Source organism: Gymnogyps californianus, chromosome 12 (genome assembly GCF_018139145.2).
Source record: "Gymnogyps californianus isolate 813 chromosome 12, ASM1813914v2, whole genome shotgun sequence".
NCBI lineage: Eukaryota > Metazoa > Chordata > Aves > Accipitriformes > Cathartidae > Gymnogyps > Gymnogyps californianus.
Genome location: NC_059482.1, coordinates 10,658,712 through 10,721,179, shown reverse-complemented (window position 1 = coordinate 10,721,179; position 62,468 = coordinate 10,658,712). Strand labels below are relative to the sequence as shown.

The window sequence follows — 62,468 nt, the reverse complement described above, 5'->3', positions numbered from 1 at the left end:
GAAATGCAGGGTAGGGAATGTTCCTGTTCAGATTCTTCAGGTGCCGTATTATTGTTCAAGTGCACTGTTGTGGAATCCTGCAAAAGCCAAGCAAGTATCATACAATGGTTTTGCTTCAAGGTAGCTTAGTCTTAGAGAAGGATTTATTCTGTCGTATGAAACAAAGTACAGCACTAGCTACCATGTTGAGAGTTATGTTTACCATCTCTCTTGCTGTTTTTTCTCTTAAGCACTGAACTACTGCAGCTGAATCAGGTTTTTCACAGCCAGTGTAGTTGCAATTCTCTGCAATCAGTGTGACAAAAGACTGACAATTTTCTTATATTAACTATGCTACTTACTCTTCCGTGGGCAGTACTTTCTTCAGCAACTGAGTCACAGTGAACAGTCATCAGCTACACTGTGCTGGGAATGCTAAGTGATTTCGCAGAACTCCAGTTCCTTCCATCACAGCTGAAGACCGGAGTCATGTTTCATGTAAAAGATGTGACATAAGTAAGTTATAACCGCATGCACAATACTGAGTATTTGCAACTTTGAACAAAGCAGTATCATAAACGGGTGTGCAAATGGATTTTTTTCACAGGAAGCATCAACGTGTGGAAAGCTACAATATTAAAAGATCAGTAATAATATTGAATACCATTAAAGTACTAAAATGTGGAACAGTATACATTTTAAAATTACTTACTTCAGCTTGTTTTTCAGGACAGTCAGTTATCAGAGTTCTGGCTACAACTCCACTCTCTGAGATAGCCCTGTGGAACAAACCCTTTGCCAGAGGAAGGATGACCCGAGAAGCAGGAATGGCACATAACAAATATACTTGGTCACCAACTTAGAAAGGCAATTATAGAAATTATGTATAATTAGTACACTTTTTGAAAAGATTAAGTGTTCTATTGACAGAATGTGAAAAACAGAACAAGAGCAGCAGTTCTTGCTGAATATTATCAACTAAATATACTGCTAAGAATTTCTTCAAATATAGGTGCACAGTGCATACATTTGTGTTTAATGTATATGTACTGTTACCTTGAGTCGAACTGGGTATCTATACCAAGTGACCATTAATATTAAAGATATAAAATAAAATGTGGTTTGGAGCATAATGTAGGAATCTGCTACTTAAAGGTAACCTATACGTTGTGGCCCTAGTATTATTCCTTTCTCAACTGTTTGAAAGCATACCATTCTTTATATTTGGGGTTTGAAAGCAGACAGATGGACAGAACGCTACTTCTCACACAGGCGGAAACTACTTTGTTATCATATGTGCCTAATAAAATAACAGGTCTCACTTTTCCACAGAAGTTATACCTATGATTTTGCATTCACAAACACATGGGTTTTTTTCAGTCTTGTTTAAGACAATGATTTTTGTGAACCTACAAGGACAGAAACACTGATTCAACAAACAAACCAATAACGGACTTAAAGGCTACTTCAGATCAAAACAGGGGCAGGAATAAAATGCCCAGTGTGCCCCATATGCTGCATTAAGAAATGTGTGACAGAACTAACAGTATGGTTGAACACTGTTGCTACAATTAGCGGTTACTTAATGATGGCTTTTTGCAAGTAACGGTAACAACTAATGTTTATTGCAAGTTATGGAAAAAATGCACAAAAGGGGACAGCCGGGCAGAGGCTCAGTATAGATCACACTGCTCGAGGTCCACCAATGTGTAAAAGCAAGGCCAAGTGAACCCAGAGGTGAGGAGGAAGAAGACGACATCCTCAAGAAATCAACACCTGCAGGCAGGAACTTGGGCTGCCAATGTGTCACTGTGACAGCCCCTCCTGGTAAGAGCAGCCATAGACCGTGGGACACTGCGGGAGATGGGAGGGTGAGCTCGACACCAGTTAAGGGAGTAGTTAGAGCTAATTTATTGCTGTTTTTTTATTGTTATGAGTAGAGTTCTTATAGATTCTTGGATGCTTACATTGTGTGTTCCTTTGTGCCTGGCAAGCGTATCTTGCTTGTCATGTAACTTAGAAAAAAAGCCACTCCACTGCTTGTGTGCCCTGATGCATTCCAGATATGCCAAAAATGTGGTCGCAGCTGCTAGTGCCCTTGAAAGGAGGAAGACTGGGGGTGCATGCTTTGCACAGCAGCAGGTCTTCCCCTTGTGGGCCCACGGACAATGTTGAGCTGTCAACATGCAGTGAACAACATCATACTTTGCTCCCCTCCTCTGTCTTGGTGGGTTTCTGTCCTGCCAGCAAGGCTTCCTCCCTCCAGCCAGTGAATTGTGAATTCTTTGCCAGGAAGGGCTGAAGAACAGAAAATCACACCACAGAATAGTCTGTGAAAACCCTAGAGCCTTGAGACTCAGGTTCTGCAAAGAAAGCTGAAAAATTCATATCTGAAACCCTTTTGGCTGAAGAAACTCGGCACATTTCTGGCTTCTTGGGTGTGATTTAACCTCTTGGAATTAGCCCATATCAGTTAAGTGAAAGAAAAGGAAGTTCCAAAAAATCAAAAGCAACATTTATTTATAACAGTTTACAAAACAAGAAAACAAGTAGAGATTTTCTGTCCTCATTTGTGAGATGTCAAGCCCATCTCACAGATGTTTTTTGATGGATGCTCTGCTCCCTACAAGCTATTTCCAATTAAAGACAGTGGAAAGAGGCTGTAAGAATGACAACTGACCATTCTCTTCTGAAAGAAGAGGGGAAGAAGCATATAACATAGCCTGACACTTATGATATATTCTGTATAGATAATTTCTTACAGATTTCAATATATTTGCCAATTTCCCCCTCATTCCCCCTTCTCCCAGGAGCATTATTCAGTTTTGATATCCACTGAGTAGATACCATGGTCTTTTTGAGCCTGAAAGATTGGGGTTTTTTTCTGCTTGCTTCATTAAATAGTGATTTTTAGTCCCACAAACATTCAAAATTCCCCTTGATTCTTTCCTTTCACTGTGATCGTGACAACAGATTACATAATAATGAGATAGAAGGTGATTATTAAACTCTGCATCCTGACAAACTAATTTTTTTTAATGTCAGGTTTTAAAAGTAAACTATACCCTCCACAACTCTTACAAATCTGTATGTTCTCTCCTTTCATTCATCATTTGTTTTGTAAGCTGTGTCCAAAACTCCATTTTGCGTTCTTTCAATTTCTTTGCTGCCTTTTGCACTAGGTCTATTTCCAGGTATCTTTCATCCAGATCATACTGAGGCCAATGGACCAAGCCTTCACCGTTGGGATTTCTGGAAATAATATAATGAAAAGTTAGCTTTCCATTTGCCTATCAATTGTGCTCTGACTGCTCAGATTAAGAGCATTTCAGAAAACTAACACGAGCTCAGATTATGTGATTCTAGTACCTGAATAGTTGGATGTTTTCTATCAAAATGCTCATCAGTGGAATAGCAAAAGTTTAATAATTGCCGTTACTTTTGGATCTAAAACTCCATTGCAGATGGAGTAATAGCTCTTGGATTTTTTTTTTTCCTTTTTTGGTCTGCAGGTTCATTTAAAAGGTTTTTCTTGCAATCATTAAGAATAGAAATAATTTGCTTCAATATTTATCTTAAATTCTGCCAAATTTGTAGGAACCACCATGTAAGTATTGCTTCAGGCATATAAGTATGTTTCAGGCAGCACAGACAAAACTTGAGCTGTAATTAGCATTATGATTCTCACCCATTTCTAGCAAAGTTAGTCCAGTATCTCATAACAGTTCTGCTAAGTTTATTTTCTTCTTCTGTGGCATTCCCTGCAAAGTGAGAGATGAAATGGCAACATTAAAAACTAAATAATCAGAAAAGTAGCAGCTATATCAGTTCCAATAGACTGTAATCAGTTCTACTTGTTACTCGGAGCTATGGGAGTTTTACCTGAGCAGAGCTCTAGGAGAGAACTGCAGATGAATGATTTAATGAAAAGTAACCACTACTAAAGACAGAAAATATTTATGTTGATTCCAATGTTTCTAAGAGAGAAAGTCTATTCTAAAGCCCTCCAGTAAGTAAAATGAATAATAATAATGTTTAAAAGGAATACTTTAGTAAGCATGGATACATCACCGGCTAAGAATGGCTTTCCAAAGACAAAGGCAATCTCATCTGTATGATCTGCTTTTACAAACTCTGGTACAACACCTGCCGCTGAACTTGGTCGATGTTGAAATTCATAAAAGTAGACTGGGTTGCCAGCATCTAGTAGAAAATATGCAGAAGAGCGTTAGTCTGAGAGCTGAAAATACCTGCCACCAAAGATGATAAACTTTCATTACAAGCTATTTTGATAAAACGAAAACACTGTCAGTTCTTTGGATAATGAAGTGTGATGCATACTGTCCACAAACACACCCCAGGATGGAATTCTACATTTCTTCTAATAGATGCTGAATTAGAGACTTACCTCTATGGTATCTAGCCACTTCAGTGGCTGAAAGAACAAACAAAAGGTCTCCTATTGCATCAAGAAGGCCATCTCGCACCTGCGCACGGTTTTCTGCATTCCCTATGTATTCATTGTATACTCGATCAACAACTTCAGAAGTGACACCCTGAAATGAACAATAAAAATACTTCTTATAATGGTGATGAATATTATAAAGAGCAACAGCACTGAGTGTGCCATCTGCACATCCCTGGCTAAACCCCAAACATTACCTTCTTTCAGGGAAAATCCTCAGCTGTGTAAGAGTGTGGCTCAGAGCTCAGAATTGGGAGTTACACAGCTACCGGATATAGATGTTCTCAGGGAAAAAAGGTTTGCAAGATCTAAAGATCAAACATCTTTAGGTAAACATCAGTCAGTGATGCTGATAAATAGATACGGTAGTCTGTTCTCCCTTCAGTGGAAATAACCCTCATAAGAGAAAAGAAATCCTGTTGGATTTCATAAAATTCATTTATTGGTGTAGATGGCCATAATTTACTCCCTTTCAGAACAAGCCTGGCCTCTGCCTTTCCAAGTTCATGATGAATGTCTGTGACACTGAATGATCCATTGCAAGTACTGGCCATGTTTATAAAGTCCTTAATTCTTACCTATTAATCTGCATTTTTCTATATTTAGTCGTTTCAGGAGAGCACAAAGGAATCAGAAAGCTAAGAGGTTTGTAAATTACAGGGAAGCAAAACCTCAAAAAACCTGAACGTCGGTCTCTCAGTGCCATTTTAAACATCTCAGGTTATCCTTTCTAGTCTCCAACTACTGCTTCAGAAGGGTGTGTTCTATAGGTCTTGTGTCATACCTGCCGGTACCATGCATGTCTTGGATAACCTAGGGTATCTAAAATGTCACAAGAGACCTATGTTTAGGTACCTGAATCACTCCTGGATTTCCACAGAACTCTTTTTTAAAAAGCGGGGCATTTAGGATAGAAATTTAGAGTGTATTTTCAATCGCTAGTGGCAACAGGAATACACCGCATCTGCTGCCTATTACTGCCCCATGATAGGAAGCTGTCAAACAGAACAAAGTTTGCCTCTAAAATATACCCCTATATGTACAAACGTAGAACCAGACCAGTGAAGAAGCAGCACTGGGTTATTCTGAAAATGGTATCTTACCTTAAGTGATAATGCTAAGAAGCTCTGTAAAACTTGACGTGCAACGTCTTCATCCAGACCATCTGTGTAAGCAGGAAATTTCATCATCTACATGATAAAGAGAATCATATTTATTAGAACATCTTACATTAACAAAATTATATATAAATAACAACATTATAAGTCTCTTACCATAGGAACTACCCATCCAAATTCACAGTTATTTACTCCTATTATATATGGGACTGCATTGATCAGTTTTTCAGATAATAATTGCCTGGGACTCTTCGGTAAAAATACACCATCTGCAGATGCATTGATGAACAGGGAAGGCTGGAGGAAAAAAAAAAAGAAAGCTTCATTAATACATGAATTTTGCTTCTAGAAAAAATTTTCAGATTTTTACTGTAGTTCTAAAGCAAAACAAATTAAGTGCAAGTGAAAATATAAGAAGTAATAATATTCAAGCCATCTCTAAATTTTCTCTGTCCGATTTTCTGCACTAGGCAGAAGATTCTGTGAAGATTAGCATTATATTTTCAATGTTTGTGAAACATGGTGATGATGTCCAATTTACATCTCTTCTTAGTTAGTTCAATCCTGTTATGGATGTGTGGAGCAGTGGGGGAAAAACAAACTTCTGTGTTGAAACTGCAAAGGAACATGGAATCCAGCATTGTGATAAGAAATTTTAAGTAGGACATAATATATTATATTAATTAATTTTCAGGTTCTCTAGGAGAAACTGTGACATTTCCTATACTCTTTTCCTTCTCCTGGTAGAGCATGACAGCAGAACACAAGTAGCTCAAAGTCCATGCAGAATGAAAGGGAAGTAACCTGTTCACATTTTTCAGGTGAGGTAGAGCATGGCTGCGATGTTGTAAAATCCTGAAAAGGTCAAGAAAGTCAGATGTTACATTCACTTCAAGTTCTCCTGATATTACAACACACAAATAGCATACTCTGTTATGATAAAATTTGAAATGTCATTTAAATGCAAGAAGTATAATTTCACCTACCATTTTTAGTGTTATCTGTACTATCTCTTCTTCTGTTTTTTCTCTTAAGCATTCAACTATTGCAGCTGAACTGGATTTTTCACAGCCAGCGGCAGTAGCAATTCTCTGCAATCAATAAAAACAAACACTCACTTTTTCATATACTTCCCATAGAAGGCTCTATGTGCCACCGAGCTTGAGAGCCCAGCAGGGGGGAGTCTAAACTTCTGCAGAAGGATCATTGAAGCCAGACATGTTCCAGCTGCAGATGTAGAGAATAGGAAGCCCTCATAACCCTTCACACTGTGGGCTGAGCAGAAGGACAAACCATACGCCTCCAAAATATTTTGACACAGAAATAGACCAAGATAGTCATTCTGGTAAGTAACGTGCTGGGCTGAGAAGGCAGGATGACATAAAGGAGTTAGAGTGATGCACAGTCAGAATACAACTATGTAGATGGTAACAAAGAGCACATCATACCATTCTTGGTGATGTTTTTTTGGGTGGAGTAACAGCTGTCATTAGAGAGACAGAGCTCATTATAATGTTGCCTCTTTTATATCCCAATTATCGAATCTAGGTTCCTCGAAGTTGTTTCTTGTAGTTGAAAAAAAAATTCGGTTGAAGTCAGCTCTTCTTTTCAAATATAAACAAATTGAATAAAATCTTGTTTATTTGCACACAACAGGCATCAAACAGGAGGGGAAGAGAAGAGTACTCAGAATCTGGTGCCATTTTCCAGCCAAAAATTATAGCTCAACTTTTCCTGAAGACAGCATATGTTATAGTATGCCTTTACCTTTCACAATTCTTCCCTGCCTTCTCTCTTCGCTTTGTTAGTCTTTTGCTTTCCCTCGGACATATGTGGATATTTGGGTATTTGAAAAGCAAACCATCATTAAACATGTATTATTTGCACAGAGAAATACCGTCTTTAATGACTGTGGTTGTAGTTTCACAAGAAAAAAATTCTGGTTTTACGTTTTGGAATAAACAGTTTAAGATATGCAAAACTATCTGGAAAAATAATAAGAAATACCACAAAATACCCACTTGTGCTTCCTCCTCAGGGTGGTCAGTGAACAAAACCCTGACTGCAGTACCACTCTCTGAAATGGCCTTATGGAACAAGCCCTTCGCCAGGGGAGATAAGACCTGTAAAAAGGCAGGAACAAGGATTACGAGCATGACAAGCATTATGTTCTGACCACTGACTTAGAATTTCAATATCAGGAATTGCCATTTAAAACATTTTGAAAACAAATGTCATAAGACTGTTATTCTGTAGCCTCTGATCGTAGTTCAGCTATGCAAAGGGCTTTGGCAGCACTATCAGGGATAAGGAGTTCATGCCTGACTTTTCCCCTCCCATAGCACCTTGCTTCCAAGACTTCATGGAACTACACTGCAAGCCAGATATGGATCGAATATAACTGTCCAAGATAGTCTGGCTGTGCTGCAGAAGGGGAATAAAGAACTATTGGCCAGAGGGCAGGAGCTTAGGAAACAGCAATTTTTATCACATGTATCGCTGAACCCTGGTTTCACTGTGTCATCTGTACCAAACTGTGAGAGACTGGAGAAGAACCACCTCTTAGTCAATGTGCTCAGTGTTGATGTAAAAATTTTACATAATCACTGGGTCACAAAATGCACGTCTAGTTCAGCTATCATGACTATTCGCCTCAGTTACTTTGCACAAGTGACTGTTAAAGCAAACAGGAAATGGGCAATACATCCTCTTAAAGCACTTTTCTCACACGGATAAATCTTTGGGCTTTTGGCACTCCAAAAAAAACCCCAGAATTTAATTTAGCAGATGAGGAATAACATTTTGTGTCTGAACTACAGGATTTGGTTATGAAAAGAATATTTTCATCAATCAGAAGCTGTATTGTTGTATTGCGTTGTTGTTGTATTACAGACCAAGGTGATGTGTCATGTATTATAAAACCATCCCTTTTCTCTCACTGACTTTTCATGCAGGTACTAAAAATGAATGTGGACGGTGTTTTTTTTCTGTAAGTAATTAAAATTCAATATTACTGTGAACTTACAAGAGCAGAAACGCTGATTCCTCCTGCAGATTCTCCAGCGATAGTAACGGATCCTGGATCTCCTCCAAAATGTATGATATTTTCCTGAATCCACTGAAGAGCTGCTACTTGATCTAAATACCCCCAGTTACCTCGGGCATGCTTATCACCAGTGCTGCAGAGGAAGAATAGATTTGTTTAAATGCTCAATGCAAGAAAAAAGGCAGAGAAAAATACAATCTGTGGTGTAAGAAATCAGCTGCCATTCTCTACACAACTGAAAAAGAAATAGCTCAGAAAGCGTTGAGATTAGAGTAGCAATCGAACAAGAACAGAGGTGGAAGCTGACTTGGGACTTGTAAATTGTTCCCAACTGTCGCATATGTAATTAAGAAATGTATAGTTTCTTTGCATAAGCAAGAATTCTGCACATCTCTTCACAAAGGCTTTGCACACATAATTTTGGAAATCACTTAGCAAAAACTGAGATAAAATATCTTACCTAAAATATCCAACAATACCTAATCTGTACTGAATTGTTACAACCACCACATTGTCAAAGGCCGCTAATGCTGAACCATCATATGATGAAGCTGCTCCAAAAACTAATGCACCTCCATGGATCCATACAAAGACCTGGAAAGACAAAACCAGAAACAACCGCACACAGATAAGAGCTCCCAGTGATAAAAACTAAATATAAACCAAAATATAATATTTTGTGCTGTTTCATTCCTGACTCTTTCAGATTACATTTCACAAGTGGTAGACGTCTTTTGAATATGAGGCCTGCAGTCTTACAAAATGGCATTGATTTTGTCAAATACTTACACTATACTAGTGCCCCGTGACTTTTCACAGATTATTTAGAGGAAATCAAACATTGCCTAGCTAAAATGTCAATAAAATTTTATTTGTAAAATACGTTTTTGTGTCTCTCTTAAACCTCAACAAATACGTACTGGGGCAAAGCATGTAACTTGATCATCATTACAAAACCACACCTGTAAGTCTACATATAGCACAAGCTGTAGGTTTGCTGTAAAATAATTTTGCTAGAGGTTTTATAATGATTTTGCTTACAGGCAGCTTCTGTTTTTCTGTAGAAACGGGTGTATACACATTTAGGTATAAGCAATCTTCAGACACCTGGAGAAGAACTTTTTCTTTTCTATTTGTAATCATGTCTGAAAAAAGCTGTCCTTGTACTTTTTCCTGTAGACACCTGAATAAATGAAAAAATAACAAGCAACAGAAATAACTAAAACCTCAAAGCTACAAAGTGTAGCTTTTTTGAACTTCCAAAACAAAGTGCAAACCAGAAACCAATCTCTAGTACATTTCTAGATTGTTGGCAACAGAAAACAAAATATTTTTTTCACTTTTAATATATTTTCTTCCTTTGAACTGGCATGAAGGAGATCTATAAAAAGGAGCCACAGTCTACAGCAGTACACAGTGACATGCAGATATAATTTTGCATTTTTCAAAATATTACAGAAATATACCTGCAAATACATATGGCTATAAATTACTTCAATGAAAATGCAAATTAATTATTTTACATCTTCAATAGCTTTTTACATTGTAATGGTAGGTATTAGGCTTGAGACACTAAACAAGGGCAGTAGTACAAATGGAATAAGACATTTACAATGTAGACTAGAATTGGTCTGCATTTCGTATGTGTCCTATTAAGTATGTGACTCACTCAGCATTTTTTTCTTCTAATATTTAATTCCAGCATTTCCTCAGCTTCTTTCTGTTTCTGCTCCAAAGCTACACAGTTTATAAACATTGCTAAGTAATGGCCAAATGCTCCAAAACCAGAACATTATTGGCAAAGTGCTGGTCCACATTAGTTCATCACTGATGCCCGTTAGATAGCAGCTCTTAACAAAAAGAGCAGCTTATAAAGATGTCCTTAGAAATGCATTCATTGTAACAGTTGCAGGTGGTAACGAGATGGCACCAAGGAATTTATCTTTGAGGCTTTTGATTGGCCTGTACATCAGTGTCCTGGAACTGTATATAATATAAAATTATTAAAAAGATCAATGGTTTTGTCACTGTCTTACATTGGTGGGTAGGAAGTGGCATCTCTGACACCTTTCCATGGCTCAGGTGGCTGGGGTTCAGAAAACCTCAGTGGTCCAACTGGAGGCTTAGCAAAAGGAAGTCCCAAAAAGACATTTACACTCCTCTCAGCTGCGTCTACTTTGAATTGGTACCCTTGGACTCTCCCATATTTGGTCACCACTTCTGGTTGCTCTGCTTTTTGTCCTGGGGGATGTGAGCACAAAATCACGTAACTGGTCTATTCGTAAGTAACTGCCAGATTTCTAAGAGCTTTAGCTACTTAAATATACACCTTTTGTTTGCTTAAACAATTCATTTTCATACCTAAGTCTTCAACAAACTCTAATCAGTATAGCTGACATTATTTCAGCCTTCATTTTGATTGGTTCGTATGTGTAAACTCCCTCAGGTATATCATATGTATTGTCTTACTATACACACACATTAGTAATTGCACATATATCTTAATCCTTTTTGATCCAGGTTGTTAGTTAAAAGTCCAATAGATTGCTCTCATTAAGAAAAGGCATTTCCTTTTTAAGAAAAGATCTGTGAACACACAAAATATATTCCGGACCCTTGATAGTATGTACAGCCAAAAGAAAAAGCTTCTAACATACCTGAAAATAGTCTGGCATATACTGTTAACATTTAGGTAAGATTCATTTCAAGATCGGTGTGAAAGTTCTCACTACCAAATCACAAATGTGGTACGGTGGTCTGCTCTGCCTCAGCAGACAAGATTTTGGGACAGGAATTTGATTTTGCTATTTGCAAAAAAGTCAAATAAGATAAATGGCTGAAAACGGATCACAAAAAGAAATGAAGAACTACTTGCTATTCAGACTTAATTTCTATGCAGCAAGGTTGGGTGCCCAGCTCCTCCAATAAAGCTAGGGTTCCCCTAGGTGAGAAAGCTGCACATTTGCCCTGTTTCCTTACAGAAGGCAATAGAGAAAAACCCTTCTGAAGCTTACCAGTAGCTACAAGTGCTGTGACCCCGACGCTGAGAATCAAGGACAGCAGCGATGTGTCCTTTCCAGTCGCCATTTGCAAGCTAGTCACATATTTACTTCCTCAGTGTGTTGCCTTATATACTCTGTTAAGTATAACTGTTACGCAAGGCAAACACTGATTAGGAAAAGCAATACTCAAAGTGTGAGCCAACCTAGCTGCGGGCAGCCAGAGCAACTGCCCTGCCTGTAAGGCACTCCTCTGAGGGGAGTGCACGGCAGCTCAGCTGTATGTGGGAACAGGGAGACCTCCTGCCTTGTAGAGTGGCCCCACCAGTTTCATATTGGCTCCCTAGTGCTCCTTATAAATCTTATTCACAAAACCTCAGGCATCAACTACGTGCTTCAAAATGCTTCGAAAACAGTCTTCCATTGCACCAGGAGATTCACCCTGCTGCTGTAACACTACCATCTTTCACAATGAAGATAGGATTTACTCACACTACACAGTGAAGAGACCAGGAAGGAAACTACACTTTTACTGTATTACATCTGTTTACTTCATTTTGGCATTAATATCTCAATGTAAGGAACACACAATATAGCCACAAAGAGCAAAATCCAGAACAATACTCTTGAAAAATGTGCTTTTGCTGAAGTAAAAGTTGAGGGATTTTTATTCTCACAAAAGGATATTTTTTGACAAAAACAATACTAGAAAAATCTTAGCTTTTCCTGCAGGGTGGACACTGCACCTGTCACTCAGTCATGCATGTTCAGGCATGTTTGTTTGGTATCTAACACAATATATGAGTTTTGCAACACTAAAGAGATGCTTTCTCAGCTTTTGTAGTGTGGGAACAACATTAAAGGATTTGGGTGGTAAGTATACATTTAATGCCTCTGAAAAATCAAGAGGGTTTATGGACTTCTGCATGAACTCACATCTATTGTTGGAGCATGATATGAAAAAGAGGGAAGAGATAGCTGAATAGAAAGAAAAGAGATTTTCTGCCCATGTTAACTAAGAGATTGTGTTAGTTTTATGTAAGCTTTGGGCTCTGCCTTTTGGGGGGGGGGGGGGGGGGGGGGGGGGGGGGGGGCGGGCAAGGCTCAGTAGCTCTTGCCCCAGAAAGGCTGTTTTGCAATTTTATATCATGAGAATTCTCAGTTGTCGGAGTCAGCATTTCTATAGATGAATTTACTGCTTGCACCTTTGTTTTCAGCTAAGTAGGCCTTAAAGACCCACAGTCATTAAATTAGTTCAGCACATATATTACACACCTACTAGTCCTGTGTACTATGGCTATGCTTGTGTACTTTACTCCAAATCTTCCTAAGTATATCTGCACAGGTGTGATTTACAGCCCTTGTAGCTATATCTCAGCCAACTTTAAACTGGACTGCTTAGAGAGCAAACTGTTGGCAGGTAGCTTCAGATGTACACATTCAGTGCATGCTGAATATCTTAAGCATTTGCTCTGTTAATCAGGAGACTCCTGCCCGCTGTACTGAGCTCTGTGCTGCAGCAGCTACACTGTTAACAATGCCAATGCTATGCTAGCATGCGTATCAGCTGTTTCTGAGTGTATGGTTAGTGCACAGTATACATTGGCAAATGGGATAACATCGTAAATTTGAGCTTCTAAGAAGATAATGTGGACAGCAACTTCGTTGCAGAATTTTTATAGCTGTATAGATGTTCTCTGGGAGGCTTTTTTCTTGTTTCTCAAGAGCGAAATTCACAACACTAAAGGTCAATAAAACTAGTCTGGGATTAGTCTGCACTGTTATGAATGTACAGTCTATACTGTATTGATAGATGTATGCACTGTCAAACGCAATGAATGGAAACAGGTGCGTGGGGTACAAGTGATGGAGTTTAGCATAAGTTAGCTTCTACCTTTATATGTGTGATAAAGGTTTCCTAGAAGCCAAGGGCAGAAGTACTGTGTAGTAGTAAACTGCACTCCTGTTTGCCTGCTTGAATACTGTTGCAAGTTCTCTCACTGTTTCCACTTACCTTGGACTGCTTTGGTTCCTGGCATGGGAAAACTGTTTCCATGCAAGGTGGAACTACAAGAATCCCTGCTTGTGACTTGGCTTCCATCCTGATGGGCATGCATGCCTCAACTCACTTGTGACCTACAAACTACAGGAGGACTCCCTTGCTGCAAAGCCAAATGTTGTGTGCTCTGCTTGCTGCTCTCTCCTTTTGCTGTAACAAACTTTATCTCCATAAAAAATTTATTTTCTATCTCCTGATCTTTACTGATTTCACTAAACTCTGTCCTTTCCCATTTGCTCTCCCTTTATTTTTCCCCTTCATTTACTATTCTATTTTCCAAGCCTTACTCTTCAATCTTTGTTCTACTCACTACTTCTCTCTCAAGTACCTATTCTGCAAAATGTCTCAGCCTGTATCCCATCCACAGTCCCAGAGAAGCAGCCATTCTGAAAATACTACCAGTGCAAACCCGTTTCTGCAAACTCTGCCAGTCTTACTTACAATAAGATAATAAACAAATGGGATTTTAGATCCCTACAGCCTTGCCTGTAGATACTTTTATGGATCTACAAGCATGACCTATATGCTCTGCAAATGTGGAAACTCTTACTCTAGGGACATAGACTAAACTTGTGGAATGTGGAGACAGTGCTACATACCTGGCAAGTGGAATTCTTGAATCCTGTTTGGCATTTAATTTTGAGAGAACATTTTGCAGCCTACCTTCAATCAGTGAATATTGCGTAAGTCAGAGATCAATCAAAAAAAATCCTGCCATATGATGACATTTGCCTCTTTATACTTCAATGCACTGCTACCTTTCTTGATTTCAATAGCTGAAAAATAGAGACAAATATCACATTTATAGGGCCATAATTGCATAAGAGCTCACAATTACATTTTGCCTCAAGTATGTATGGTAGAAATGTTTAGAAGTCTGCATTTAAAACAGGGTCAGTTTGGTTTTTTACTCAGCCCCTGGTGAGTATTCAATGAAGCTAGAGTGTATAAAACTTAGACCTAGAGTCTAAGAAGCTAGTACTTGGACAGCTTTAACACTCTCTCTTTAGCATGTGGTAATCTCATATGAGGATGTCTCTGGGATGAGACACAGTATCAGAGCACTCACCCCTAAGTAGACAGGAGTAAAATCTTTTGACATTTTCCACTGTGATTTATTTTTAGCACTGTGCCCGTGCATATGAAGTCAGTTCCACTGCACTTCTCTGCATACACTTACAACATAGGCATGTATTCTGTGCATATACATACAATACTGCCTGTTTATCTCCTTTTAAAGGGAGTAGTACAGGACCTCAGGGGAATTGTATGTGCAATGGAATCTATCACTCAAGACTATTTTGAGATTATATTCCCCTCAAAACATGTTAGCTAAAACAAAGGAGGAGGGACAGATGCTTAGCAGGAATTCCAGTTTACCAAAACAGCAGCTGTGCTAACAGTCTAACCCTACCTCCCAAGTTCTGACTGGCAACAGAATTTGGGCAGAAAGACGTACGAAATCCCACCCTATTTCTTCCAACAAAGTCATTCAGAAAGAAGGGATGACCAGTTAGTTGCTGTAGGACATTATTAGCTATGAACAATCTTAAATTCTTCCAGAGATATAGAGGGGAAGTGAAAGAAGGGGGGAACAGATGCCTCGTGCCCCATAGGATCTGTGGAGCTGCATAACGGTGCTGTGAGGTAGCAGTATGGTCAGGAGTATGGTTGGGGTAGCTGGAGCAGCCTAGGAGCCAGATATAGGAAACAAACAAGACATAGCAGAGAAAGAAGTTCTTGACAACTGTCATGGTTTAACCCCAGTCAGCAACTAAGCACCATGCAGCTGTTTCCCCCTCTCCCCTCCCAGTGGGGTGGGGAAGGGGGTGGGGTGGGGGGGGAAGTAAAACTCGTGGGTTGAGATAAGAACAGTTTAATAACTAAAGTAAAATAAAATACACTACTACTACTACTAATAATAATTTAATGAAAAGGAATATAACAAAAAAAGAAATAACACCCAAGAAAAGACAAGTGATGCACAATGCAATTGCTCACCACCCGCTGACTGATGCCTGAGCAGCGATCCGCTCCTCCCGGCTGACTCCCCCCTGTTTATATACTGGGCATGACGTTCCATGGTATGGAATACCCCTTTGGCTAGTTCAGGTCAGCTGTCCTGGCTGTGCTCCCTCCCAGCTTCTTGCACACCTGCTTGCTGGCACAGCATGGGAAACTGAAAAGTCCTTGGCTTAAGATAAGCGCTACTTAGCAACAACTAAAACATCAGCGTGTTATCAACAGTATTCTCACACTAGATCCAATACACAGCACTGTACCAGCTACTAAGAAGAGAATTAACTCTATCCCAGCCGAAACCAGGACAACAACACTGAAATGAAGTGTTCAAGACTTGTTCTTGGCAGTCTTAAGTGTATATAAGCCGGTAAGGGCACTGGAATAATTCTGGTACAAACGAAACTCTCTCCAGTGCTAGTAATGAAGGCCTGTGACCCAGTGCAAACAGAGAATCTGGAACTGACTGATTGCACAGAGAACAGCCTGGAGCACAATGTAAAGCACCATGGAAAAGACAGAAAATGTGAAAATAATGTTACCAATGTTGATCCTTCTAGGGGAGTTATTGCTAAATTTAAAAGGAAAAAAGTGTGGGTGGTGGAGATGGTTTCTCCCTTTTCTAACATTTGAGAGAAGTCTTAATTCCAGCAGTACCGTTACAGATTATGTATCACAACAGTCAGAAATATACTATCTCTGTTGTAAAACCGACTTACAAAGCAGAACATTCTTCAGTTTCTTCCCTCCCCCCCCCGACAGAGGACATTTCTGTATCTAAATCAGACCAAAACTTCTGTACCATTGCTGATACACTCACCATCAAAAGACAGTTTTACTTGCAAATCTGGTCTTTATTGATTTCACTTTATTAAAACAATGTTGCTGCTACATTCTGTCTTCAGTCATGGTGAAACGACAGAAAAACCTGAGCAGTGGGGAAATCTGGTATCTATATTTAATAAGTGAGGCTTCTGTTGTAGACACGAATCCAGGAAAAAGTAAAGGATCACAAAGGGGAAATAGATCAATTGGAATTATTACAGTGAATAATTGCAAATATGAAAACTGTGAACAAAAGGTGAAAAGAAGGGAAACATAATTTTATCCTCAAAATTACTTTAAGTAATTTCTTTTACTATCCTAATAGTTTGCTTACGTGCATGTTTAGACTGTAAATTATAACTCTGAATTAACCTTCTTGTTTACCGTTCTTTTGTTATTTGTCTTTTCAAACATCACCTTTCTCCAGAAATCTACCTTCTTTTCTTTCAACCTTCTGGCTTTCTTTTGTTTTAGATTTATCTGTAAGTATTCTTCATTTAGATTGTAAGATGGCCATTCAACCAAACCTGCTCCATTAGGATTTCTGTAAACAACAAGAAAGCAAGAGTGAATGCCCTTTTCAGTTGCAGGGGAATTCAATCACAGAAGTTAAGACTGAATCAACGGAACAGCTAACTCACTATGGAGTCAGTACAAACCAGTAATATGTGTCATGAATCTCATGACATTCTTACCCATGTCGAGCAAAGTTAGCCCAGTACTTCATTAGAGTTCTACTAAGGTTCTTTTCTTCCTCTGTAACTTCACCTGAGAGACAAAATACAAAATAATTATCATGTGTGGCAGAAATCAAAACATTGCTACTACAGAAGCAGCATTTCAGTCTGTGAATATGTTGTAACAACTTACTGAATACAAGAGGCACCGTACCTGCAGTATGTTAGTAATACAGCAATCATCAAGAGAAGATTTCAGCACTCTTTATGAATGAGATTAGCGTAATTATCCTTGTTCTACAAATTGGGGAATTGCAGTACAAGGAAATAAGGTGATTTGCCTGTAGCTTTTCAGGAAACCAGAAGCAGAACCAAAAAAAGAACCCACGTCTCCCGAGTCCCATTACAACTCAAGGAATGGGCCACATGGTTTAGTTTCATAGATCTCATTCTAGCTTTGTGGGACTGAAATTCTCCCTATTATTCAGAGCACGACTAGGCAAAGATTTCTTCATTCTGATACAAGATGATGTAATTCCATGTCTCAACACTTCAAGAATATTCCTTTAAATATAGTTACACATATGCCCACTGTATCAGCTATGTGAAAATACTTTCAGTTACACTGTGTTATTAATTATAAATATATCTCAATACATCAAGAAAAATATTTGCTATTTTAATGCTCTCAGTAAATTCAGGCAAATAGAAAAAGAACTGTATAGTGCTTTCTAGTGTAGGTTAACATAAGTAAAAAAATAAATATAAAATATAAGCAAAATCAAAAGGCTGTAGTAACAGATTAACAAATGCTTTTACAACATAGCTGGATTGCTCCAAAGTCCAATGGAGTAAAAGGAAATACTTTCATTTATGTAGGCTTTGAAACAGACTATGAACTACTGTGCAAATGACAAAAATAAAAGCAGAAAAAATGGTGAATTCACTTAAAATAAGTAGAATTTCTGTGTTTATTTGTCAAAATAAGAACTGCTCCTAATTTGTTTCATGGGAAAGAAAATACTCCATCCTGAGTATTATTGCTTTAGGCATATGCAATTAAAGCAAACTGCTGGATTCATAATATTCCTGAGGACGTGGCATCTTGTATTTAACTGTTCAATGACTGGCACATTCATTTGGACTGTAGCAACATGGGATTCTGCCTGAAGGAACCAGAACTTCCAGAATTCCATGAGAATGCCCAAACTGACAAGGCAAAGGCAATTTTGGGAGTACACCCTTAATCCTTCCTCAGTGGACCAGTTCCATTTTGAATGAAATGCTTAAATATTGAGTCATGGGAGAAAATAGTCTTTAACCTAACCATTAGATCTTCACGCAGAAAATGAAACACTAGAGTTCCAAGCCTTGCTCTAATCAACACAACTGGAACGCTATCTGCAAAAGAGACTGAGTCCTCCATTCTCTGGAGCCTGAGAGCCCATGGGATTTCCTGGAAAGGAGGAGACATTAGCTTAAATTCCTCAGGAAAAGCAAAGAGCCTAGATTTCCTGCTTCCCAAGCACTCCAGTAATCCGCTGCAAGTTTAATTGACCTTTCCTTCAATTTATTTTTCAGCCAAAGCTATTTGGCAAATTCATGAACAGTGCTGGTATGACAGTGATGTTTTCTAGCAAACGTCCTATTTGCTAAATTGTTGACAACATGTAACTTACTGCGCTTCAGAAACAGCAAACTGTACATGATAAAGAATGGAGAAGACAGCAAATTAGTGTTAAACAAATTCTAACAGGAGAAAGGGTTATACTTTGGTCTCACTGTTAATATATGCACTTTAGTCTGATTAAAATGGAAGCAGTGCTACTGAACAGAATAATGCCAGTGTTATGAGAGTAATTTATAAGTGAACATTGAATGTTCTCGTCCTTACTACGTAGCTGAATATCACCGGCCAGATATGGTCCTCCAAAGACAAAGCCAACTTCATCTCCATGATCAGCTTTCACATACTCTGGTTTACTATCCCAGTACGAAGTGGGCCGATGCTGATATTCAAAGAAGTAGGCAGGAGCTCCAGATTCTAGAAGACATAACATTTAGAGAGTAAAAGAAGAGATGCATAAATTACAGCTGACATCAGCTGTTTAAAATATTATTTTAAATATGCCCAAAGCTTTATACTGGGCACATTTTTAACGTAATGTTACATTCAAATATGTATTTTTATTTTTAATTCAAAATTAAGAACTCACAGCACTTACACAAAAAAATTAAAGATTCACCCCAGGAAAACTTACAGAAAACAAAATAACATCAAATTATTTTCCAGTTCTGGGTATTTTGGCATGGCTTGTCTACACTTAAATACCAGAAAATCTCCAGACTAGAGAGCTGCTGAGTTCCCAAGTAGCAGTGGGCCAAAGGACAAATTCCAGGTTGCTTTAATATGTTTTAATTTTTAAGCCTGTATACTTCAGTTAGCAAACACTTACCTGTGTTATCATGCTCTGCTCTCAATATATTGTGACTATGAGCACAAGTGCAAAACACTAGTATAAAGATAAAGGAGTACATACACTTGCTTCACAAAATCCTGCAGACCTATATCACTCTTCACCCTCAAGTTCCCAGTGGGAATCTCAAGAAGGGCTGCCTACACACGACAGGATTTGTGTCTACATCATTTGATCCAGCATGTAGTAAGAGGTCCTACTGGTGTTCATTAGCTCACCCCTGTGATAATTCAATACTTTAATGGATGGTATGACAATTCCTACATCCCCTAGCAAGTCCAAAAATCGGTCCCGTAGCTCAGCAGGATCATCTGTGTTTCCTAGATATTCATCCACTATCACAGGCAGAAACTCTGATGGTACGTCCTAAGACAAAAAGGAGAAACAAGAAACAAACAGAAAAATTATCACTCTCTGAATTAGCAACAAAAAATGTCATCTTTTAAACTTCAGAGATTCTGCGAAGGCACAAAGGTCCAGGGTAGCACCCATGTTGCTGGGAAACCATGATGGCAAATAAAACCTATTCAGCCTTTTTGTGGGGGAAAAAAACCTCAACTCCAAAAAACATACCAAACAACCAACCTCAGGTCAAATTTGCAACAGATTTATATGGGTTAAAACTCTACAGGAATCAATGAAGATCCAGTAACTTCTCCTGATAATACCTTTGGCTTCTGTTTTCTTCAGGAGAAAAGAGATGGGAATAACAAAAGTAAATTCTCCAAGTCCTTGAAAGATTTATGGACTATTAGACTACAGGGCAAGACCAATGGGATCTCCAAACACAGCTTATGTTTTTCATGTTAGAATTTGCTGCTTGAAAGATACATTTCAAAACTAGGAGTGCAAAGTAACTACTTTAAAAGTTACATTTAATTTAACGCAAACCCATCAACCAGGAGATTAGCCATCAGATACCATAAGATTAGGGACACTATTACAGTAATCTTACGTACAAATACATAAGATAAAAATGTTGGTTCAGAGGTCTAGAAGGAAAAAGGTATTTCCCCCAAATCCCAGGCCTGACTCAATCCTATTTCTGTGTAACTCCATACACCATAGTCCTGTCAGCTTTGCTGGGACTCTCCCCAAAGCATAACATGGCCTCAAGTCTTAGTAACACTATGACTCAAGCAGGAAATGAGAACACCAAACTTCACAGATCTGTTACATGCATTAAAAAGAAATTTCACTTCTCAAATTAGATTAGTGCAACAGTACTTACCATCATTGGCAGTAAAAACTCTAAAGTTGAAGTGATCGATTTTTTATCTCCTATTTCCTTCAAACCTGGTATTTTTGATGTCTGGACAGAAAAAAAAGAATGTTATTAGCACCATTCAACTTCTCCAATATTTTTAACATTGGAACTACATTATTCCACTTTATTCTTACTATTGGGGTTTATTTTTGAAGCATCCTATCATATGCAAAAATGCAGTATGATGCAGCAGCTGTCTTGAAAAGCTTATATTTACTGCAGTAAATGTTTCCTTGGTGAAGGTTTCTACATAAACCACTCATACTAAGTAGTTTACTCTTAAATCAACACACATTGTTAAGAAACTTACAAGACTAGCAAGCTTTAGGGCAGAATTGAAGCAAAAAGCTGCTTCTGTCTCAAAGGCTTATTTTCCCTCGGGTAGGGGAGATCTTAAAAGTCCCTGGCAGCCTTTCTGTCTCTAGTCCAATTGTTTGAACCCTTTGAAGTAAAGATAAGGCAATGCTCCTCCTCTTTTAGAGCATTACATAAAATGACTCTTCTGTCTGCAAAATGAATTAGAACAGATTTCACTTTACATTTTTCTTCTTGAACTCAGTACCAGCACACTCCTAGAGACACACAGTTACTATGCAGATTCAGAACAAATGCTTTGTACTACATAGATGAACATGAATACTTAGGAAATGAAGAAAAGAGGACAAGGAAGAGAGAGGACACAAATCCACCTCCTGCAGTTTTGTGCGCTGTATGGCAATTGCTCATGTTTTGGAGTTACCCATGGAATTCATATGAGAGAGAATTTATGCACTGAGAGTGTGTTGGACACCTGCATTATCCCCATACTCTGTCCCCAGATGAGATTTTCAAACGATAGATCTTTCTGCATGGTAACAAGGAACACAGGGGCAACGATATAACCAGTAGTCAGAGTTCATAATGACATGCAGGGTAAGCTGTTTAAGGTGATCAATGTCACATTTTTAAACATTCTATGTATCAATCCTGAATACTGCATGTTGTGAGGGAAAGGATTCGTTTTATTTTTCTTTCAGTAATAAGCCCTTGACTGTTGCATTCTTTTTCCTCTCTCTGCCTGGATGAGGGATTAAAATTTCAGGATAAGAAAATACTGTACAAAATTGATGTTCCAAGGATGTCCATGTAGTTTAACTTGCAGGATGAAGCCTCTCTCACTGTTTTGTGACCAGCTGGTTCTGGGTCACTACAAAAATCATACTGCAAGCAAAGTTTACCTTGTATATATTTCCAACAATGCAAAACCTTTTGGCCATACTTAAAAGGTGTCCTACCAGCAAATACCTTCTCAGAGTTGCCTGCATCAGTTAACACAAACATTCAAAAAAATGAAGAATAGCCATTAAATTACAGATCTCATATTCCAGCCAAATTCATTGTTGGTGACTCCTATCATAAATGGGACCGCATTAAATTCTTTTCCAGCCAATATCTCCTCAGGTGACTTATGAAGAAATACTCCATCCAAAACTAAGGGTAGAAATGGTATTTCCTGAAGGAGGAGGAAAAAAAGATCAAATTACTTGTTAATAGTATTTTCCATTTTTCCTTCAAATCACATAATAAAATGTCCACATTTAATGTTCCAAGTGCAAAAAAGGGCTTTAAGAAATCTGAGTATCCACAGCAACTGTAACATAAATTTACAGTTTGGCACAAGAGTATAAAATGCAAGCCTGGTTGGGTCATGGTATGGAGTTATGTAATGGTTTCCCGATCCTGTGCTGCTTCTAACTGACATTAAAACATATGTACGCTCGAGTCTTGCTCACAACTTTACCAGTGCTGTGACACTTCGCTGAAAATTCTAAAGAGAAATTATGTGAAATTATGTCAATATTTAGGGGGTATTTCGACAAAAGTTAAGAAAAATCAACTTTGGAACAGGCCAACAGTGAACTCCGGTCAGAGGCTGAGCTAAAGTTTTGCAAGCGTGCCATTAAAAAGATCTGTTACTAAGTAAAGTTTCACCTACCGTACTGTTAAAGACTATATCCTTTGCTTCCTGGTTCCTTAAGCAGTTTATTAGTGAGAGTGAACTGCTCATCTCACACTTAAATATACTTGCAATTTTCTGAAAATTATTAACAAAGACAAGAACTGTTAGCTATGAGGTGGTCTTCAAGGAATTTATAAACAGAAAATTACTATACACCGTACTGTTAATAGTTTTATTTAAGGGCAGATTTAAGTGAGCTTGATAGGTCTTAGAGTATTTTATTTTATTAGAAATGCTATAGTTGATCACGAAGTGAAATCATTCTGGTATACTTCTCTTTCTTGCTATATTTCCATTCACTGTTCTACAACAAACTTTGCTGTAGAGATGATACGAGGTTGTAACATAAATCAAATAAGGAAAGAAAATTCAGAAAATCAACTTATGAGAGATTTACATTATTACTACCTGCCATTTCAGGAGGAGAAATGAAAAGGTACTTATAGAGAGGAATCTAATTTTAAAAGGTTGGTTGGTTTTTTTTTTTAAATTAATTTACTTCAAATAAAGGCCCTCCTTAAAAGACCATAGCTGAATAAAAACCGAATGCCTCTTCTGGATTCTAATTAAACTTTCCATAATAAATTTCATAGTTACTGTATAAGTTACAGTGTGCATGAAAATGGACATATGCCTAGCTTGGTATGTGTGTAACTGAAAATACCTAAGTCGACCCACAGGTATGATAATCACATAACTGTACAATCTATTTCCAACACCAAACGAGATTGAAAATAAATAGAGTATTTGAATGAAAATTTACTTAGTGCTAATCTATATATTTATAGGTATGCTGTGAGAAGACATTTGATCAACTTTGTTGCATAATATGCAATCAGATTTTCCCCTTTTCTCTTTTAACCAAATTATCAGATACAAGAAATATCCCATTTTAGGTTATAAAGGCTTTAAAATGCAAAAAAATGAGCCTACCTTAAGATCTGTTGAAAGAAGTAAATCTTTATCAGGGGGGATTATAATTCCACTCTCTGATATTGCTTTATGAAAGAGACCCTTAGACAAAGGAGATAAAACCTAGCAAGAAGGGAAGAACAGAAAGTATTTATTCTACATTAAGGTCCTTATCCCATAACTTTATGCTTGACTAGACTGCTGGATTCAGTGGGGAATTACACATTTTTATGTGCTTACAGGGGAAGTGTCCAGACTTAGCACAATGTGCCATTAATCTTACTTTCAAAAATCAGATTAAGCATGAAATGTTACACTAATTGAGTTTTTGAAGATTTTTTTTTCAGACTTTACTTTTTAGTGTATCTATCTACTGCATGCCTACATGTGCAAAAACAGAGCAAGATCCTGCAGATACACCAAAGAGTGTGACAGATCCTGGATCTCCACCAAAGTGTTCAATATTTTCTTGGATCCACCGAAGAGCTGCTACTTGATCCAAAAATGCCCAGTTCCCACGAGCGTGTTCATCACCAGTACTGAAAGAAAAGCATTATGAGCCAACTTCTCAGGAAGAGTAATAGTTCTTCTAATACCAGAATAAAATACATCTCACCAACTTACATTTTGTGCAAAGTATCGTATTTGACCAAGGAAAGATCTGTATAGCCTAAAGTCCTTCATAGTCAGATCTAAGCCCCACTGACTGACTTGCCTCTACTGTTTGTTCACCCATACACAGATGGATTCCTGGCCTTTACACACCAACGGATGGAAGTAAAGGCAAGAACAAACATCCTATCCAGAACCAAATAAGCCCAACTATGATGTGATAGCAGGCTACAATCAAACGACAATGCAAATGGAATTTATGGACATTTCTTAATGTTTTTAAGTCCTGATGTCAGTGAACTATGTCCATTTAAACCACTGTAACAGTGGGAGGCAGGTATAGAAGTTCAGCTGATTGAGAAAACAAAACTACCCATGCTTTAAACACGATAGGAAGTATTTTGTAAAAGGTGAAATAGGTCATCTTACTTGAAGAATCCAAGGAGTCCAAGTCTGTACTGAATTATTACTACCACAATATTCTCGTAGGCTGATAGTGCAGAACCATCATACCTAGAAGCACCACCAAATATAAAATTGCCTCCATGGATCCACACCATTACCTTAGAGAAAAAAGGGTGAGACATACTTTTATACATTGCTTGGTAGATTTCATTTGAAAAGGGAAGACAACATCAGAGAATTAGGAACTCCAAATCACCGAAGCTTAATGGGAGCTGAATTTTAGGTTGGTGGACTTTGAATTTTACATAATAATATTATTTTTGCTAATGCAGCATCACATTTTGAAAAGGAATTAAGTGACTGTCATGGTTTAACCCCAGCCAGCAGCTAAGCACCACGCAGCCGCTCGCTCACTGCCCCCCCCACCCCTGGGATGGGGGAGAGAATCAGGGGAAAAAACCAAAACCTCGTGAGCTGAGATAAAGACAGTTTAATAGGACAGAAAGGAATGAAAAACAATGATAATAATAATATGACAATAGCAATACTAAAAGAATTAAACTATACAAAGCAAGTGGTGCACAATGCAATTGCTCACCACTCGTTGACCGATGCCCAGTTAGTTCCCGAGCCGCGATCCCCCCTCCCAGTTAACTCTCCCTAGTTTATATACTGGGCATGATGTCATATGGTATGGAATAGCTCTTTGGCCAGTTTGGGTCAGCTGTCCTGATGGTGTCCCCTCCCAGCTTCTTGTGCCCCTCCAGCCTTCTTGCTGGCTGGGCACCAGAAGCTGAGAAATCCTTGACTTAGTATAAACACTACTTAGCAACAACTGAAAACATCAGCGTGTTATCAACATTCTTTTCCTGCTAAATCCAAAACACAGCACTATACCAGCTACTAGGAAAAAAATTAACTCTGTCCTAGCCGAAACCAGGACAGTGACTTAGGAGCTATCATTAGGTGCAACTTTGTACAACACAAGTTTGTACAACGGGTTTACGTACAGGTAACTTGTCCTTCTTGTTTGAACCAGCAGGGCTGTAAACATTTAGATACAAACAGTCCTCAGAAGTTTGGAATGGGATGTGTTTTTCTTTAAAGTTTTTTTCAGCTATTTTCAACATGGACAGATCTTGAGGACATCTTCAGAAAAGAAAGGAAGCATGACTATTAGTAATAAAACTGCAATAGCAACAACGTAGCAATGATAGAGAAAACACGCTTTCTTTTGCCCCACAGACTGAATTCCCACAGGGTGCTCAAACTTTGTGTTACTTATATAAAGTTAGAGGTGCAACCTGTAAAAGCACAACTCTGTACTTGTACTTAAAAAGCTGAACTATTTCAGCACAGTATAATGAGAAAACGTAATTTCCAAAGACAGGAATTTCCCAGCAATTCTTTGTGGTTCCTAGTGCCACAGTTCTTATGAAATATTTCAGTACTGGCAGTGTATTCACTACCAGTCCATACAAGCTCCTTACCAAAATCAGACCTCCGTACCCTAATAAACATGACAACACTGACACACATAAGCAGGTCACATATACAAATGAACTGAACAGCTCTCACAGTGGTGGGTAAGAAGTTGCATCTCTCAGGTCATTCCAGGGTTCAGGTGGTTCAGGTGGGGAAAACCTCAAGGATCCAACAGGGGCTTTTGCAAAAGGAATTCCAAGGAAAACATTTACAAGTCTGTCTGTCCCCTTCACATTTGTTTGTCTCCCTTTGAGCCGTCCAAGTGCGATAGTCACTTCTGGCTCAGCACCATTCTGTCCTAAGTAACATATAAGGTAAAAAAAAAAAAAAAAAATTAATTGCAGCTTCATAATTATCAGACAGACTTTTCAATGAAGCATTTTTTACTGACTGTTAATTCAGAAGATTTCAGCTTATTCCTTTCAATTTTGTTCAGTTTTCATTTCACTTTTGTGCAATGACAGACACTCCCTGCCAAACACTCCTATAGCTGGCTCTGCCAATGACAACTGGAGCTAGGTAAGACATAGTTTAGTCACTGTGCAAGAGCATAAAGCTTAAAAACAAATTTCAGAGCAAACGGCAACTGCCAAAATCATTAACATTTTCTAAATTTATCATCCAACAAAATCTTAAAAATATTGTGTTTAGATAATTCGGAAATGTTTTTGCTTTCTACCTTTTAAGAAAGATAGAAAGTTTTCTTTTCATAAAATCATCTCAGAAATGGTTTCATCTCACAAACCCAGTAATTTTTGCATCAAGCTTATTAGGATACTTTCGGAGATTGCTAACAAAAGTATAAGAGATGTACTGCCTTTGAAAATCACTACACTGCAACTTGTTAGTGCAGTTGCTTCCCCGACCGCAATAACAACAGATTTTGCATCTCACCTTCTGCTCCGCAAGTGATGAATGCTATACTACAGAACAAGACACAAAGCACAGCAATCTGGCTTTGAGGAGCCATTTTTCACCCCCGTTTGGACTCTAGATTATTTTCTGTTTTTACGTGGAAGAGAATGGTACAAAGGTCCCTGCTGAGGGCATTCTGAGTAGGGAGTGCAGCTAAATTCCCTTTTGAACATGCACTGCATTAAGCACTTTCAGAGCTGTACTTGATACAGAGTGTAAATACAATCCCTTAGTGTAATGCACCTAATCATTACCTGATCCTGAGAATGGATGATCTGAAAATGACCCAACACCATCTGTGAACAACAACAAAAGGTCTAATCATAGTTAATCTGCTGTTAATCCTACAAGCAGAGACAACAGTGAAGCTCTGAAGAGGTTCAAGAGCCGCGGACACTTAAAATCTTGTAAAAAAACCCCAAAACGACAAAAAAACCTCACCAAAAAACAGGATTACAGATTACAAATAACTAGAAAGTAACAATAAAAAAAAAAATCAAAAGTTAATTCTTGCAGAAGTTTTAATGAGGGCTAGCACATCAGTACCATAATCAACACTATATGTGCCTTCCAACAGGGACTGGCCTCCAGCCTCCAAAACAGTTCTTTATCCCTTCTTGAATAAAATTAGGCCTCCTGCATTTTTTAAAATTAAAGGGGAGATTAAAGTCAAGGGTCCGATTATAGCTTCTTCTCTATGAGCAGTCTCAGTGGAGGTCAGAAAGCAAGGTCTACTTACCAACACCTTATGGGGTATGTGCTTCCCTCAAAAAAGTAGGAAACGGCCATGACCTCACCTTCACTATAGCTTCCTACAATGGAAATAGGCTGGCAATCCAACAGACAGTTTTCGCCTGCTGGCTGAAAAAGTCCTAAAAAAATCTGTAGTTTGTAGAAGCATAACTCCCTCAGTGTGGATGACTGGCCCTAAACAGATTAGCCTCAAGGCCTTCTTCACAGTTGGGCCTACAAGCCCAGCCTGCTCCACTAACTCCCAATCTTCAACTGGCAAAACACCCTCTACATAATGGGTCTTTGCCTTTCCACCTTTGATGCTTCACAGGAGATGTTTCACATCTCCTGGATGAATGGTGTCATCAGCATTCAGTTGCAAAGCATACCGCTTCAGACTCCTCTGCACTGCTTTCACTTAATTCACCTCCAGTGTGGACACTCATAAATCCTGTGAAGCCAACTTCTCCATCACAGATCATACATCATGTAAGCTCATCCTGCTTGGGAAACAGGTTTGTCAGAGTAAGTCGGTTCTTTAACAAAAAGGGTCGCAAATGAGATAGGTAAAACAAGATTTTCAGTGCAAGAGAATTCAGAGCTAATTGCTGTATCTTATACAGTTCCTGAGTCTCTGGGTTGCAACAGCTTTGGAAAGTGTGCCAATTTCTCATTAATTTCACCTGGAACTGTGCAAATATGCATTGTAGAACATAACTTGCCTCTTATTTTTCATACTTCCCTCAAATCTTTCTGGAAAATTCTTTCTGTTGCAGTTATTTTTGTTCCAGTCCAATGTGAATAGCCCTGGGATTTTTGTGGATCCTTCTTGCAAACTAGGAAGACAGACCAAAACCAGCAGAGAGATTTCAACATATGGGAATAGGTGTGTGTGCCTGTTCGTGTATGTCTACATCCATCCATGCACACATAAGGCAGGGAGGAAGGAGTTGGAAAAAGCAGGATTCCATGAGGCTACTTAAGTTGACCGCTTTCCATCAGTGAAATCCAATGAATATGGACTTCTTGTACTGCCAAACTGAACTCTCTATCCACTTAAAAAAAACCAAAACAAAGCAAACAAAAACCACATTTAAAATCAGCCAACGTCTTCGCCACTAACAGTAAGTCAGCTCAGTCAGCTTTGTATCTCCTAAACAGCCAGAAAAATTATGTGTACCAACAAAATTTGTTATCCAAAACAACATACATTAATTGAAAGACCAACTTAAGATCACAAAGGATTAGATTAAGAAGTGAACGTTAATGCCAATGTAATCTATATATTAACTGAATATAATACAAAACAAAGATGAAAGCAGAGACAAATGGAAACTTTGCTCACAGGTAGTTTGCTTGTCTTATTTAAAATATCAGCAGATATGTAAACACATCAGTAATCTTCAGAACAAGTCCCGCTGGGGGCAAACCCAATCTGGCCCAACTCCCTGCAGTCAAAAGCACACCTGAGGTAACGACCATTTCTGTAAGGCAGTGCTGAGCGACAGAACCACAATATACATCTTTTCTTCCAGCTGTAACATCTTTTGAAGCAGCAAGTCTCAGCTCCTTTCAAATCCTCTTTTCCTTCTGTCGGCCACCAGGGAAACTGCTGCTCTCTGCCTGGGGAGCATTTTCACATCTTCTTACCCGTGACCATGACTTGACGTGGCAGGCATGAAAAAACCAAACCCTATACAGATCATTTTTTGCAAAGAGAAATCAAAAATATGGCAAGGAAGCTGAAACAGGAATATACAGTATGTTTACACAGGAGTATGTGCTTTAACCCCATTATAAAGGGGTGTATGAAGCCAAGATATGTCATCATTACACTCTATCACTCCAGTTTCTTTTAAGTTTGCAGGTTTTTTTAACACAGTTTCACTTTTCAAATTGAAAGATGAAAGAAATAATTTTAATCAAGAACATTTTGTATTCAACACGCAATTTAATTTACCCATCCTTGACAGCACTAAGTTCACTTCAGAGGTCCCTCACAGACACTTTGCAGCGTCGCTGACTCCAGTGAAGCCATTCGTTCTTCACCCTTAGACTTCAGTTGAAAGCTGCGCAAGACTCCAGTCGCTGAACGCTTCCTCCCAACTCGCCCGCGCACCCTCAGCGCTGCTACCCCTGCCTCCTCCTAATTGCCCTAAAAGCGACTCTGAAGGTCACCCGGGCTCCCCCGGCACGTCTGCTCTCCACAAATCACGCCAGTTTCGCTCCTCGCCCACAGGAGAGCACTCCCGCCACGGGGAAGATGGGACCCAGCCTCCTCAGCACCGCCCGCCGCCGAGTGCCCGCCTCCGCGCTCGGTGCGGCGGCGAATGGCGTCCGGGCTCCTTCCGGCCCGCTGGCAGCGCCCGCCCGGTAGCGGAGGCGGGCAGGGCCTGAGCGGCGGCCATGGTCGGGCCGGGCCCGGGCGGCGGGGCGCCGCTGGAGAACGCCAACCCTCTCATCTACCGCCGCTCGGGGGAGCGGCCGGTGACGGCGCGGGAGGAGGACGACGAGCTGCCCGACTCCATCGACGACCGGGAGATCTTCGATATCCTGCCGGGAGGGGAGGGCCGGGCCGGGCCGAGGGCGGGCGGGGGGGCTGGGGCCGCTGGGGCGGCGGTGCAGGGCAGGGCAGGTCGGTGCAGCTCCGCTCCGCTTTCCTTAACGCGGCACATCTCATTCGCTCCATTAACGACCCCGAGCACCCCCTCACCCTGGAGGAGCTGAACGTCGTCGAGCAAGTGCGAGTAAAAGTGAGAGCCCCGCTAAGATGCGCTTATCGTCCCGCTTGCGCGGCCGTCCCGCCCGGGTCTCCCGGGTCTCCCGGGGCCGCCGTCGGGACTGCCGGTCGATAAACGCGTGCTGTGCTGCAGGGCAGTGCTGCCTCTGCCGTCTGATTAACTTAATTATTTTTTTCTAACATTAAAAGAGGTTTATTATAGCAGTCTACTGCAGCTAAACATAGTATTGAAAAATGTCAGTGAAGAAAACTATGAGCGGCAAAGTACAGCTTCAAGTTGTATTTCACATAAAATGCCTCCAGCTAGTTTGGGGTAAAGCCAGTGAGTTTTCTACATGGGAAGTGTTTGGTTTTCAACAGGTGAATGACGCAGAAAGCACGGTGGCAGTGGAGTTCACTCCCACCATTCCTCACTGCAGCATGGCGACGTTAATTGGCCTCTCCATAAAAGTAAAATTGATCAGATCTCTGCCTGAGAGATTTAAGGTGAGTAACCAAATCACTCTGGAAAGCAGAAGAGGGAGATTGTGTTTGAAAAGAAAAAAAAAGCAAAAAAATAAGCTAACTAACTTACAGTGAAAGATAAGTACAGCTTTTTTCATGTTATGGGTGGGGGAAACACTCCAGGAATCAGAGGGGGCACTGGACTAAAATATTGATGCAGAATTACCGTTCTGTGACAGTCATGTCAAGGGTGAGTGAGGTTATGGAGGGAAGTTACCTGCAGTGCTCTACGGCACAGGAGGAGAAGGCTTAAGCGGATGGGAATGCAGAATATTCTGTGATTTTAGACTTTATTTTATTCTGCTATATACAGTAACTGATATTGGAAAGAATGTCCTTTTTTCCCCCTCTTTTTGTTATTGTCTTATTATTAAATATTTTGAACTTGAGCTTCCAATGTTTTGTTGACTTGTCCCCTTTTTGTTTTGTGATGCTTTTTAAGCTGGATGTTCATATAACACCAGGAACACATGCCTCTGAGCATGCAGGTAAGGTTTTTGGTGCTCTCTTGTGTGGTCGTCTTTATTTTTTTTAATCCTGAAAATTAGAGAGGAGAGCGATTCCCATACCTGCGGAGCAGCGGTTTAGTACCTGGGACTTTATGTGCGTCAGCTTCTGGGGGACGTTACAGAACAGGAATGTGTAATAATGACACTTAGATATGTTCTGTACTGTACTTTAAACATCTCCTCAGGCAACCTGTGTTCTCAACTAGTCATTGATTTGCCTGGGTTATGGAGGACTCAGAAAATGGGGAGAGGTTGGGGGAAAATTTCTTCTTGTGTTATACCTACACAAGCGTAGCTCCCTGCTGCTGAATCATAAACAGCGTGCTGGTTTAACTTGTGATAACATGCTAGCTTTGACTTTAGACTGCAACTCTGGAGAGTACTTAGCATCTGCAGAATTACTAGTCTACCTGAGTACCATAGCAACAGTGTGATTATGTGTCTCAACGTAAAATGCTTTAAAAAAGACATTGTATACCAATGTTTTGACTCGTTTCTTCTGGTGTGTTTTTCTGCACAGTTAATAAACAGCTTGCTGATAAAGAACGTGTAGCAGCTGCCTTGGAAAACTCTCACTTACTGGAAGTGGTGAATCAGTGTTTGTCTGCTCGATCATAATTGCCCGATGAGGAAATCGTTGGTATTCTGCTATGTTAAACTAATTTTGTATATAAGTGGTGATGCTAGTGTTACACTATACATATATCTATGAGCAAAATAAAATCACTTGGATTTTCTTAAAGAAATGTTTCATTACTCCTACAAAAAATAGTATGTGGGAAATTAGCTGACAGGCAGCTACAAAAATATAATGAAAATTGACTTTTATATTTTATTAGTCATTGCATAGGTAGGATTTTTCTTTGAAAAGATTTGTTTCAACCTGTTTTTAACTGGTTTCTCACTATCCAAAATTAGCTATAAACTGCATTTTAGAAGTGGATTTTGCACACTGGACTTTACAAGTACACCAAGCTAATTGGCAGTTAAAATCTTTACATTCATATGACTGTTTTGGACTGCTAATATAATTTTAGCTTCAGATATCAAAAATGGTATAAATTCATGTGTGCAAAGTTGTAACACATTTTAGCAATAAGTGTAAACACTTCTAAATCATCTGCCTGGTTTTTATTATATTACCTTGGATTAGCCAAATATGGAGGACTCTTTAGACCTGTATAAAACGTGATTTATTTTTAATTACTCATTACTTGTGGTAGGAAATACAGTATCTTTGAGGTAGCATTTTTTTTCATGCACCTGCTGCAATATAGGAGAGAGTCATTCATAGTTTTCAGTACGAACAGTCCAGCTACCCTTTGCTGAAAGACTTTCCTGGCAAAGTTTGACAGCTAAATGACAAGTTTTGCTTTAAACGTATTGAGATTTAATAATAATACCTAGCCTATGCTTCTGGTCTGGGAAATGTGGCATTTACTAAACTATTGTCTTTGGCAGAAATTCACAATAGAAAAATTCATTAAGATAGAATTCCAGAATTAATTTGAACTTTTGTAAAAGATGTTTCTAATCATGGACCACATGGAAAAATAACAACGTGTTAAAGAAATCCTATCAGGTCTTTTGGTGCCTGCACTCATGCAATGTTACCTTCATCGTCATCAGTTATCTAGAGAGTAACTAATACACCTTTTTAAAAGTAGATTGTGCTCGCCTGTTTGATGGTAATGCTTTATGTTTCAGTAGTATTTTCTCTTGGAGGGTCTCAGATGCTATTTTAAAAATGGTGAAGCTTATGTACACTATGTAAACTGCAGCCTAGTAGTCCAGTCTAGTCTGTGTTGAGCAGCTGAGGAAACTGAGGCAGTGGTGATCCAAGTGTGACATCTAAAGTCACATAGCAAAATAGGACAGAAACAAATCCAAATCTTCCTGTTTCAGAAATGAGGCACCCAGTTTGCACAGGGCTTCTACAGAAAGCCAACTCTGCAGCAGCCTTAATCTGCTTATTTGGCTTAGCATCCTTTGAATGATCAGCACTTGCTTGGATGTATGAATGAAGCTGTAAATAAAGACAATATTTATGTGGTATTAATATTGGGAAAGGAGCAGAATGACCCAGCTGTTAATACTATCTTTCCTCTCTGCCTCTCTTGCTGAATCACTGAACTGATTAGTTCTGACATTGCCAACGTTTGCAGCACAAATGAAACTTCAGCCATGGCAATGTATGCAGGCAGCTCATAGGCAACACGCTTGGTTGGTTTGATTTTGTTTTCTGGGGTTTTTTTATAGAAAATTAATTTCACCCTCCCAGATTTTGGGGAAGAAAGGAATGCAAATGTGTGCCGGGGGAAAACAGAAGGATGACTACGCTGCCAACAGATTGCTTCAACCTGCACTCCAAATAGAGAAGGAATCAGTAAATTATGCTTTGTTGAATCTCTCTGCTTGGCTTTCACCACTACATAATAATAGTGTTAAATAATTTGTTGGGATGTTGGCACTTGCCTCACTCCCTCCTCCTCCCTTGGGGAGCCCTTTGCACCATTTACCTTTTCAGAGAAGCAACAGTATGTGGTTAGATTGTTTAAATTTATAGTATATAGTTGGGGGATAACTTTTTAGTAGAGGGACTCTATTGTGGATATCAAAGAAAAGGTCTGACTTCTGCTACTTAGGGATGGAGAATTCTATTACTTTAGATCTGGCATGTTTCTTTAAGTGATGTGGATGTTATATTTATGAGATGATAGAAACAACAGTAAGGACAAACTACAGTTACTTTGCTGAAGATCACAGGTCCTTCTGTACAGGCTCCCTCAGCTTGGATACTTGCTGAATGATAACGTACTGCCAATTCTAGCAAAAATCTTCTATTCCCTGGTTTTAATGATCGTTAGCTGGCTCCTGCTCTATGGAGATAAAGTGGGAGAAGAAAACTTTAATGTGTTACAAATATTTCTTTTCAGACTTTATTTTTCCAAAAAGCTACCCCTAAATTTAGCCTCTGGAATGCTTTGTAATAGGACACATTCCATCAGAAACTATGACCCTTTAGAGCAGCTGTGTTGAATACAAACAGCCTCATTCAAGTCCAGGAAAAATGCCAGAAGCAGACATCTGTTTCGCATTCCTAGGTTCTGGGCAGAGCCTTCCAGGGGTGGCTGAAGCAAACACTGCAACAGGAGCTCCTTAGGGCAACTGGCTGCGTTGTGCACTAGAGTAACCTGCCCTGTGTTTGAGCCCGCAGACAAACACAGTTCATGCATCTCAGGTTCCACCACGCCGCACATACTTGGGCCTGCCCATACAGTCCTGCCCCCTGGGAGGGAGCAGACTTCTTCCCAGCTGCTCCCACACTGTCATTGCTGCCCAGTACCAGCAATCTGAAACTTTTGAAGACTGTTCACCCCCCAATTTCATGAGTGGCAGGGAAGCTGCTCAGCAGCTTTGTATCCAAAGATGCAACTGAACTGTCCATGGAAGAACTTCACACTTAAATGGCAGTATTATTTCTTGTGCTCCTTGGGTGGAGTGATGTGTACCACACACTGGGAACTGTTAGTTAAAAAAAGTTATTTTAGTCTTCTGGCCATGCTTAAGATTGATGTAAATACATCAATAAAGTGCTTTGATAAAGATCTCCCTCTGGAGCTTTGATTTATAAACTACATGTTTTACAATGGTTTGTTTTTTTTATAGCTGTTAAAAACATTTCCCTTTAGCCTGTCAAGCAGACAACTATACCACTTTCCCTTCCTTTACAAAATGCACTGTTTGGCATAAATACAGACTGAAAAAGTGGCAAAGTCAACTTTTTTCCCTAAACGAAAGAAAAGTTTATAGCAAAATCTTTCAAATGTTACTATGGAAAGGTAAGTATCAGCAAAGAATAAAAACAGGGGAAGGCTATTACCTGTGTGTTTAGGTCTGCTGGTACGTCTCACAACCATTTGCCAGCAACATTTAATAGAAAGCACATAAAACTTTTTTAATTCCACAAAATGCTAAAAATACACAACTTTTTTACGAAACATACAAATAGCGGAGAGCCCTCATTTTGTTCAACACACTTCGGTAGTTGCAGAAGACGTGCTATCATATTCTGTAACCTTCTTATGTATTTATTATCAATTCATACATTTCTTCTTTCATGTCCTACCTGTAAAGAGCTTTTGCATCCTGCGGCAGGTTATCTCCATTCCTTTGTGGATCAAAGGAGCAGCCCTGTCTGCAGTGATAAAAACATCCTGGTGGTTTGGATGGTTGGAAACCCTGCTCTCCCAGCTTCATTCCACACACTCATCAGGGTTGCTGAGTAACTTGCCAGTTGTCTCATCAGTTTTGTTGCTTTTCAGCATCTTGTTGCAGCACACGCAAGCTTCAGATGCCAAGGCTGTCCTCTTTAGTACAGAAGTTAAAACAGTCTCTGGTTCCTGCTGTTAGCTCAGCTCCCATCGCAGGGCTGGAGGGAGAGAACAGGGCAGAAGTTAATTTCCAGCAAGTCTGTGGAACAAATATAACATGGGAATGGGGAGCAGCTGCTGCCTGGGAGCTTTGGGAAGGCACAGGAAGAGAAAGAGAAGGAAATACCACGGGCGTACAACACCTCACTGTGCTGCCACTAGCCTCGGTCTGTGGCAACATGGAGAACAGGGAGCTTCTAAAGTGCTGGAGGCTTTGTCCTCCAAATTGCAGCGGAAGTAAGTGAGCTTCCATTACCTTATGTTAGACATCTCCCACGCCTCTGGTTTCCTTGTTCCCTACAAGCTGGCTGCCTGAAGGGGAAATTCCCACGTGGGGCCTGTAGCCAAGGTACAGCTACAGCATGGCCCCCCTCTGTCGTCTCTTGCTGGGCTGTTACACAGCCCATCCCATTAGTGCTCTCACACTGCTGCAGGTAACAAGAAAGCCTTTGCTGTCCCACAGCAGGTAAGTCACAAACAGCAGGAGGAGACAGGAGGATCAGGAGGACAAGTATCTATGTAAAACTAATGCTTTAAGTTGACAAAGGGAGATGCACACCTTGCCAGATTGTAAGTGCAGTGGCCAAAGAGTGTGGGCAGCAGTTGTGTCCATGCTCAGCCAAGCAGGAAAACCCGAGCGACTGGCAAGTCATCACTGCCAAACTCTCTCTGCTGGACATGATCCTGCCCATTATTTTGATGTAACTTTGAGATGATGGTTTATCATAGCACTTTTTTCCCTAATCTACCCAAGTTAGTTTCATCTGGGTTCCCATCAGATGTGTCACGCATGGCTTTGACCAAAATAACCTCAGTAGATGATCAGAAGCTTGCTTAACCCCAGGATGCCTGGCAGCTTGATTTCTCTACGCTTTTGCTAATGGAAGAGCTGGCACATGCTCTGTCTAAGGATTATGAAGGTATCTAAGCAGCAAAACTTTTTATTTCCCCTGCAAAGTGACAAATAAATCATCCATGTAGTCTGAAATGCTTGCAGAGAAAAACAATAAATGCCAATAGATTCCAAATTTTTTTTCCTAACAGTTTTAATAGAACAAAACTAGTTTTATTAACACTGCAGCCAACTTTTTTAAAAACACAGTTACTTTTGAGGTAGACAGAAAATGATGATTAGAAATGAGTCACATAAATTGTTTCTCTTCAAATTGTTACTGACTTATTTTCACAACAATGCATTTTAGACACTGCTTTTTGAAACATAAGTCAAAATGTAATGTAAAGAGCTTGTCAAATTCTACTTTATTAATGATTCTTACTAATGACAAAATTAACTAGGAGCTTGAAACAGGAGCTGTAATTTAAACAATTTCTTCCCCTTCCCCTTCAAACTCACCATTCTGAATCTGATCCTGCAAACTTAGAGCTTTTAATTGAGGTTATACTCTGGATTGTATTTTTCGCACAGAAATGATGAAGTCTTGTCACATTTATTTTTGTTGGTAAGAAGAATATTGGGCCATTCCTAGTAAAACAACTGAGAGTTAATTTATTTTTTCAAACAAAAAGTAAACATTGTATCAGCTTTAACCTTGATCATAACCGCCTTACTTTAAATGCATATGCCATTTGTGTGTACACGTTCAGTTCATCTGTAGTCTGAGCACTTAACTTCACAGCAGATGTACTTACGCAGTTACCAAGTCGTACAATTAATAGTTTTCTGCATTTTATGGCTGAATAAATAAACACTATAGCTTAGATGCAAATTGTATACACATCAGTTAATGTATCATACTAGTTTAGCACTTGCAACATATTCTACTAATCCTTAAAACTGCAGGAACTTTGCTATGAATGTTACGAAGATGGTGTACCTTCCTCTGACATTTTACTGTGATCTGGTCTTCATCCTCTTAAAAGTTGCTTGAGTCTTTCACTGACTACAAATAAATTGTGTCTTTTTTTGGCTTGCAAAATTACTGGGTAATCCCTGCTTCACCATGAAGAATGACAAGATGAAAGAGACAATGTGGTATGAATTGTGCCTTGGTCCAGCTGGGAAGAATGGAAGCCATCCCACAGAACAGGCTCTGGAATACACAAATAAAATAACATGCCAAAGAGAGGAAATACATACATGAAAGCTGCCAAGACTGTGATGTAATGTCTCTGATTAGCTACATTCAGGTCTGTACCAGAAAAAATACTTGCCACAGAAACTGTAATGCACAGAGCATGCGCTCTCACAAACATGGACAGCTTGAGAGGGACTGCGCTGCTCCAGGACAGATGTTCTCCCTGGTGCCTGCAGGTCTCCTGCCAGCGCCGTGCACGGCCTGTCCCAGCCACACAGGCTGCTCTGCTGCACTCTGTTTTGGGAAACAAAATTTGAAAGCTCTGCAAGTTAAATAAATTTTTGCATGTACGGACAAATTGTCAAATTAGTGAGATGTAGAAAAGGGAATACAGGAGAAATGGAAAACAGAGGATAGCTGAAATCGTGAGCTGAGATCGTGAATCCCGATGTGGCTCAGGCTGATAACAGCACCCCGGCAGATGGTGCTACGATTTCACCTGGGTCAGTGGCTCTCCTGAGACCTGGCCAGCACAAACCTGGATGAGAAACAAGGGAAGATATCTTCATCCAGCATCTCAGAGCTCCTGCTGCCTCTCAAGGCTGGAAAGAGTCACTCCAAAGCCCAGAAGCTGGCCTGGCACTTCGTTATCCTCTCTTTGCTGGGTTCATTGCCTTCATCTGGGGCACCAAGGCATCGATGCCTATGCTGTACCTGCTAGATCACATCAGTTTTTCAGCTTGCACTTAACCAAATCCCTTCACAAGCACAAAATCAGTGTTCACCATTCACAACAGCTCTGTCCCTATGTATAGTGATGGACTGTACACACAACAGGATGTCTTTTCCACTCATAAAATCTCTTTTTTAAAGCTGACACGGTTTCAGCTGAACTGAGATACAATTTATTTCAGCTGACTTGGTAATTATGGAAGCATTCCATTTTAATTAGGATGATGGTTAATGAAATCTGCCATAAAAATGTTTGTGGGTTTTAGTCTTTGTAAAAAACCTTACAAATATGTAATAGATGTAGAGAAATAAATAGGAACAGTATACAATGCATTGTTCTTTTCTGTCACAGCTAATCAAAGGAAGCCTATACATCGATATGACGACGGTGACAGGATGACAGACTCATTTCTCCAATGAACCGTTTTCTTCTTATAAGGCAAAAAAAGCACTGCATCTATATGAGATCATCTAGAAAAGTCCTCCTTCCTAAAAAATACTATATTCTTTTTTGTTGCCTAGCTACATGCTGTTGTTACCTTAGAAGGCTGTAGATTCATCTGAATGATTCTGGTGGTGCTGATGTGCTTGAGCAGAGGAGTAATGCAAATATATAACCCTTTCTTTGGTAAAGATTATGAAAGAAAGGTGTGAGTGTGAAAAGAAAGAGCCTTTGCAGAAAAGCAATTTACTGTATTCATCATATTCTATTTGACATTAATTGTTGAATAAAGACCATTTCCCCCCACAGCCCTGCGTGCATGAGCAGGCAGTGAAATCACAGACTTGATGCTTTTGACGTGAGATGCCAAGGAAGCGTTTGCCTGATTCCTGTTAATTACTGCTGTGAGTAAGTGTAGAGAAGGGAGAAGACTGTCCAGGCCTGATTCTGATCTCATTTCCAAAACTGTTAACAGGAAAAATGCCATGAAATGCAACCAGTTTGCTGAATTTCATTACTACCAGAGAATGGGATGATCACTGAGTCCTTCTTTGAATATAAGTACCTTGGATGATTTGGAAAATTAAGAAAGTCCACTTAAAATGCCTAAGGCCCAAAGATTTATGTTGTAATGTGCCTGTTAAAGAAACCTCTGACAGGGAACTCTGCCCTCACATGAGAGACATGCAGAGATTGAGAGCTGAGCAGTAATTCCCCGGCACTTCCCCAATGTGATCAGCAGCTCAGCATGCCACTGCCTCGCCAAAGATTTCAGTACGCTGGTATTCACTGGATGTGGGGAAGTTGCTTGCAGGAGGAGTAAGATGAACAGGGAAACAAAGTTATTTCTTACCTGCTTCACTGTAACTGGTTTGGGTGTAGAATGTCCTTGACATGCGTCAAGATTTTGCAGTTTTATCTTTAGGACTGAGTGACTTCTAGCACTGGAGTTTTGATTCAGCTTTTTCTAGTTAGGACTGGCTTTGAAATTAAGATCTGCATTTGCTTTAATAAAATAATATTTTTCAAGTCTACTGTCTATAATTCTATCTAAGGTACACACTTCATACCATTCTATTACCTCAGTCTATGCTTGTGCTTGCTCTCTCTATTTTATCATGAGCCTAGATCCTGATCATTTTATGTTTTGGAGAGAAAGTGGTAGATAATGAAGCATATTATGATTACCATAATTATGATTACATTCTTTCTTAAGAATAAAATCAGAAAGAACTTCGACAATTTAAAGTGAAAATAAAGTTTATTTGATTCTAGTATAATTCTACAATAAGAACTTTGAAGGTCTTAATCAGAATATCTTATATAGCAGCAGAGGCAGAGCAGGAAATGAGACATTTAAAAGAAGCAGAGATGCCTATTACTGCTGTGATGCAAATGTGAAATTTGCCAAACTCAGCACATTCCAACTGGACAAATTCTGAGTTTCTCCTGGAACAGATGATAACATCTCTCACATCCAAATTCCTACACACTTTACATGAATGATTCCATGACGTCACTTACCACAGGAAAAGATACCATAAATTCTGCACTGGGTTATAAAGAAGTGTAAAGCCTTTCTAATTCAAATTCATAAGTCTCCCCTGTGACTGTGAGTTTTTGTCCCTGCTTCAAGCTTTCATTTGTTGAAATGAAAGGGAAATGGAGATTTCCCCACACGGGAAACAAGATCAGAATTTATCACCTAAAGCAAAAGGGCAGCTATGTTTTAATTCTGGTCCCCACCAGGAGCCTTATATAAGGTGCAGCGATTCTAAGCATTATAAATGCACATTTGGACACAAACCTAAAGTTCTCTATACAAAAAGATAGATTAAAAAATTCCTGTCCTTTTTTCTTATCTAGTACACAGAAGAGGGCAGCACAGTTAAAGTTTCACTTTATATTGCCACAAACATTATAAATTGTGTTTCTGTCTTACATCCTTCCCTCAGTGACGGATCAATGCGACTGCACGCTGGAAGCGTGTTGCTCATTTCCTCAGAGGACCACAGGTCTGGTACTTATGGGTTTTCACTGCAAGGAGACTTTTCCTTGTTCACCTGTCATATTCATGGAAACATCTACAATATGATGACTTTATCCAGATTTTCAGACCCCACATCCCTAGATCTTCTTTCCTTTGATATCTCTGCAATATGTTCAAACATAAGCAACGCTTTGTCACTGGCACAATCTGCTGTACTCCCGGCACCCTCACTGTAATCTCTTGCTACAGAGAAGTTTTCCCTTACTTTCCTTGTGCAAGCTTCTGTCTTTTTTTCTGCAGTACTATGTGGAAGATGCCTGCTAACAGGCAACTTTTGAAGACATTGTCCTGCAGGTGTATGGAAGAAATGGGCTCTGCAGGTTACCAAGGGCAGCTTTAGGCTGTTTTCTACCCAATTTCCTGCCTATTAAATCCTTAGTTCCTCAATAAAAGAGAGTTACAGTAGGTCCACAAAAATGTTACTCAATGCTCAGCTGACAGCGTAAACAGATGCTAGGAATTCTCAGGATTAACAAAGAAAGCAGAAAGCATTACTGTCCACTGTGGAAGTCCATGGGCACATGCAGTTTGAATAATCTGTGTTTCTAATCTTGTGTGCTTCTTGTCCCCCAACTTCTAAAAAGATGTATTAGAAAAGATACAGAGAAGGGCAAGTAGGGATCATGTTTATACAAGGAGTGACTGAATACTCTAAGTTCCCCAGCCAAGAGAGATAAATACTGCAGAAAGCTATAAAATCATTACATGTATGAAGAAGACACGAAGGAAATCTTATTCTCTGCTTCACAATACAGTAAATGGGGGTGTTGCAGGATATCAAAAATCTACATGGGTTAAAAAATAATTAGAAAAATATGCAGAAAAAACGTATCAAGGGCCTCTGAACAAAAGGAATACTTTTAGCCTGCCATTTGTATGGGGGGAGTTTTAATTGTGTTTATTATGTTCTTATTGTCCATTCTTCTTTAGATATCTGCTACTGACAGCTGCTGGAAACCGGCTGTAAGTTGAGTCCGACCTAGTACAGCTCCTTTAATTTGTTATTGTAAATAGATTCATTCCTTTTGCCAAGAGCTATTGCTGGTAAACAATAAATCTTACATTTGCAATTTGCTTCCTTACCACTATGTACTTCTTAGTAAGACAGAGACAGCCATTTACTTTGCTGACTCCTTAAAACAACTGTCTGTTGCAATCTGTAAATTCAGAAACCTTTTCATGGTATCAGACTTCTAGATATTTCTTGTAAAGGGCCTCTGAAATCCACACTAAGGAGTATACATCCCACAGGAATTGTGACAGGATATTTAGCATTCCACACATGGACGGATGATGTATGTCATGCACATGGGCCATGACAGGTTTAATACTGAAAAAGAGGAGTTAAGGGTGATAAAAGAAAATAATTACGGAAATATCTTAGGTCATGTTCTGATTTTACTCCAAACTTGAAATGCAATAGGAGCAAACAGCTGATCACATACAGTAGGTGCTAATGAGTCCATTCCGCAGTGACTGACGTAACTAAGGGGGTATCCAAACTCTGACTCTTGTAGCAGGGTATAGCATGAGTGGTTACTGTGTTGGTAAGAAGTAAACCTGAATCTGAAAAACTAAAAATCAGTGCAAATTTGAAGTTAGACTGAGACAGAACGCTTTTCCCAAGTATATTCTAACAGGATAGTTCACTAATAGTGTGGTGCACTCTGTGAAAAAGAAGTAGGGGAACTGCACAGGCAAAAATGAAATTAGATATGCCACTTGTGCAACTTCTTTTTTTCAGAGCAATGATTCACCTGGTTCAGTTGGTCATGAGGTTATCTAGTAGTGGAAGTTTTTGAGCTTACTCAAAGCAGTGAGAAATTCAGAGCAGCAGGAAGATGAACCACATTTCCAGTTATTCTTATCCCAAGTTATTTTTTGCACTCTTTTGCAAGAGTTTCAGAAAGACAGGCCTTTGCTTTATGTTACAAGCAATGGACTTAAAATGTACCTATTTTATCATTTTCTACCTGAAAAACGCAAACAGTACTACATTCTTTCGCAGTGCCTATCAGTGACCTTTAGAATTTCTGATCTGGAGCTGAAAGAAAGCGCAGTAGCCGTGAGAGGAACCCAATTGTGATTAACTTTGTAGATATAATAATGGATTTACTTAGGTTTCTGCTTGCATTTCCCCTTTGGCTTTCTAAGCTATATGGATTTCTATCGACTCCAAAGCTCGTATTTCTCATGTTATTGTTGCAGCCCCAATTCATGGCTACCAATGGCTACCACTACTCAGTCAAAAATATTACCTGTCATTAAATGCAAGAGTAATTATGAGAAAAAGCATGGCTCCTTGGCCGAAGGGGTGTGCCACCCTCCCTTAGCAATGTCCAAGCAATGGCAGGTTCAGCATGAATGCGACGTTTATCAGGCTTTCCAACAAAGGAGTTAGTGCTAAGGCTGAAAGCTCCACCATTGCTACAGTTACTTGCACAGTTCAAACTGTAGCCTACTTTTACATCCCTATACATTAACTGCAAGATAATGCAATATACCATATGCTACACATGAAAAGGTCTAATATGTATTTGCATACAACCCACAAACTCAACCAGTCAGCCTGTACCTGTTCAGCACACACTAATCTGTAATTTTAAGGGTGATGGTGAGGAAAACTTGACACTACATTTGCACTATATCCTACTTTTTGCAGGATAAAGAAAAAAAAATTTTTTTCTTTTCCCTGTACCTCTATCTCTCTTGCTTAGGTTAAAAAACCCCAACACATTTCCTACTGCTGCCTCTGTCTCTTCTCCCACTGGCCTGTGTCTGTCAGTTCTGTAATTAAAATAATAATAAATGCTGCTATTTCTTTTTTAGTCCAGGTATTTGGGAGGTGGCCAGACTCATGCTTCTGCAGGAGTAATGCTTCATATAACTTGGCAAGAACAGACCTTTGTGGATATCTCTGCAGTTTGTATAGAAATAACTTCACCCACATAATGGCTGATTAATTAGACTTGAGGCAGTGCAGTTGAAAAGTAAGGAGAGGAGAAACCCATGACTTCCAGCATAGTGCCACACTGAGAACAATACTTTCTCCCAAACCTCACTGCTGCTAATCCAGTCTTTGAGCTGTTCAAAATATTTCTATTATTCCTAACCAAATGTGACACAATTTCAATGTAAGACAGCAGCAAAACCAAAAACTGGAATTCAGTGATAATATTAATTTGATGTAAAAAATATAAATGCTATTTATAATATGGCATTTGAGCTTGAACAGACACTGATGAGGTAGAATCACATATAGTTAATTCAACTCCCAAAATTCTGCTTTTTTATCCGAAAATTCAAAGGGGAGGAGGTTAGGTGTTAGGTTATACATGCTTAGTTATCACTGCACCCCCTGCAAAGTCTGTGCTTGTCATTTAGACCATGAAATGCACTCTGCACCTAATATAGCATAAAGAAACTCCAGGCACAAGCTTTATTAGCCCAGGAATAAATAACTGGAAAACCAGGATTGGACTGCATGTTTTACATTTTCCATATGAAGAAAAGTACTGAGGCCAAGAGAGTGCACTAGAAGTGAACACTGACGCTTCTCAAAAGCTAGAGGAAAACTGAAAGGGAAAAAAAAGAGAGAGAGAATAAGAAAGGAATGAGATAACAGAAAAAAAGAAACTGCATATACTACAACAGTAAAATAGAAAGAAAGGCACCTTAAGTGAAAAGCATATGAAATAAGGAAAATGAAAATCATATGAAGATGAAATGAAACTGAAAAAAAAAAGTAATCCCTTTTTAGAGAGCTTTGTGCTCAGTTCCACACAATATAGGATATCAGTGTTCCTTTCCTTCTAAGTCTCAGATCAAATTCTTCCATGAGAACCACAGGACACACACCACAGATGCTGGGCAGCCAAGCAAAAGTTAAGGTTTTGGATTGATTCGCAAATGGGAGGTTACGGTGGCTCCGCCAGGATCCCAGAACAACCTGATAATTAGGATGTAGTTGACTGGGGTCCCTGAGACCACAAATGACCCAGTGCTCCTGGCCTCAGCAGAATTTGCTTGTTACTTTTGTTAAGCTGTATCTCCTCACGCAGCAAGGATCTGGGTTAGACAGCAGCCCCTGGGCTGCAGCTCTGCTGCTGGTTATATGACACAGCAGTTGCAGGGGACAGGCACCTGAATTGCTCAGGAGCCACCCGTGACTCAAGAACCGCAGGTGGTACCACTGCTACGGTGATAACCCTGCTTCAGTGCACTTACAATCTGCCACGCAGGCTGGAGTGGACTTTTACTTTCAACATTGATAGACTCCGGGTCTGGCTCTATGTAAAATCCAACAAAATTATAAAATTTCCAGTTTCCATTTCAATACATAAGGAATGGTATATTAGGCTTACTAAAATATCAAGTCTGCAGTGTGTGTCTGAAGGACTCATTTAATTAAAACAAACCCTAGACCATTAGAAGCTAGAACAATAGAAAATAAGAGTAGAAAAGCAAGACATGAAAATCTCTTTTAAGTAGAAATAAATTACAGTTAATATATCTGTTAGAAGCACAGTCACATAGAAGTGGAAATGGAAGGCAGGTGAGAAAGGAGACGGTCTTAAAATCCTTCAAAGAAACTAAAAGATCAGCATTTCAAGCCTGTGGTCTCATATGCACCCCACTGAAATCAGCAGGTGCCATGGTAATGTATAGATGAATATATAGCAATAATTAACAGCAAATAGAATTGCATGCTATGTGAAAAAGCACGTTATGTGTCTCAAGTGATTAACCTGAATTATCTGTTAATTCCTTCCAACTTCACAAAACAGCTGGACCTATTAAGATCAAAGGAGATAAAGCAGCTACATGACCCCCATGATCTCCCCCTCTCTCTGGTTCCGGGCACAAATCCTGCAGCGGATGGGAACAGACCTAACTGCCTTGGCACAGCGCTCCTCTGTGCAACTTGTACTCATCCCTCTAGGAACAAGTGAAGCCCTGGGGACCTAGTCCAAGGCCATCTCACTTTCCGTTAAAGGACAACTCACAGAACCCAGTGCCAGATCCCGAGTAGCATCCTGTAACTGTGGTGGTATTCTATAACCATGAATTCATCAGTTGTACCTGGGTGCTGGCACAAAACAAGTATTTGCCAGAGTCCTGAATTTTCTGTATGATTTCTATTATTTTATTTTCAGTCACTTTTCCTACTGAAACACTGTTCTCTCAAAGTTTTTATTTAGCACTTTTACATATGCCTTTCCTGTTATTTTTTGGCTAGCAAGGGGTCTGTCTTGCATTTACATCATTAAAATGTTAATAATTCTCATCAGCAAAAGGCCTGGAATAAAATACGGCTTCTTTAAGTCTTGTCAGTGAAACTCCCATTTTTAGTTTGGTTCCAGTCAGTAGTGCTATATGTGGCACAAAAGTGGCACTGTATCTTCGGTTCTGATGCTTCTCAGATTTCCCTTCTTTCATGCAGAAAACAATTAAAAATACCCCCACTTTATATGTCAACTTCTAAAGTTTGACCCTGACACACAGCAAAGGCATGCAAGAAAGACTGGTCCAAAAGACTTATAAATCCACTCAGAATATTTTCAGGTGAGAATTTTAAGCAGAAACATCCAAATTTTTAAAAAGTTAACTGAAGACAAATAATTTCTGGAAGTGTATTTACATAACTAACTGTATATAAATACAGATTAATCAAGATGGTTTGGCAGATTCCAGTTTATCCAAGTTAAGTAACCACTGCATACTTCAAATGCTAACCATAATTTATTTAAATATGATTTAAAATGCTAACCAGAGGTTTATAATTCAGTTCAGTTAACTGAAGCACGTACTTCGTTTCACCACCAAACTCTGAGTATTTAAACTGACAAGGCTATTTTGGTTGCTATTTTGCGAGACAGGCAGAGGGAATTTGCTGCAAGCACTTGGTGATCTTTAACTGCCACATTAACACTTCAAACTGCAGTTATCAGAGCGAAGGGGCCAAAACCACCCCAAGAGCATGGACTGGAGAATTATAATTGGCTCCTGAAAATAACAGAATATTCACTCACTTCATTTCATAGGAAAAAATATCCATTCCCTGTGGTCAGTCCCTTCAAAGTATTTTTCATGTTTATCTTTGTCGCAGTTAAGTAGCCTGAGAAGTTTAACATGTTATAAGAAAAAAGATGTTTCTGAGCCAGTATGCTATATTTTATTTGCTAGGCAACCCCATAGCCCAATCCCACAGATTCTTTTCTTTCCCTTACTTTATTCCCTACATATATAACTTCATTTCCATCACCTCCCTATCTCTTGCTTTCTTTAGCCTTGTTTCTGCAGCTGATTTGTAAACCCTTAAACTTTCACAAATTTGATGGCAACTGTCCCTATACAGAGTCACAGGGATTTTCCCGTACTGATCAGGCTGTAATCGTTTGGGAGCAGGAGCCAGAGTTATTTTGGCTGTAAAATGTGTAACATGTTTCGGTTGCTAGGCAAACAATAAACTGTATACACGATGCTTGGGTGAGCCATTCAGAATACAAGTATAGTTATCTGGTTAGTCGTTTCTTCACCCAATCACACGATAATGACTGTGCCACTTATGAGATAAGACTTTCACTGTCTCACTTTGGTGCTCAGGTGAAATCAAGAGAAGAATTTGACCTTTATGTTTTATATTGGCCTCTTAAACCGTTGACACTGCGTGTGGACACATTGGCAAGCTCACTGTGTATGTGCAACACCTAGCACATGTGCTTTCCCACTCCTGAACATTAAGTAAAGCAAGCACGAAGTAATGCAAATATTGCAAATTTGCAAATATTTTTCCTAACACTACTGTAGACACCAGGACTATACCTAAACTCCTGGACAAGGACATAGAGCCTAACAAGCCGAGGAAACCCATCTGCGTACAACACCCGCTCTCTCACACAGGGCTGCGAGTGGAAACAAGCGACATACGTAGCAAATGCTGTCTTCCATTCCATTCCATTCCATTCCATTCCATTCCATTCCATTCCACCCGGGGGGAGCATCAGGGAAGAAAAGTATCCCGGGCCGGGCAGGAGCAGGGACGTGGGGCGGACCCCGCCAGCCTGACTGCACAGCCTTTCACTCGCGGCACCTAACGGCATTTCCCACCGAAACGCTCCGCGTCCATCCCTCGCCTCCCCACGGCGCTCGCCCTGCCCGTCCGTGCCGCGGACCGGGCGCCTTCCCCGCGCCGACGGGAGGGGAGCCCCGCCGCCGACCCCTTCGCTGCCGCCAGCAGTCCGGGCCGCGCCTCCCCCCGGCGGGGCTCCCCGCGCCGGGCTCCCCGCGCCCGCCGAGAGCAGCCGTGCCGCCGTGGGCGGACGGCGCTGCCCACGGCCGCGCTGGCACGGCGCCGCGCGGCGCGCGTCACGGCGGGGAGGGCCGGGCTGGCGGAGCCATAAATAGGGGCGAGGAGCGGGGTGGCGGCAGCACTCGCTGAGGGAGCTCCCGTGGCGGCACGGGCGATTAACGGCGGGGAATCCCTCACTGCTTCCCTCCCTCCGCGGAGCGCCCCGAGGTAAGCGCTGCTCCGCGGGCGGCGCGGCGGGGCTCGCCCGTGCCGTGCCGTGCCGTGGCGGCCGGGGCTGGGGCGCAGCAGGGGCGGCGGGTGTTGACAGCTCTTCTCTCCCCTCCGGCCGCAGCCCGGCACCCCTATGACTCTGAACCGCGGCGACAAGCTGCGCTACCTGGACAAGCGGCGCGGCAGCATGCCCTTCTCCGTGCACCAGCACCTGCACCGGCGAAGCATGCCGGTGGACGAGCGGGACCTGCGGGCCGCCCTGCCGCAGGGCGAGCTCTCCGGCCTGGTGCGCTGCACCTCGTACAGCCCCGGCGAGGCGCACCGGGAGAGCTGGGCCTCCGACTCCTCCGACTCCGTCATCTCCTCGGGCAGCGACTCCGACAGCAACCTCTACAAGGTGATCCTGCTGGGCGAGCACGGCGTCGGCAAGACCAGCCTGGCCCGCATCTTCGGCGGCGTGGAGGACTGCGCGGACGCGGAAGAGGCCGGTGAGGGCGCGGGGCGGCGCGGGGCACCCACGGCAGCACGCCGGCGGAGGCGGGCGGACTCCCGTTCCCGGGGACCCGCCGCTCGGAGCGGCGGAGCGCGGCCGCGGCCGCACCTCCCCGGGCATCTCCCTACGGCTGCCCCCTGCCAGGCTGCCGGCAGGGAGGGAGAAGAATAACTTCTTTTTTCTGAACTTTTTTTTTTTTTTTTCCGTAGGAAATACGTACGACAGATCAATTATAGTTGATGGAGAAGAAGCATCCCTCGTGGTGTTTGATATATGGGAGCAGGTACTTACAGATTTAAGATATTTTTTCTTTATGGCTTGGTCAGTGGTTCGCTCTTAAAAAAAGTGGTTCACTCTAAAAAAAAGTAGAAATGGAACAACTATGTCTGCCTATTTCTTCGATCCGATCAGTAACATTAAAAAAGTGACATTAAAAAATTAGAATTCATAGGGCCTTTGTTCTCTCCTGCAATTAATTTCTTGTAGCTAGGCAGGCAATTTAAAAACCTCAATAGGGCTGGAGTGCGAATCCCTTAATGCTTTGAATAAGCAGCAGCTTACATGAGCAGCCCAGGGAATTACTGTAAAATTAAGAGATTCACAATCTGATCAGTGCAGACCTGATATTATTTGTGGAAACAAGAGAATTTTGTTCTGTAATATATTTTAAATAACAAAATCTTAAAAAAAAAAAAATTGGGAGGTTGGCTTACATTTACTGACTTTTTATAATAAAGCTAGGAAAAATATCTTTAAGGTGCTTACAATAATTAAATCATTAATCAGTGTTGAATAGATTTTTCAGTGCAATAAATCTTTCTTGCCTTTTGTTTTAGGATGACAGCCAATGGCTTCAGAACCACTGTATGAAAATGGGAGATGCCTATATTATTGTATATTCAGTGACAGACAAAGTTAGTTTTGAAAAGGCCTCTGAGCTAAGAATCCAGCTAAGAAGAGCAAGGCAGACAGAAGACATTCCTATTATTCTTGTGGGCAATAAAAGCGACCTGGTCAGGTCCCGGGAAGTCTCAGTTGATGGTAAGAGACAATATTCATTTATACAGTAATGTCTAAATTAGTAGCAAAGGCTATGGAGGATCATGGCCAATAGGAATGGTCCGGTTTTGATGTAGAAAAATGTATGATTTGAGGCACACCAGAGAAATCAAGCCAGCTGGTTCATGCTGAGGGACTTGGTACCACAGAAAACAGTGGAGATGGTGGTGGGGGAAGATTTGTGACTGTGCAGAGCAATGCTATGAACTGCAATACCAGAGAATAAAATGCGTCAGAGCTGCAGGTTTAGCATACTGTTTTGTGTAGGATTCATTTTTGGTCAGTATTAACTGAGAGGGTTTAACTGTATGTTATGTGTGCAGCAGCACTTGCTAGTCTCAAGATCTGATAGCTTGAGCTATGCTTTTTCAGGGACAGGAGTGCCATGTCATAGAACCCAGGCAGCCTTTGAAAAGGGTGATCCCATACAGCCTGTACAATCCTCTTTCTTCTGGAAGTGATTCCATCACATTTGAGTTGAGCTGGTGGGACCAGGCTCACACAACTTCAAGTCTTTGTATATGTTCTCCAGTTGTGATCAGTGCAAATTTTCTCAGCTAGTTCCAGCTAGCATTTCGGTAACTAGAGCACAGTAACTACTGCCAACACCACAGTATTAATTTCACCTATTTAAACATTTGGTGGTTTGATTTTTTGGTTGTTTTTTTTTTTTTTTTTCTCCACTGGGAAGAATACTCTGAAATATCGGTGCCTTGATGATGATGAACCATCTCTTGCTGTCTGGTTTTACCATGTTCCCTGTGTTAAATGCCTGCACAGGAAATTGGCTGGAGTTCATCAGGAGATTATCACTTTTTTCAGGCGGGTGGCAGTGCATGGTTGACCTGTCCTAGTTGTGACATCAGTACTTTGCTCAGGTTTACAACTTTGCCGTTATTTACCACAAGTTGAACATGGAAATTTGCACTGCAGCAATGTTCCAGAGTGACGTGCTTACATCTGGAACATTGAGCATCTTGCATTTTGAGTGCTGTCCTAGTCAAATCCAATGGTGTACAACTTCATGACCTCTAGTGATCTGTTCAATGACTTGACCTTGTGGACTGTATCAGCTTCATTTGTAGCTAGCATGGAAAACTCTCACTTGTTACAGTAAGGCAGAGGTGCATAATTGCTCAACAACTCCTAGAAGAAATAAAAACCATTTCTTACTGTACCTCACACTCTTTCCTATCAAACAGCAAGCATGCATCCAAGTGCCTCTCCTATATCGGCTTTAGCTCTTAAACAATACTGGGATGGTCTGCCTAGAGGACTATTGTTGCTTTATATTCAGTACCATTGGTCAAATGAGATTTCTGACCATACCACAACAAAACCAAGAAGAGTAAGGGGGCAAAACCATGAGTGCAAATTTGGACTTTCCTACCATGTAGTAAAGCTCTTCCATGGCATTGAGGGCACTTTCCTTACTTAAAGTCAATTTTTGTTTTGTTTTTCTGCCAGTATATATGAAGAGAAAATGTCCATCTCCACTCATCTCCCTTTTTCTCTTTCCATCCAGAGGGACGGGCCTGTGCCGTTGTGTTTGACTGCAAATTCATCGAGACCTCAGCTGCTCTTCATCATAACGTCAAGGACCTGTTTGAAGGTATTGTTCGGCAAATTAGACTTCGCAAAGACAGTAAAGAAGACAATGCTAGGAGAATGGCCAACACAAAAAGAAGAGAAAGCATAGGCAAAAAGGCAAAGCGATTCCTTGGGAGAATTGTGGCAAAGAACAACAAGAAGATGGCTTTCAAAGCAAAATCAAAGTCTTGCCATGACTTATCTGTGCTTTAGAAGCTTTCAGCAAGACCAGATGTTGCACGTGGGTGATGAACAAGCATTTGACTGTTACAAGAAGTGTATAGATGATCCTTGTGGTGATAACAAGAATGACTTATCAATTGAGACTCTCGTTAATGCCTTAAGGTGCGCAAGCAAGTTCGGAAGTTACACTACAATGTCTGCTTCATTGATAAATGGTTTAAATTTCAATGTGTGCAAGTAAATGAACTAACTTTAAATAAGTGGCTTGACATGCCCACATTTTCACTGTGTACATATGTTGTATATCCTCTTGTCCTGTGGATACCAGAGATGCAAAGATAAGGAAGGATGATGATAAGTATCACCATAGACTTGTCTTGTTTGCAGAGCAAAATTTAAACTTGTACGCAGGCTCGTACGCTCTTTTTAGTATAAAGCAAGCAATGATAAATCTTTTTAAACTTAAATGTGGGGAGAGGGGAGTAGAACCACATTAGAATGGGAGAAAACAGATTATATATATATATAGTTAAATACAGAACAGATATCATTTTATGAAGTTAATTTGCACTTCCATTAACTGTTATTCAATTAATTTGTTACTTGTTTACATGCAGATTTTATAATAAAGTATTATTTCCTGTTATAATAAACTGTGCTTTTCTCATAGTATGGATAAAGAATGAGAGAGCAGTATTTTTATACTGACCTTTTTTCACTGTACAAAACGTTATACACAGACTATGCAGATTTACACGTGATAAAGTTCTGGAACAAGATAAATCAGGAATATCCTGTGTCCTTTTCTTTAAGAGACAGTTTCTTTAAGAAGTAAACCTTGCTTGTATGAACACTCAACTTCAACAGCTCATATTGGGAAGGGGTGCCTTGACCCTTCATATTGTTGTTCATCTTCAACCTGGTTCTCGTCAGCTCTGGTAGGGACAGGTCTCTATATAATGCCTTTAGTTAGATAGACGTCTTGTGTCTATACTGATAAATTGCAGCCTGCAATGTTCTACTTTTTAAGTCCTCTCCTGGCTTGAAGGTCTTGTGTTACAGCCAATAAGCAAATGTGGGGGTTTGGTTTTTATTTTGTTTTGTTTTTTTTCTTTTCTTTTCTGCAAGCAGTATAATTTTCTGATCTACTCACAAGCCTGTAGATACCTTCCAGTGGTTTCAAGAAGTTCAAAGCAGACGGCAAGGCTGTTTGAAAGAGTTGTAGGCTTCAGTTGTGGTGTATGGTGGCCTTCAGTGCTGTTGAAGTTTTCATGTTCATTTTACTGTGTTATAATTCATGTGTTTCCATGATTTTTCCCTATTTGCTATTCATGAAGTTAAAAAGCAATCATGTCTCAGTGAAAAACTCGGACTTACCGCATTTGCTTTATAAATTCCTCTTCATAGGATACATTCTCTTTAAATTAATCCATAAACTCACTTCTCAAAACCAGTAAAACATATGCTCTTCTGTCTCTTTCTGCTGTCCCTGCCTGAGTCCAGCTCTTCAGAGAGGTTGTTCCAGCTGCCTGGGAGCTCAGTTTGTCCATGATTTTATAGGGGCTGATGTTTCCCATACAGCAGACAAATTGCATCAGCTGTTACACCTTACATTGGGCTTCCCTGAGCTCGAACAAACAACTCTCCATGGGGTTAGTCCAGTGCTTGGGCACTCATCAGGGAACAGTCAGTACTGGGGGAAATTGCATCTGATTTGTGTAGGTAATGCTCTGTAGAATTAGTGTCTCCTGATGTGCTGCTGGTGGACCTAACTGGTTAGATGCACGGTTTAGCATATGTTGCTGGTAACAGGTCACATTTCTTATGAAGAGAGGTGTTTACTTTGTGTCCTGAGTGAAGTCTAAAGTGAATAATTCTGTCTGTGGCCAAAACTCACATTTACCTGATGATACATTTTAATTGGATTTGGCTTTTTTTCAATAGCCTTGCTTCCTGGCAAACTATTATCACTGGAACATCTAACCACTGTCAGACTATGGCACCAGGCATCTATTTACATGGAAGCTTTTAACTGTCAATACCAAAGCAATTGCTCTAGTCCTGAAAACTCTACAGCAAGAGAGTCCAAATTCATGTGCATAAATTTGGCACAGACCTATTCATGCATATGCTAAAGTTACTGACAAAACTACATGGTGTTCCCCGTATGTTTGCAAAGCTTCTGTCTTTTGGTTGCCCTGTGCTTTCAGAATGACCAGGAGAGGACTGACACATTTGATTGACTTGCGAGATTTAATTTTGTCCATAATAAATACAAGGAGCGGGATGCAAACCCAGAGTTTAAGATACAGCATTTCACAAAGTGCAAAATGTTACAAAGATGTGTCACTCTTCACGCTGCAACATAACTGCAGCTGCAAAGCCTCTTCAAGGTCATGGTTAACAGCTGTGCTTTTTGCACACTCTGACCTACAAATCAGATGTTTTACTGTGTTCATGAATTCAAAGGTTAGGTTTGGACAACTCTTAAGCCTAAAATATTTCTGAGGTGCTCTAGCACACTACTAGAGGTTCATTTAAAGTGTGGAAAAGAACTTGTATTTTGAAAGTATATCATATAGGACACTGTGAGACAATAAACTGTGAATCACTAAAGAAACTTGGGCTAATCTCTAATGTATTCTATCAGTTAATATTGTACAATAAAATACTTATTCAAATCCTCATTATACTAATTTTTTCATTCATTTGTTTGTACAGGGATTGGCATAATTCAGCCATGGTTCATGAAAAGGGGGAGGGTTTGTTGTTATTGCAGCTCTGACAATAACCTGCTCTAGACGAAGCTCGTAGTCTATGCTATAGAAGTATTACCATGAATACTATTTTGCAGAGATTTTGTAGCTCCTGGAAGATCTTCTACCCAGAAAAAAATTAATTTCTCGGATGTCATTTAGTGGAATTTCCAAGCAGACTTTTTGGACGTACATGTGCAACACCAGCTAGAAGTCAGTAACAGGCACCTAACTGACAAATGCCTCTAAAAATCAACCTTCTTCAAAAGGTTATTTGTATCCTCAAACATTTGAAAGTCATCTATAGGTTTTTGTAATTTGAGACGTTTTATTGGTATGGATACTCAGATTCTTGTCATTAATGGTGTGAATCTATGTCATGTGAAAAATAATGAGTCCCAGACAGCAGTATTTTCTCTAATTATTACCAGAGTAGAACAGAGTGTAAGGGGCAACAGTGGTGTGAGTTTTCTTATTTTTTGCCAATGTACATCAGTTTTAATTTGGAGGGACAGTTCACGTGGTCATTTAATCTTTACTGCCTTCACTGCTGCTGCCAGCTGTACTGCTAATTGTGGTGGTGGATTTTGTGTTGGCACAAATCCATGTGGAACAGCTAGTTATTAACAACTACAGTAGAAGGACATTGCCTTTTATATGTGACACACGTCAGGTAAGCAAATCAAAGCCTCCTCTGCTTGCTATTGCTAAACTAGCTCCTGTAAACTCTTCACCATATGAAAAATGTGAAGAAAATCATTCCTCCATCTGCCAAAACCACAAAGCGTAAAGTCATGTCACAGAAATATAGATGAAATGTTAACTGCTGGGGGAAGACTTAGCATCACCAAAAATGTAGTTTTATTCAGATGTATTTTCTCAAAATAGGACTAGAGAAAACAGGGCATGAACTACATAGTAACGTTGCATAACATCTCTGTTCTTTAATGAAAAGGAAAGTATAGTGAGTTGACAGTGATTAAGAATCTAGTGTATGATAAAAGATTGCTAAGACGTAGTCTAAAAAAAGTGGGGTAATACTTACTTATGCTGAAATTTGCTTTAGTACTCTTAATTTTATTCAGAGACAATGTACAGATTTAATTGCATGTACATCACAGAGACCTCACTGAATCTGCAGTCGCAGTCAAAGGTGATGTCTGTGCATTGAGGGCCACCGTTTAATTTATGATTTGCTACATGATCTCTAGCATTATAATGGACAATTTGACTCCCTCTTTGCATAAAGGAACATTTGAACTCCAATACTATTGAAGATATTAATTTCTAAAAACTGAAAAAGTAAATTTTGTCAACTGTCCTTGTGGTCTATGACATGGATGTTGAATAGAGAAGTAAAAGATAAGAAGAGAGAACAAATGCCCATTGCTTATCTGCAAATAAGAGTTCTCTAACCCACTGTTCAGAATCCAAGCGGGAACAACATTTTTTAACTTAAAAATATACTAAGGATTCTAGCACTAGAAGGTAGGAAGCAGGCTAGGAAATTTACTTCAACACTGAGTTCTTCACCAACAAAATAGTATTAATTACGTACCACAAAAATGTTCTGGCCACTGGGTAAAACGGGCAGTGTATGTTCTAAAGACTCTCCTCTCTCTTGTTCTCTCTCTGCCCCCCCCCCCCCCCCCTTTTTTTTTCCCTATTTATAAATGTGCTGTCTGAATGAATCATTGGAAACCAATTAGGAGCCTACAGATGTTTTTCTAATACTTCCCATATTTATCACAGGAGCTGAAGAAAATATTAATCTGAACTAAAATTTAGCAGATTCAGAGAATGAGATAACAGAATACATTTGAAAATATTCATTTTCTCAGCCTCCCAAAAAAGCTTCTCTAAGGTCCGAAACAGGGGCTGGGGAAAGGACAGGATTTGGAGAGCAACTGTTCCTGCTCAGAATAGTCTAGTCAGACCCATAAAAATCTCCTCAGCTTGTTTCTGGCAGTAAGTCCCACTTTCATCAGCCTCATTACACTAGCATAAATAATTACACTACTGTTAGTCTTGCAGTCCCACTGAAGGTTGTGACCCTTACTTTGGGAATGACAGTTTTCAGTTCAGTAGATGCCTTGGCAGAAGAACAGTAATTATTGTCATGTCTAAATTGGATTATTGTAATGCATTATGCTTAACAAAGAGCTTTCAGGAGCTCCAGGTAGTAGGAAATATAGCCACATTAAGCTGGCTAGGTCAAAATGAGCACGTAACTTCTGTGCTCAGGCCTGGGCTCCCATACGTTTTTAGGTGAAGTGATGATCTAGAAAAGCTGTAAAAAGCATTGGACATGACTAATGTTGAAAATACTTCACTTTGTTGCATGTTTCTTGGCTGGCTACAAAGCTTGTTGAACTCACTATAAAGTCAGCAGCATTGCTTGGTTTTGTACTACTCAACAAGAAAAATCTTTGCATTTCTAATTGCAGGTATTCAGGTATCTTATTACAGGTATTCAGGCCACAACAGTTTAGTGCATTTGACAGTGCAATGGTAACTGCAAGAGATCACGCCCTATTTATTACTCTTGCAGATCAAGGATGCAAAAAGTATAAAGCAACAGAAATACATCTTAACTGAAATAGAACATACGGTGAATTTTAAAACCGTGCCAGCTTGCATCAGCTCCACTTCCTTACAGGCCTGCCACTGGAATTTATTGAGGAGCGTTCACCAACCTTTTTAAATGAAAAGAATAATGTAACTCTCTTTGGGTATGAGCCAGGTGCTGAACAACTTTCTCACAGATTTTTTAGCTATGGGTATCTCAGTTGTAGGGCTTCTTTGTCACACGCTTTTCATGTCAACTTCAATTTTATCTTTCCAACCTCCATTGTTACACATTGTCACTCTTGCAGCAGTGGCTCAGCAGTACGGTGGGAATGGGAAAGTGGCACTCCTCTGCTGCTGCATGACTTACTGAAAAACATTAGCTGTCAACAGTTGTAACATGAACCTGGTCCCCCAGCTCATTGCTTTACATAATATAGTCTAGATAAAAATGTCACATTTTGCTGCACATAAGTCCCTGATTAAGACAGGCTGAGAGAGTTGGGGTTGTTCAGCCTGGAGAAGAGAAGGCTCTGGGGAGACCTTATAGCAGCTTTCCAGTACCTAACGGGGGGCCTACAAGAAAGCTGGAGAGGGACTTTGTACAAGGGCATGTAGTGATAGGACAAGGGGTAATGGCTTTAAACTGAAAGAGGGTAGATTTAGATTGGATGTAAGGAAGAAGTTGTTTACTGTGAGGGTGGTGAGGCACTGGAACAGGTTGCCCAGAGAAGCTGTGGATGCGCCCTCCCTGGAAGTGTTCAAGGCCAGGTTGGATGGAGCTTTGAGCAACCTGGTCTAGTGGAAGGTGTCCCTGCCCATGGCAGGGGGGTTGGAACTAGATGATCTTTAAGGTCCCTTCCAACCCAAACCATTGTATGATTCTATGAAATTAAATTACTCTCTCCTTGAATGTCAGGGGTACTGTTGCATTTGCAAGGCAAAAGGGAATGGAAGATTTTTAGCTAATCTGCGCATGGAGAAAAAAGAAAATGCTTATGCAATCTGACAGGCACCTCTCATTTTTACCCTATAGTAATTTTAAAAAAGGAAATCTTTTTGGCTATGGAGTATTGTTGCATATGCTTTTCTGCCCTCTGACTATTCATAGAGTTCTTGGATCTCTATCCTTCCTACCCAGTCCCATATGGAAAATCTTAGAAGTCTGACACGTGAGATCTCAAGGAAAACAAGTTAGGTGAAAGATACGAACAATGGAAAAGTTTCCATGATTTTGAAAAACACTAATGAAAACATTTTATTCAACAAATTAACATTTCTGTGCAGGGTTTACATCTCACAGTCCACAGCACTGTGGTAGTCCACTAAATTCAAAAAGGAAAAAGTGGTTAGAGAAACAAAGAAAATACAGAACTCATTAGTCCTTAGCAATAATAAGTATGTTTATCTTGATACTCTGCAGCAGATTAAAGTCACTGTCTGTAATAAACTGCAAAGAAGTAGACAAAACAGAAACTACAAGACTAGGCTGTTTTCACGCTACCTTTTTGTCGTTACTAATAATAAGCTTTCATTTGTGCAAGTAAAGACACTCAATTCATATGTATGGTAAATACAAAACGTATGTGTCTATATGCAGCCATTTCCTGCAGAACTGTTTTTCTTTCTTTTTTTTTCTTAGTAGTAATTCAAAAGATAATACTAAAAATCTAAGTTATAGCATAGAAGTGAAATAAGCACAAAAATAAAGTGGTAGACAGCACTGAGTAAGCAAATAATGCCTCCTGCAGATCTGTCTCTTATTCACCATTTATTTTTTCAAGATACTGGAGAGCTAAAGTATCCATGCATGTCTGCACCCCATTTATTCAAAAGTTGAGCTATGCAAGTATCAGAGCAAAACTCTGAATGGCCAAGTCCTCAAGAACAAAGATTTAGGATGCAAATACGCACCAATATACCTTCTACCTTCCCAGAAATTTCATTAGCAGAATGTCCAACTCTTTTTAGATTGATTTCAAGGGTTCTAGACAACAGCACATGTTATATTCTAAGAACACGTTCAAAACCAAAAAAGTGTTAAGAGCTTTTTAATGAACGATTTCATACTCAGCCTTCAGCAAATGAGTTGTCAATTAAATTCTTAGTTAAATTCTACAGATCCTGACTTAGTAATTGGTCCATTTTTAATTACAAGGTAAATAATTAACTAACATATCTTTATTATGTCACTCCCAAAGTAATGTTCTGCCCTTCAAGAGTAAGATGGATTAAGGAGCATTTTCATTTTAACCAGCGAAATTGGGAGTTGGTTGACTTTCTCTCTCTTTTCCGCTGGCTTGGACTGTGACCCCTTTAAACTCACACTGCTCTCACCTGTCCCCTCCACCCATGTGAATAAGGAGGTCTCCAGCCTTTGAAGTGAGCCCTGCAGTCAAGAGCATTTTGTCTGCTTTTCTGCTTTTACATTTCTTTTTGAATGACTATGCTTAAATATCTGCTAATACAGTATTCATTTGAGGAGTATGATGTAGAGCAGATGTCGAGCCCAAAAGAACAAACCACAGACAAATTTTGACAGGAGTTTGGATGTTGTGAATATTGTAAAGGCAAATTAGTATTCTGGGTGGTAACTTCAGGTCTTTCTCGGCTGAACAAAGATTTTTAATATTCTCCTCATTAATAAATGTCAGTATTTTGTAGGCTTGTTTTTAAGAGTTTTTGAAACATTCAGGCACTAGAAACTTTCAGTTTTATTCTGGATGGGGTATGTTTGGTGGCAAGTATCAAAGACAAAATTATGTCTATAAAATCACATTTGTTTTACATTGAGTTTTCCAGGATTTTTTACTTTGGGTATCATAGGAAGACTGACTCTATGTTGGCACCCACAGAAGTCACATAAAAGACTGAGCAAAAAGGAAAGCATTGAAATGAAATCTATATGCAACTTGGTATTTCCATTCAAGGGAAGAGCTGGAGTGTTTATGAAGGAAACCACCTGTGACTTCACTGCTGAAATTGCAGATGGGGAATGGAGTGGATAAAGAGGCCAGAGAAGACCTGTAGGTCCAGATGCAGCGTGCACTTTTTGATCAACCCCTGCTGCCAACTGTTCCCTTCCCAAACTCTACAGCCAAATGCAAGGGTTCTTAGGCTGAAGCAAAGAAAGGGAGGGCAATCAGAGGAGCAATAAAAACATCACTTGTACTAACTTCTTGTCTCTGAGCTGCTTCAAGAAGAAACTGCAGCACAGGGATTGCTGACTTCAGCAAGGAGCTACGCCTGAGGAATACCGAGTGAAAAGCCTCTAAATTGCTCAAGGAGTTTGTTCTTCCATGCCGTGCGTGGTGGGAAACTTCCTGCGTCTCAAAGCATTACCTCCACCCTTCCTCCTCTCCCCCCCGCAAAGAAAGGGCTATTTTTAATTCACTGATCGTAAAGCTTTCTTTCCCAACAGCAGGATAGAGGTTTAATTAAAACTCCACCTGGTACTAACATAATCCAGCAAAATCCCATCCATTTCAGGGAATAAATCCTTGCCAAGATTGGTTAACCAAAGTGATACAGTTTAGGCAGTTTTCTGTACTCTTCCTTGAATTCAACTGTATTTCTGTGAGAAAAGCTGCCAAAACCGTTCGAATCTCTAAAACATTTTACATGACATTGAAAATGGCTTATTAAGGTCACTTGGTGAATAATGGATAAAGAACACTAACTGCATTTTAATATCTGTGTTTTGCTTATTCTTTGTAATTTCCACAAGGATAAACAGAAAAAAAAACCCCAGCTGAAATAAATTCCTAATACTCCTTACTTCCATCCCTCTCGGTACGGCAGAGAAGGCACAGCACCTTCATTGCTAAACATACACTCAGCTTTATAATTCCTTATTCAATTGAGTACTATTTATGCAAATATTGTTATTAAGATCACAGGACAAATCCTGCTCTTTTCTGGAGAGTCAGCAGATTTAGGCCCTGTTTTTGGAAACACTAACACATGCTTAATGTCAGCAGGGTACACTGAACATGTAAAATTGAATGAATATTTAAAAGGCTGGTGGTTTGCAATTGTGTTCTTGCTATATTATGGGGAAAACAAAAATAGAATTTGGCATTGTGAGAGTGTCTATGTCATCTCATGAAAATGTATAGTATGTTTGCAGGATCAGGACTACGTTTTGAAAACAAAATAGTTGCAGGGCAATTTCTGTGAGACAATCACACTGTGGCAAAAACATGAACAAGCACAGGATAATTCTCCAAACTAATGAAAACCAAAGCCAAACGATTCCTCCACTGATGATTTATTTTACTTAATTTTGGGAGCCATAAAAATAAGACAGATCAGGTATCCACTACTAGAACAAGAAAGAGGGATTACATTAATCACTGATAAATTCAACTGTGTTTTGGAATGTTCTCAGCATTTACAGTTCATCGGTTAAGAAATCATTAAAATAATAAACTTAATGTCACATAGACATAGGATTTTCAACAGAGCAGAATGGAGCTAAGAATTAGTTTTCCAAAGAAAGGGATATAATTCTAACACATCATTCTAATTTTAAATTCTGCAAAGTTATCAAAGGGATACCTGAAATTTTGCTTAACATTCTACCCATTCTACCTTTTGGTGAGGAATGATTATGTTGGAATCTCATTTCTATTGGAAATTAAGGATCTAGCTATGGAGGTACAGGGAAAAGTTGAAAACGTAAACTAGATGGAACCCAAAGGCTCAAATAAAAGATATTTCTTAAATTTCATATACATTCAGATCCTGGCTTATGAATTTGTGATAAAATTTAAGACTAGCAGTATCATGGATCTCCGTCATCTGTGGAAAGCGTTCATTTGCAAGTTAGAGAACCAGTATAAACTTGCTTCTGAGCCT

At 39.9% G+C, this 62,468-nt stretch overlaps 4 protein-coding genes across 6 annotated transcripts; 2 read left to right on the top strand and 2 right to left on the bottom strand.

The window, feature by feature from the left end:
* Positions 1–2,472: 2,472 nt before the first annotated feature.
* LOC127021063 (fatty acyl-CoA hydrolase precursor, medium chain) lies at positions 2,473–11,695 on the bottom strand. Its single transcript, XM_050903990.1, has 14 exons — positions 11,623–11,695; positions 10,645–10,849; positions 9,650–9,791; positions 9,069–9,202; positions 8,588–8,741; positions 7,584–7,685; positions 6,549–6,653; positions 6,367–6,417; positions 5,719–5,859; positions 5,548–5,634; positions 4,388–4,535; positions 4,051–4,182; positions 3,668–3,740; positions 2,473–3,231 (listed from the first exon to the last, which is right to left on the bottom strand). Exons 1-14 carry the CDS (start codon positions 11,693–11,695, stop codon positions 3,057–3,059), a joined length of 1,722 nt encoding a protein of 573 aa, XP_050759947.1. The 3' UTR covers positions 2,473–3,056.
* Positions 11,696–16,525: 4,830 nt separating this feature from the next.
* LOC127021351 (fatty acyl-CoA hydrolase precursor, medium chain-like) lies at positions 16,526–36,037 on the bottom strand. 2 transcript variants are annotated; one of them, XM_050904362.1, is made up of 14 exons: positions 29,952–30,201; positions 27,514–27,555; positions 26,438–26,642; positions 25,870–26,008; positions 24,884–25,017; positions 24,228–24,381; positions 23,864–23,965; positions 22,907–23,005; positions 22,283–22,423; positions 20,896–20,976; positions 19,883–20,030; positions 19,082–19,231; positions 17,206–17,278; positions 16,526–17,054 (listed from the first exon to the last, which is right to left on the bottom strand). In XM_050904362.1, exons 1-14 carry the CDS (start codon positions 29,953–29,955, stop codon positions 16,865–16,867), a joined length of 1,662 nt encoding a protein of 553 aa, XP_050760319.1. In that variant the 5' UTR covers positions 29,956–30,201; the 3' UTR covers positions 16,526–16,864. The 2 variants fall into 2 exon arrangements, with proteins under 2 accessions (XP_050760319.1, XP_050760320.1); XM_050904363.1 differs by lacking the exons at positions 27,514–27,555; positions 29,952–30,201 and adding an exon at positions 35,874–36,037.
* CIAO2B (cytosolic iron-sulfur assembly component 2B) lies at positions 30,398–35,352 on the top strand. Its single transcript, XM_050904364.1, has 5 exons — positions 30,398–30,539; positions 30,665–30,744; positions 31,092–31,217; positions 31,678–31,723; positions 32,265–35,352. Exons 1-5 carry the CDS (start codon positions 30,398–30,400, stop codon positions 32,360–32,362), a joined length of 492 nt encoding a protein of 163 aa, XP_050760321.1. The 3' UTR covers positions 32,363–35,352.
* A 12,855-nt stretch (positions 36,038–48,892) lies between the features above and the next one.
* On the top strand, positions 48,893–52,953 carry RRAD (RRAD, Ras related glycolysis inhibitor and calcium channel regulator). 2 transcript variants are annotated; one of them, XM_050903907.1, is made up of 5 exons: positions 48,893–48,956; positions 49,081–49,447; positions 49,662–49,735; positions 50,289–50,493; positions 52,037–52,953. In XM_050903907.1, exons 2-5 carry the CDS (start codon positions 49,093–49,095, stop codon positions 52,312–52,314), a joined length of 912 nt encoding a protein of 303 aa, XP_050759864.1. In that variant the 5' UTR covers positions 48,893–48,956; positions 49,081–49,092; the 3' UTR covers positions 52,315–52,953. The 2 variants fall into 2 exon arrangements, with proteins under 2 accessions (XP_050759864.1, XP_050759865.1); XM_050903908.1 differs by lacking the exon at positions 48,893–48,956 and having other exon boundaries at positions 48,988–49,447.
* The last annotated feature ends 9,515 nt before the right edge of the window (positions 52,954–62,468 follow it).

Coding starts and splice junctions, on each gene's coding strand:
- RRAD (XM_050903907.1), top strand. CDS start 49,093: ATGACTCTGAACCGCGGCGACAAGCTGCGCTACCTGGACAAGCGGCGC. Junction 49,448..49,661: donor CGCGGACGCGGAAGAGGCCG/GTGAGGGCGCGG, acceptor TTTTTTCCGTAG/GAAATACGTACGACAGATCA. Junction 49,736..50,288: donor TGTTTGATATATGGGAGCAG/GTACTTACAGAT, acceptor CTTTTGTTTTAG/GATGACAGCCAATGGCTTCA.
- CIAO2B (XM_050904364.1), top strand. CDS start 30,398: ATGGTCGGGCCGGGCCCGGGCGGCGGGGCGCCGCTGGAGAACGCCAAC. Junction 30,745..31,091: donor TCGAGCAAGTGCGAGTAAAA/GTGAGAGCCCCG, acceptor GGTTTTCAACAG/GTGAATGACGCAGAAAGCAC. Junction 31,218..31,677: donor CTCTGCCTGAGAGATTTAAG/GTGAGTAACCAA, acceptor ATGCTTTTTAAG/CTGGATGTTCATATAACACC.
- LOC127021063 (XM_050903990.1), bottom strand. CDS start 11,695: ATGGCGACTGGAAAGGACACATCGCTGCTGTCCTTGATTCTCAGCGTC. Junction 9,792..10,644: donor GCCACTTCCTACCCACCAAT/GTAAGACAGTGA, acceptor TCATTTATTCAG/GTGTCTACAGGAAAAAGTAC. Junction 6,654..7,583: donor ACCCTGAGGAGGAAGCACAA/GTGGGTATTTTG, acceptor TATTGATTGCAG/AGAATTGCTACTGCCGCTGG.
- LOC127021351 (XM_050904362.1), bottom strand. Junction 25,018..25,869: donor ACAAGAAGGACAAGTTACCT/GTACGTAAACCC, acceptor TTTTTCTCTAAG/GTAATGGTGTGGATCCATGG. Junction 23,006..23,863: donor TTCTTTCAACAGATCTTAAG/GTAGGCTCATTT, acceptor AATAATTTTCAG/AAAATTGCAAGTATATTTAA.